This window comes from Vanessa tameamea, chromosome 9, assembly GCF_037043105.1.
Source record: "Vanessa tameamea isolate UH-Manoa-2023 chromosome 9, ilVanTame1 primary haplotype, whole genome shotgun sequence".
Taxonomy (NCBI): domain Eukaryota; kingdom Metazoa; phylum Arthropoda; class Insecta; order Lepidoptera; family Nymphalidae; genus Vanessa; species Vanessa tameamea.
Window position 1 is genome coordinate 10,095,311 of NC_087317.1, and position 72,089 is coordinate 10,167,399.

The following is a 72,089-nucleotide window of genomic DNA, read 5'->3' on the forward strand; positions in this document are numbered from 1 at the left end:
TCACGGCGCCCATGTTTATGGACGGTGGTGACCCCTTATATCCAGCTAAACCTATTTGACTACTTATTTTATAAGAAAATATTTTAAATATAATTGTTGCAAGTTGTTTAACAGCCCAGCTATATACGGTCTAGTGATAATTTAACTGCAATTTCAATCCTGACCACAACACTATTCACGTCAAACTCTTCCTTCAGAAAACAGCAATTAGCCTTTTTGTTAATATAGTACAAGCTGAAAATTCAACGCTTTTGTTTTATTTCGCTCGAACATAAAGAAACTGAAGATGAGTAATCGAAATCGTAACTGTAATGACGTCAGACTAACTGCCATGAGAAATAATCCAGGTATTGATATTCTGTCATTAACAAACTGTCGAAAATCAACTGTCTCTAGTAGCGGAATCTGCGACTTCATATCTATATGAAGCCGCAGATCCCGTAGTTCTAGATTCCAATCTCAGGATGGGCTAATAAAAAGGTATTGGATTTTCTTGTAGCACTTTGTAGTCTGGGGGTTGGAACTGTGTACACTGCCGTGCCTCGTAAAACACCTCAAACCGGCATACGCCTGAATTCTTTCCGGTCGTGTCAGATTTGTCATCGTATTATGAGAGTGCACCTGTGTTTGTGCACACACATGTGCGGTGTAATATGTCCTGCGTAATTTGCTGGTCTCCTTTGAGATTGGTCTCTGTAACCGAAATCGGTCAGGACGACGATATAATCATCATCATATTTAACAAAACCTGGCAAACTTTGACGCGCCTTTGTATGTCGAAATGAAATTGTAAATACGGTTAGATTAGAATCTATCTCGTGAGATTTTTCGGTAGATTATAATAAATTGGAGTCAATTTCAGTTCAATTATAAAAACTTTACATAATCGAAAGATTAAATTGTATGCGTTTTATTGTAAGTTAAATCACCATTCACTCTCTACAATCTCGTGTTATAAATTATAATCTAACGGCATCTACATTTTTACGGTGATAATATATATTATACAAATGTTCACAGCGATCGGTAGAACAGTATATGTCACCGTGAAATTGTAAATACCGTTATATTATAATGTATCTCGCGAGATTGTGAACTGTCGAAAGATTGTGAACCGTAACATACTGCTTACAATTTAACGCATTCTTTTTCGGTTGATTATAATCTATCGAAGTGCGCAATTTAATTTTAATTATAAACAGTAACCTAATCTAACCGAAATATCATAACGTTTTATTTTGATTATCACCGTTCACAATATTTTAGCAGTTTACAATCTCACGAGATAGATTACAATCTAACGGTATTTATAATTCTACGGTGATATACATAGATATTGCCGTGCGCCACCTAGCGGCGAACTACAATGGCTTGTATACATTAACATTACCCATAAATAATTCGACAATATTGACGGACTCATGGACCAAGCCAAGCCAAGTCCATCAAATCAAATTGACCAAGTAACTGATGTGAGATATCCTTACACATACCCGGGTAGGAAAGGTAACTTTGATGCCCAGCCTGGCCTAGGTTAAATAGAAAGAAACCTCAAGCAGATGTACTAACATAATATTTGAATACTAGATTCTCAAATCAAAATTTTAACATCGTTCCATGCAAATGGTTTCTACAAGGAAACAAGAATGTTTGATTCCTTAAGGTCACAATTTCGACTCTCTCAGGGAGTAAATATATAAAAATCTTCTCTTGCCTGTATGAATTTCACAAAAATAACCATTGCATTTGGAATTCAGTGGCTCTAAACGAATTTCGCTCAGGCACAGGTCACGTTACAGATTTATCGCTCCTTTTTATCTCAGCTAACATACGACCCTCAGGTGTGGTGAAATAGTTATTACGGTGGATTTTTTTTAATTTTTCTTCTTTTTTTTTCTAAATATTTTTACTAAGTTTGGACGTGCTTAGAATAATATCCTCTCTGGATAAATGTTGAGCAAATATTTTATGAATAACATCCACTCAGCAAATATTTAACCATTAAGGCAATATTTTATTCAAGTATTTTATTTTTGATTGTAAACTATTAAGTTTGTTGATGTACCGAAGAAAAGAGAATATAGTATTAAATACGAATATATAAAATATACAAAACCAATTAATAAATATGTAATATAATATGTCCATGGCAGATTCTGTTGTTGATAGGGTTTTGACGGTGTAAGAATTATTATATACATATCTTTATTAGCTAAGGTTACGTACCGTAAGTGTTGGTAAAGGCAAATAATTAAAAAGGATTACACATAACCAGTTGTTACCGGCGATATCACTGGCGTGTCCCCTACACGGTCGTTGGTCGTAAAATTTAAGGCATAAAAAGTGTTACAGTTTACTTCATACCAAATATGATCCAACTCGGTTAAATGGTTTGGCTGTAAAGGGCAACAGTAGTAGAGCAGAGCAACAACAGACAGAATGACGAACAGAGTTACTTTCGCATTTATAATTTTAGTACAGACAACGTGCATTATTTATATGAGATAAATATATTTTTTCTTTAAAACGCATTTCAATTAGCAATTATTTACCGACATTATACTAAAGAGTCATTGGTACCTAACGAGGCACTGTACGAGTATGCTGTAAAGCTACATAAGCTTTCCTATCAGAAATAAGATTTGGTATAAATTAACCTTTTTAAAAGAACACGCTACGAAACCATAAGCGGATAATGTACTTTATTATAAGACCTGTGATACTTTTAAGAAAGGATTTGATAATATATTATGTTGTATCGTATATCACGTCTCCATGCGGTCGCCGTTGTCCTGAATGAGATTATCGGCAACAAGGGGTAGAATATATACAATGTGAAAATCTGTGCTAGCCATTTATAAGAAACAATAACACGTTTATTGTCGTTCAGCTAAATTAATAAGGATTATCACAATGGTTGAAAGGTTGAGTTTTTTCTTTCCTTCTTGATACTAGTCTTATTCTTGCCCAAGATTTTGCATAATTGTAAGAAAGAAAGAAGTAAATCAAGTTATTTGTAAATCAAATTATTGGTGATTTTGAGGTGAGAGAAGTCACTAAATAAGGTTCAACTACTTCAGCGTTATAGTTTTTAATTGCAATAAATAATTATTAACAATTTTATTTTAATATACTAATTCAAATTAAAATTTTATTTTAATAATGTTTTTTTTTTTTGCATCTAAACTAATATTTACTTACAGATTTATTTAGATACTTAATTGAATTTTCTAATGAAATAAACTTTGTGAAATAAGATAAGTCCTGAAATTGTCTATTTCCCTACATCATCATGTAGTTTTCATTTCACCCATATCATAAAAAATCATTCTCATAAATTTTTACGTAAAATAAGTATAAATTCAAATATATTAGTCAGGACAGATTATCTTTATAATATTTAAAAAAAAAATAGAAAACCGAGTGTAATGTTTGAGTCGACATAAGCTCAAGTGGTTTCGTTTAGACCAGCATAACGTTGATAAACTAAACACGTTAAGTTAAAGAAACATTTATAACGAAAATATATAAAGTTATTATTTCTCAGATCAAAATATTCTCTATTTAGGTAGGCTTCTGTAAGCACTGACTGGGATGAACGCTTCAAAAATATATATGAATATTTTTACTCAGATCTAAAGTGCTTCTTTTCGAAAGGATGGTGGATTTTTTTGTATATTGAATAAAGATTTTTTTACTTTAATAACATTGACTTATTACTTTTATGTCATGATACTGTATTTAATTAAACGTATAACTACAATTAGTTTGAAACGTAGATTCTACCAAGGCAGGCAGGACGACAGCATGAAGCTCTCAAGTCATAACGCTTTTCGTTCTTACCCCAACGCGCGCAATTGATGTTTGACATCAAAAAGACAGGATTGAATACTTGTAATACTTGAAACTTCAAGCTAACTCAATCTTTAGTTTTTTGTAAACTTTTGAAACTTTAACTCAACAATAAAAACGACATTTATATACAACAATTATATATTTTCGTTCTGTTTTTTGTTAATTTACCTTAATAGACCGAAAATTAATTTATTGTATTATTTATTAATAAATATAATCAAATTTGAATTTTTCTGCTGTCGGTCTTCTCACGCACACGAATACATATTTTAAGCACGAGCGTGACTCATACTAATGAACGCCAATAATAAATGAACGTAGAGGGGCGCGCCTTCTTAAAGTGAATAGATTTATACAGTATTGAGTCGATGAAATAATTTAGCAGTTTGTAAATTTAATGTGTACCTACTTTGAGGTACAACAATAAGTTGGTTGATATATGAACATGTGTGGAAGAAATTCAGTACGAAACACTGGTGTAACAAAATATAATGTCATAAAAGATGAACATCGAGAGAAGCTCATGCATGGGATGAAATTCTGGACATTTATCCACCAACCTTCCTTGGTGGTAGGGCTTAGTGCAATCCCATCTGGGTAGGTACCACCCACTCATCATATATTCTACCACCAAGCACCAATACTTTGTCTTGTTATGTTCCGGTTTCAAGGGGAGTGAGATTTAGTACAGGGGACATAATAACTTGTACCTAAGTTTGGTGGCGCATTGGAGATGTAATTAATTATTAAAATTTCTTGCAGCACCAATTTCTATAGACGGTGGTGCCAGTCCACCAACCCATTTCATAAAAAAAAAACTATCCGTATTAGAGCAGCAAGGTGTTATAAGCTTCAAAACCCATCCATAGGAGAGGAGGCCGAAGCCCAGCAGTAGGTCGTTTACAAGCTACTAAACATTTTACAATGTTACAAATATAATGTTACGTATATTTATAAGCCGAGATGGCCCAGTGGTTAGAACGCGTGCATCTTAACCGATGATTTCGGGTTCAAACCCAGGCAGGCACCACTGAATTTTCATGTGCTTAATTTGTGTTTATAATTCGTCTCATCTCGTGCTCGGCGGTGAAGGAAAACATCGTGAGGAAACCTGCATGTGTCTAATTTCAATGAAATTGTGCCACATGTGTATTCCACCAACCCGCATTGGAGCAGCGTGGTGGAATATGCTCCATACCTTCTCCTCAAAGGGAGAGGAGGCCTTAGCCCAGCAGTGGAAAATTTACAGGCTGATTATGTATGTTATGTATATTTATAAATGTTTAATGTAAAATAAGAATGTTATGTGTCGGAAAACATGCTACCCAATCAGCAGCTCGATGATCTTGTTACGAATCGTGATTCCGTCACCAATCATGGAATCAATAATATTAAAACTGGAAGCGATTTCGTACATATGTTATACACTTAAAATAGGTCAATGGTAAGTGGTCACCGCCACACATATTAATTGACGCTAACCTTGGAAACTAATATGATGAATGATTAGCTGGAGGAATTGAAAATAATTATATGGCATTGTGTTTTAGTAAATTTATTATTTTAAGCTCACTTTATCGATATATATTAAGCAAAGAGTGTCTGGCGGAAAACTTGTATAAAAAATAAATAACATTAATCTAATTAACTTACAAAAAACTTGAGTCGTAGAGTTTACTTCTAATGTTTTAGTAACTTAATTCAGTGACATTTCTTTGTAAAATTGACTAAAGCATTGTAAGAAAAGATAGCAGATAGACAACTTTCTTCTTTCTTCCTTAAACAATAAACATAAAACTTACGTATGCGCTATTAGTCTTATTGAAAAAACAAAAGGATAGCGCGATTAATAAGACATGCAGCGCCATCTCTCGAAAAAAAGATTAAGCACTTAGCGCTAAATATTCAGAAAAGAATAACACTTTGTCCCTTGCGGATTAGTTACGTTAAATAATTTAATTTAACATAATAAAATTGCAAACATACTATAAATCTAGACACTCGCTAAGGCATGCCGATAATTTAACGCGGAAGGTGCGTCATCGTGAGTGAACAGAATAAATGAACAGTGAAAAATTTAACTGCGTCCAATTTCCTAGTTAATAGAGATGAACTTGTTAGCGTAGAGTTTGTTTTTAACTATCCTATACACCCCTTTAAATTCACTAGATAAAAGTGTATATTATTCAGCTCGGAGTAAAAGATATAGAACGTTTCGATAAAACAGTCATTGTGATTTTCTCGCATTGCATTCGTTTGGATAAAGTTAGGAGAATTATAGCTCATAAATATCCAACTGTTGGATTAAAACATCCTCACCTATTAGTGAGAATAATTCCAAGTTTGTTTCATCATGTTGCTTTCCTACGTGCGATTTAAAACACAGATAAAATATATAAAACGTGTACTGTTGCGTTAGTATCGCTAGAATGTCTACAGATAGTCTTATAAATATAATTTTCCGCTACCGCAAATTAAAATGCGTATTTCCTGAACAATGCACTTCATTGTTATCTGTCAAAGCTTGTTGTACGTGAGGCGGTGAAAAACTTCCAAATCTAAATTCCGCGAAGGATCTTTATCCAGAAAAACCCAATATTTTTTGGTTTAATTTGTATAAGTTGACCAACGAACCCAGTTCGAAATTTGAAATCTTCATTTCGCTAACGTTCGATTAATCTTTACAAGATTTATTCATTTATAATTACCATTCACGAGTTTTTTTTTTTTTAATTTATTATTAAAAAGTTAGTATTTACCGTCATAGTTTTACATTATATTTAGACTTGACACATCGAGTTATTTATATCTGTAACTATTGTGGCGTATAATAATGATCAGTGGGTGAAGAGGCTTCGCAAGTACATGTCTACAACGGCAGCTATTATTGAGTTAAACCAATATTGAAATTTACAACAGGAATTGTATCTCTGTGAAATTACACAGATCAACAATACGTCATGTTACACGATACAAAATACATGATATTAAATTAATAAACTTTTCGTTTTTAGATTCGTTATTTTTTTTTTATTTCCTCTTTACAAAGAATGTTATTGTTCAAAAGGCGGACTTAACGCCATCTAGGCATCCTTCGTTTATCAACGTTTATTCTAAGGAAATATTTACAATGGCGGCCAACGGTTAAAAATACACAAAAAATACCAAACTTTTTTATTATCTTTTTTTTATTTGCTTTGTATTTCGCTTTGTAACTTTTATCAGTTTTAAAGTAAATTCAATCAAATAAATCAAGTAAATTGAATAAATACTAAATCAAATTTTATTACTTCGATATAATTTTATATTCAAAATATATAACATAATTTATTTATTTTTTAATGGGTAGCAAACTGGCAAATATGCTACCTCGTATCGTGTACTAAGTGGTCACTATCGCCCATAGACATTGGTACATAAAAAAATATTATCTACCCCTTATTTCGCTAATACGCCAACAATTTTGGGACTTATGCTATGTCCCTTGTGCCTGTATTTAAAATATATTATCTTAAAGTGTCTTTAATACAAAAATAATTAAATCGACATTATAAGTTCGGTATCCCAATCCATCCAAATCCCACTACAAAATAGGTTAATCAGTTTAAAAGTTTAAGTTTTCAGCAGAACGAATAGTCTATAAAATCTAGCAAGATCCTTAAGTTATCTTTTATTATTACAGAATTGAGAAGCGTCTGAAGTTTTCTTATAAGTCGATAGTCCCTCTTTTATATTCCAGGTAAGGGACGCCGATCTCAATCAAACTTCGTCGCCTCTAAAACGTGAGTTTGGCCAAACAGTTAGCTAACTTATGCAAAAATACGTCCTCGTGTTCTCTTTAGAAGTAATCGGCTCACAAATAAATAATAAATACAAAAAAAAAAAAATCAAAAAGCCAGCTACAATATGTCCGTCTCAATTTGATATAAAAACACCATTATAATATGTAGGTGGTACAATGCTATACATTATTGAGACAGAGTGAACGCGTCTCCATGCTAGTATAAACTGTGTTACAGACACAGGCGCCTTCCTCTTACAGTTCATTCACAATTCGCTGCACATTGTAAAGGTTTCGGTAAGTATCAATACTTAATTTACCATAGGTACTTAACACTAATTATAATTTATAATTGCATGAAATGAGTACAGATACATCTTTATAAAGTTGGGTAGTCGAGTACCGATAAGGTTTATGCAGCATGATTTTCAAGAGCTCTTTCTGCTCTCTCAAGGCGAAGTAAATACGTTTTAAGTGTACCACCCCAGGCAGATATGCAATAGGTAAGAAGTGACTGGGCTAAGGCAAAGTATACGGTTTTCAACAGTTGATCGGAAATCAACCCTTCTTGAGCATTTAAACACAATTGGCAAATAATTCCTGGAATTCGTAGATCGAGAAATTTATTTGTCGGTTACTTCACCGCCGACAATAAACTTTTTAAACTTTATAGGTATTATCATCATGTGATACTTTACCTTGACCAAAGACTATTCGTGATTTTTGAAGCACAAAATTAATAAAGACGAAAAATCTCAAAGAATTTTTGGACCTGACCATGGTTTGGAATCTCAAACACTTCTGTCTATATAACATATATATAAGCTAGCTACTAGACCATCGAGGAAGTTTGTGGCCTAATGTAAAGCACGCGTTTGTCTCGAGGTAGGTATTCAGTCTTGTCTTGAAAGTGCCTAAGTTATATGTGGTCGGAAACTCCTAGAATATTAATATCCTAGTCTGCATAAAAAACGCGGTTAAGCTGTTAAATAAGTAGACATTCGTGGAAATTCATTTACATTACGTTACATTAGCAGCCTGTAAATTTCCCACTGCTGGGCTAATGCCTCCTCTCCCTTGAGGAAAAGGTTTGGAGCATATTCCACCACGCTGCTCCTATGTGGGTTGGTAGAATACACATGTGGCAGAATTTCGTTGAAATTAGACACATGCAGGTTTCTTCACGATGTTTCCTTCGACGTTGTTGACGATGTTTTACCGTCGAGCACGAGATGAATTATAAACACAAATAAAGCACATGAAAATTCAGTTGTGCCTGCGTGGGTTTGAATCCGACATCATCGGTTAAGACCCGCGCGTTCTAACCACTGGGTCATCTCGGCTCTCACTAGGCCATCTCGGCTCTCCGTGGATAGTCAACGAGAAAAAAAACCAGAACAGAATTTGGTGGTGCATTAACTAACATTTTGTATTATGTGACTCAGCAACTTGAAAACGACTTGTCACAGTATGGCAAGACAATAATATATTTGCAGATTTATTTCAAGTCTTCCAAACTTTAATAAAATCTTTTTGATACATCAATTCTAAAAAATATATATTATATTCTTTTAAATTTGAAATAAACGTAAATATTCTGTTTGAGCTTATGGCTGCACTACCTATTCAGTCATTAAAATCTCTCTCAAATTTGGTTGTCATTGAAAATGATTAATTAGCCATAAAACCGGCCGATATTAAACGCAACTATTTACGAGTTCTAAGCTAACTAAATGAATTGTAAATTGTGGCGTACCATATCGGTTGATTTAATATATTATATTAATTACATTTTCTTCCTCTATTAATTATTTCAATTGGCGATATATATAATAGTTGGAGGTTAAAATTAATTTGTACAACGTTATATGTACAAACGGTTACGCAACACATTAGACAATAATGTATTGCTTAGCGTATTGCGATTATCGATAACTACCCTGGATTATAATTACATTTAATAACTTTAAGTTCACGAAACCATTTAATGTATCTATAATCTATAATAGTTTACGTAAAGTATCTAAAACTTGACTGTTTTAATAGCTTTAAATACTTTCTGGTTTTTTATGTAACATGGCAAGTACGTGATGGTTAGTGGTCACCACCGCCCATAGACATTGAACCTGTAAGAAATAATAACTATTCCGTAGGTTACCCCAACGCGCCCTCAAGCCCAGGAGCTAAGACGTTATGTGCCTGTAGTTAAACTGGCTCACTCAACCATCAAACCGGAAATTAACAATACTAAGTATTGCTGTTTGGCGGTAGAATATCTGATGAGCGTGTGAACCTACCCAAACGGGTTTGTACAAAGCCCTACCACCAAGTCATTTTTTTTTTAATTTATTTGCATTAATTTGACACATATATATAATATAATTTTAAAAGAAATATAATTTTATTGCTCTTATATATACCTAACCTTATCCACTATTCAAACCGGAAGACTGCAATACAAAGTTATTTTTTGTCTTTAACGTAATATAAACACAATAATTTTATATATATAGCAACGATTCCTTGGTTATTCAAATAACGTATTATTGTTTTTTATTTTTTTTTATTTATGCAATCGGTTCACGATCAGTAAACAGACTAATTCATGAAGAAGGTTTATATGTATAGTAGAGAAAAGTCAAGAAATTATACTTTCCTAGCCGAAAAGAATAACGAGATTTTTTTTAAGATTGTTTTTTAATCTAAATGTTATATGTATGTAGACCCTTATGAAGCCACGTGAAGCCACGTGAAGCCACGTGAAGCCATGTGAACCATGTGAAGCCGTGATGGGTAGGTGTTATTAATAAATTTAACTTTATTTCAATAAGCTTGGATTTATGCAATAATGTGAATGAAAAAATCCTTAAAAAAACAGCCAACTCATTCCTTGAAGGCCGACAACGCACCTGCCAGTCTTCCGGTGTTGCTTATCTCCATAGCCGTTGTGAGTCACTTTCTCTTAGATGAGTCTCATGCAAATTCACATCCTTTGCCATAAAAAAAAAACAATTATTTGTATTGATAACAATATAAGTCTAAATATACGAACATTACTGAGATAAAGAAACCCAAACTGCATGACGTCCCCGGAGATATTCGATACTATTGGACCAGTTTGATTCACATATTGGATCCCTGAATACATTATGCTAAGCAGAGATTCAATCCTCTTACAACCTAATATATATAATAATATTCTTCATATAAGTTTCTATGTCATATGTGATTTTCAAGTGTTATAAGCAATTTCGATATTATTTCTAAAATCATTCTAATTTCGGATTTTTTTCGGTGGCAGGACAGTGTGCAAGCCTTCGGGTGCAGATATTTACATTTGAAGAATGAGATATATTCTGCTATTACATGGACAAGATTTTCCATTCCATGCACTTCGTAGTTTCCAGCGTTATAAACATTTTCATATTAAAATATTTTCAAATTTCGAATTCAAATTTGTTTACTCAATATTGAATCATTGCACTTACATAATGATAGAAAACTACTATCGTGTTTTTTTTTTAGATAGAACAGGTTCTATTTTCAAATTTTACAATTGTTTCAAATTGTCCCTTATAAATATATACAGGACGATCGTTTCATTTCCAAGATGTGTCCCATCTATGAACTTTCCAATTTTATGATAACCTTTTCCACGCGAAATTCCATCATAATTTATTAGCATTTTTAATATTCTAGAAGTTTCACAGTTATACTAGACTTTATCGATTGATGCAAGTGAAGCAGGCGAGTCTGGTCAAGATTTCCTACGCGAAGAAAAGTTACAAAGTTTAGAATTTTCTTCCAATTCTAGTATAACACGTCATTGTCATCTTAAAGTGCTCATCGCTTCCAGTTAAGACGCAGATGTGAACGTCATGTGCACTTGCACTGTTGCTGATATATCGTATAATAAAACAAGTTAGTTTTTTATCGACCTATATTTCAAATAAAATAAGGTCTTATATCTTATGATAAATGATTAAAAAAAAATAGGATTACGTTTTTCTTTTCTAGTTTTGTTTTTTTTTTGTAGAATATATAAGATTATTTAAACTTCCTTGTTTTCAGCTTTGATTTTTTTATATGTCTAGATGTCTGTAAACGTGTCGAATTAAACAGTGGCCAACGATTGGCGTAAAGGAGTATGACGTTTGGCGAGTATTAAGCGTGGCTGTCACGCACACCAAGATAATAAAGTCGGCTCATTTGTCTTAGTTTTCTATAATATATGATATAATAATAAAAGGGTTTTCTATCAACGGGATAACAAAACACAACCCTCAACAAAACTTACATACATGTATACATATCTTTACAATTCATAAATATGTTAAACTAATATTTAACCAAAACAAAACATTACATTCTTCCAGTACATTAATTAACAAACATATTACATAATTCTTTTAATAATGAAATATTAGATTTGCCGCTGCTATGGCGCGCTGGTGACATTCCGATTTATTCTTAATAAAAATAGCCGCTACGCTACAACAGACCCGATGTTCCGCTAGTATGCCAGTAACAATGCATTATTTTCACAAAAATACCGTCAAATATATAAAATATGTTTCAATTAGTTAAAGAGGTTCTTTAAACTTATATACATAAATCTTTTCATACAGTTCTAACTAATATTTTATTGAACTGCGTCCAAAATAAAACTTGATCAGTTAAATCCGTATGTAGAATTTATATATATTTGTAATTTTTAATGAATCGCGTCCAAAGAAGTTTCACTTCTAAAACAATTAAACTAAACTGGCTTGATAACATCCAGACCAGCTTCGATATTTAGAATTCGACGAAAACTAACCTCACCAATGGAGAAGTCGTCGTCGAGTCCAATAGAAACTTGTATTTATAAATGAATTATACACAGACGTCAATAATCCCAATAATTTGTATCATGATACTGTCTGGCAATAAACACATGCCGGTAGGCAACGCGTCTGTGAAGGTACAAAAAAAAAATACGTTGTAAAACCACACTTTCGAAAACGAATTCAATTAACAAGAAATTAATTGAATTCGTTTTTTTACATTAAGAAATCACTTGACGCATCATAAAACGCATCTCGTCCCAAACAAATAAAGTTAGACGTGGATTCTAATTATACGTTTGACCGGTTCCTCCTATTGTAGCTATCGAATGAGAAAAGTTATATTGCTTTTGTTCAATTCTACGTGCTTGGATTAGCAGAGATTAGAAAGCCTTGCGATTTGAGTTTATAATTTAATTTCTGAAAGCACGTGAATGTCTTTAATTTTCTTGAGCATAAAATTACACATTACGATGTTATTCATCGTGATTATTAATATAATATCTATAAAACGATTTTACATGTTTAGATTGAATATACTTTATTTTATTTTTGTAACAACCTTATTAATCACATTTTAGACAATTTTTATTGTACTGAACGAAAAAAATATTTTATGCTTAATTAAAGTAATAAAATGTGAATTTCCCACTCCTTGGTTAAGGCCGCTGCTTTGGGGAGCAGTATTGGAGCTTATTCCACCACGCTGCTCCAATGCAGATTGGTGGATACACGTGTGACAATTTTACTGAAATCAGACACATGCAGGTTTCCTTGAGGGTTTTTCCTTAACCGCTGAGCACGTGATGAATTATAAACACAAATGAAGCACATGAAAATTGAGTGGTACTTGTCTGGGTTTGAATCCGTTATCATCGGTTAAGATGCACGTGTTCTAACCACTGGCCCATCTCGGCTCAAGCTTAATTAACATTTAGCAAATTAATCGCTGATAAAACCGTATTAATTCATAACGGCATATACCGTTTCTATTCTCTGTGGATTTTCAATATATCGGTGTGAAAATTTGTAATCATTGAACAAAAACAATTTATACGAAACAAATACAAGATACCGGCTATTATTAAGATCGAATTTAAATTAAGATTATTATATTACGTACGTTTCAATTTTATAACATAATAATAATTTTGTAATATTATCGTTTCATAACACGTACACTGGAATAGCGTACTGGATTAAGCCTTCGTTAAGAATAGAGTGTATTTGTGCATCAATGGTTCATTTTTTAAAGAAATATTAGGAATTACTGATAACCCTTTTTACACCTCCAATTAAGCCACAATAGCCCAAAGGTCAGGATCGAACATGTGACTTTTTACATCGCTAGGCCCGTAAGTTAATGCTCTATTTATGCTTCAAATAGTAAGTATAGGCTGCATATATAGGGGTAACGTAAATTTTACTTCACATTAAAATAAAGTCAGACGATACGCCAAGTGAGTAACTTATTAATACGCGTCTATTAATATTTAACTTATACTTATGAGTAAATTAAAATGTATTGACATTAGATAGTGTTTTTATTTTGTATGAAGTGTTTTCTGTTAGCTCTACTGGTTTTGACAGCGTCATCGATTGGGTATGGGGGTGCGTTGAGTACTGAGACTTAGCTCTTAGAAGATAACTCATGAAAGCTTAAACAGACGAATATATGAACTATAGACTATGCAAGAAGGCATCTTAACTATGATTTTTTTTTAGCTTTTTTATGGTATAGGTTGGCGGACGAGCTTATGGGCCACCTAATGGTAAGTGGTCACCACCGCCCATAGACAATGACGCTGTAACAAATATTAACAATTCCTTACATCGCCAATGCGCCACCAGCCTTGGGAACTAAGATGTTATGTCCCTTGTGCCTGTAGTTACACTGGCTCACTCACCCTTCAACCCGGAACACAACAATACTGAGTACTGTTGTTTGGCGATAGAATATCTAATGATTGGGTGGTACCTACCTAGGTGGGTTTGCACAAAGCCCTACCACCAAGCAATGGAATTACGAAGCTGCCTCGCTATCCGGAGACCTCATTTCTATCAGCGGTGTCAAACATACATAGGTAGATAGACTTCAATTTGAATGCCTATTATAAAGCTAGATAATTTGTAAATTTGAACACAATTCGAACCACGCGTCCTATTTGAATAATTAATTTTGCTTTAAATAGTCAATTTATAGATGACCGCCTATATCTATTACTAAAAATCTAATGGCAAAATTTATCTAATCGGTGTAGCAAATCCGACTGGAATTTTACTTCATGTTGATAGTGTTCCTATTTTTAGCATTTATCTATGGATTTCGTAACGTATAACGTAAGGATTTATAGAATAAATACGATTTTCACTAAACCTAGTATTGTAACTTAGTGTTGAATTTTTAAAATTTTTATTAGCAATGAATCCAATTTAAAATAAATAAGATATATTGTAAATTAGCATAGATATCTTTAAGGCTTTAAACTAGGACATGAAATGCACACTTGTCACCTCAATAGACTTAATTTCAGCCGAGTGTAACTGGAAAGCGCAACTACTTGTACAATATTACAAACTAAAACATTTCAAGAGGCGCTCCATCTTCTGGTATCAAAATCAAAATCAAAAAATTCATTATTCAAGTAAGATTTTACAAGCACTTTTACATCTGCTTTTTTTACATCAACTTTGCCGTTTCATAAATTCAAATCATTTGGTAAAAATACATCGGTAAAGAAGGCATATTATTCAATACAAGATTATATAGATGATAAAAAAGCGTGGAGCTAATACTTGTTGACTTCCGGGCAGAATGTATTATATACATATGTCATTGTATTTAACTAACAATGACTTTGTTTTTTTAAGTGTTGGAAAAGCGTAACTACTGAGTTTCTAGCCGGTTCTTCTCGGTAGAATCTGCATTCCGAACCGGTGGTAGATTCACTTAATATAGTTTGTTAAATGACGATTCAAAAGTGCTTATTAAAACCTTATTGAATAAAGTATATTTTGATTTTGATTAAACCAGGGTAACTGCAGACACAAGGCACATACTGAATGGTTAATATTTATTAAGTCAATGTCGATTTGCGGTGGTGACCACTTACCATCCGGTGGCAAATTTGTCCGTCCGTCTACCCATATTATAAACAAAAGTGTACTATTATAAAAATGACCACTTACAATGGATCATTTCAGAACTATTAGATGATTAAGATTTTCAAATTTAAAATGATTTTTGTTTACAAATTCCATATTTCATATAGCGTATTAAAGTGGCATGTCTTATTTCGTCGTATAGAACACGTTCAAACTTATGTTACCAAAATTAAATGGTGTTATATGACAATTACATTTCTCTAAAAGGATTTTCGACTCTTGTTACTGAAAATTCCCTTTTCTCAGCAAAATCGTCGTCGGCACGTAGACTGCGATCGTAAAACGATAGTAAAGTGTCCGACGCACAACGCACGTATCATTCTATAACGTGATTCGAGAGAGGTTTTGTATCAGGCTATCGGAGACCGAGGCCTTCGGGAACCATAGCAGTTGTGACAAAAGAACTTATCGGCTAACCGAAGATGTGCGGCACAATTGGTATTTTATATAGAATTCACATACTGGAAAAATCTCTCCGATATCTGATATGTCCTTTAAATGTATATCTTATGCTAGTTTTCTTTCCGCTTTTTATTTACAGTCTTACTTGTCAGATATATTTCTTAAATATAAAAAAAAAAACGAAAGAATATTCTTAACGTATATTTTTTTGTATCACGGGTTTTTTTGTTTCATTATTAATTTTATATTACATGGCTCCACTTTTTACGACAGTAAATTGTATTCCTAATATTCATTTGTAGAACAACATGATGACTATTTATTAATTAAACTTATTACGGTATTAGTAATAAGGTTGTATTTGCGTATTTGTGATGCAGTCGGTGGATTCCGCGCCAAAAGTGCTTGCACTAAAGAAGATTAATTTAATGTCGCATCGGTTACATTGTAACAACTTCTTTTTTAAACCACCATCTCGTTTGACCTCTTAAATATTATTGGTCATTTGAACAGATATATGACAGAGACAGCAGGAAAATGTATAATTTAAGACGAGGTAAAAGTATCTTATAACATGCGTCTTCACCTTTAAAAGTGTCCACAAACACTAATTGCCATCATGCCAATACTGTAGCTTGACGGTAGAACTAAAATATTAATGCATTTAATATTTATCCTGTTCTTTTTTTTGCATATGTAATTGGCGTAGACATTGGCGCCAAAAAAAAAGTAACCATTCTTTTCAACGCCAATGCGCCACCAACCGTGGCCTTTGTGATGTTGTGTCCCTTGTGCCTGTGGTAACACTTTATTATTATTATTATTACATAGTATAAAACAAAGTCGCTTACCGCTGTCTGTCCCTATGTACGCTTAGATCTTTAAAATTACACAAAGGATTTTAAGAAGGTTTTTTAATAGATAGATTGATTCAAGAGCAAGGTTTATACGTATTAATACATGCACAATATAGTAGAGAAACCCTGATAATTTTAGAGGTTTCTAAAGTGATGTCGCAAATAAACACATTTTTTGCGCTTACATTGCTGGCTGAACCTTACGAGATAGATCAAAATAATGTACTACTGTATTGTACACCTTAAAAGGTCTTCAAAAAAGTCCGCAATGGTCTATCTCTTAGGGATAACCCACAATAACCATATTTTATACTTTACTTTTTAAGAGAAATAAAGGCTTATTTACGAAGCGATTTTAAGCAATACAACATTAATTATTTTATCCAATTAAGTACCTTAAATACATTGTGCATTTAATATAGATCAATATGGCGTTTTACAGCCTGTATTTTAAATGAATATTTTCGAAGATATTACAGATTTAAAACGCAGGGACATAGCGGTTTGTATTGTCTAACGACTGAAAAACTGTGAAAGTTGTAAGACATTCTGTGGTATATTTAGTGGCAGCATTGCGCCCGTGCAAAGTCGGGACGGGTCATTAATAATTATATAAATTGGATTAAAGAAATTATTTGAAGGCTAACATTATCTCTTCAATCCCGTTTTATTCTACCAAGTATCAGCGCTTTCCTTCAGATATCATTCTCTAACTCTGGATTGGTTGATGGTAGAACCATCTCAATGTATGAAACATTTCAATCTTTTTATATACATAGATACTTCTCCTAAACTTCATAATGGGGACGCAGATTAGAACTCGATTTATAAATTGGTGAATATCTGATGTTAAAGATCATTTTCAATTACAGAATAACGTATTAATTTGACGAGAAATTATAATTTTCTAATTTCCTTTTCTAAGGACTACATTAAGAATTAATTTTTAAACATGTCATTAATTTTACATTACATTAACAGCCTGTAAATTTCCCACTGTTGGGCTAAGGCCTCCTCTCCCTTTGAGGATAAGGTTTGGAGCATATTCCACCAAGCTGCTCCAACACGGGTTGGTGGAATACACATTTGGCAGAATTTCGTTGAAATTAGACACATGCAGGTTTCCTCACGATGTTTTCCAGCACGAGATGAATTATAAACACAAATTAAGCACATGAAAATTCAGTGATACTTGCCTGGATTTGAACCCGAATCATCGGTTAAGTTGTGCGCGTTCTAACCACTGGGCCATCTCGGCTCTCATTAATATATATATCTATGTAGTTTTAAGTCTACTATGTAAAAGTATTATTTGAGTTGTTATAATTGTATTTGTATAAAAGATACAGTAAACATTAATATTTATTGTTCTATGGGCAATATCATTATGACCCAATATGTGAATCCTGGCGAGAGTCGTATAACCTATATTAATAAAACAAATTTATTATTTCATTTTCAACAAAAATATATATCAATACTTCATTACAGTGTCAGGGTATTAACACACAAAAACCTTTTTTTAAATATCATTATTTTAGACAATGGCCGAATATAAAGAAGATTAAATATTAAAAGTATACCAAACGCGAATTTCAATGTAATTTGACTAAAAGGATATCTAGCATGGACTCAGGCCAACAAAAAAAAATTAAACCACTTATGGGTCAAGCTCAACTCTCCTTTTGAAGAGAAGGGAAAGAATGGAGTTTATTCCACGACGTTGATCCGATACGGCTTGGTGGATACATATATGACAAATTTTATATCTATAATATTAAAAACCTTATTTATATACCTTGGTAAGATTCCATGAAACCTTTAAAATATCTATTCCTGATATTAAACTATCTATCATATAGACAGGCCATTGCATTTTCATCATTTCATCCGACTTTCAATATGGACCTTTGCCAAGTTTAAATTATATAATAATACTAATGTTCTAATACTGTAAGAGGAATTTCATGTTTATTACGGTTTATTGGGAGTGCGACAGACAGTTTATTTCATACAAAATAAATACATATTATACTAATACAATGTTTTTACACGTATAGCTTCGAGCACGCATTCGTTGATTTTAATGCGGGATAAATTAATTATTGAAAAGTGATTAACTACTGAATTTATTGTCCGTTCTTCTCGGTAATAAATAATAATCACAATATTTATTTATTTTTCCCTTAAAATATACGTATTTAATTGTATTACATACAGTAAAATGGTACAGGAAGGGAGACACTCCCATACTAAGTAAAACTTACGTTAAGGGTCTCCTTGCCTCCTTACAGTGCATTTTAGGGATAATATATATGTTAAGATCGTTTTAAAATACTATATATATATATAGGTGTGTTTAAGTTTGTGTATGTGTGTGTGATGCGGTATCTCGGTAGATAGAAAGTTATAGATCATATGAATGTTTGTCGTGTATTGGAGAAAATAACACAACGCTTGTTCAGTCAATAATAAGCTGCCTGGCGCTGAGTGATCACTGTTACCATATACATTAATACTGCAAATTCATTGCAAACATTGATGCTAAGCAGTAGAATTAGTAATGAGTGAGATTTTCGATCAGCCAAAAAGTCCTACCATCGGTAAACTGTTTTAAGCCACCGGTTTAAAAAAATAAAGTTATTAAAAAAAAAATAATATATATTTTATTTTATCTTATTTAGTTTGAATTGATATTTATATATCATTCATGAATTTAATACTTTTCTCTGGATGCGGATAAGCTTAAACAAAGATATTAAGTTCTAATAACGTATTGCAAAGAGCCTAGAAAAACACGTGGAATTTATAGATCGTTAGTTCCTATCCAGGATAACATAATAAAGCCTAATCTGTGTCCACTTCATATTGTACGAATGTCGGATGACGTACGTATGTACCAAATGCAGAAAAGAGTCGTGAAATTAGCTCAAATATTTCTCCTTAAAAGGAGATAAGGCCTTTTTCAGCTGAACACTTATGCGCTGTTAGTTTTTAAACTGATTACTTTTCCCAAGCTCACCGGTCGTAATGCATCCGTCATGAGACATTCCGAAGGGAATACAAGTTCCAAAGCATAGCTCCCTACAGTCAATAGCTTTGTGTCACATAAGTGGCCATTATCGAATACCTTGCAATACGTCGGTGTATTCAATACCATTGTGAAACTTGAGATGCTTTCAAATTGTATCTAACACCCTTAAAAGCCTTTGTAAGGACACTACACGATTTCACGTACGAAACTTTCTTCGTTTCTAAAAACTTTTTTACTACCTTACTAATAACATAAATGGTGCTTCATAGTTGCTTCGTAATATGTTTTTAGGAATATTATGTATATTAACAATAATAAAGATTTTATTTTAAGCAATTATCTTATACACACAAGGAGAAAATGTAAACTAATAACATCTAGTTTCAGACTTCGCAAAATTAATAGATCCCTCCTAGAGCAGGATATTCTTTTGTATAATAAGATTCCAAATTTAAATCTTATATAAAAGAAACATTAATGTATAATGTTTATTACTCAATACAGGATGATATTAATGATAAAAATGCGTGGACTTTCGTAGTTGTTGATTTCAAGGCAGAATATATGTATGTAATTTTATATTACTTTATTGACATACTCTGTAATTAAATTGATGGAAGAAAATAATTAATGAATTTCTTGCCGGTTCTTCTCCGTAGAATCTACTGCACGAACTGATGGTAGCTTCCCATTTAATTCAACAGTGTAACATAACGATTTTAATGTGTTTTTATGAGCCAACTTGAATGAAGAATATTATGTTTTCGAAATGAAAAGTTCTATAGTAACAATGAATCAATATAACATTTTTCTAAAATATCGTCAACAACACAAAAAATGACGAAACCAAGCACCTTTTTTTCTGTGGAAATCTATATAAACATTATTTTTTTATACATAGACTATGTTAGTTTTAGAAATTTACTCGAAATTTATATTGACATAATTACTAGTGCTCGTGACCTAAATACTTCTCACTGGACGCTCCTAAGACGCTTAAAGCATCAAAATTACTAAGCTCTAACAGAATACTGCAAAGAACCAAGTTGGCCGAGAGAAAACACGTGGAAGGAATAGTGAGCTAGACAAATCCATTGATCGAATCAGTGTTTTTAAATATATATACAAAGTATTATATTATATGTACGGATACTAGTCTGTTGGTGAGTTATCAGAACTATCTATAGACATTGCACTAAGAAATATTAAACATTCCTTTTATTGCCAATGCACCTGTAGTTACTTCGATTAACTTATCCTTCAAACCGAAACTCAACAATACTAAATATTTATTGGGCGGTAGAATTTGTGATAACGTTAAACGATATTATTACGACAAACACTTGTGAACTCGCGATTTTTACTAAATACAGATAACAAGATCAAAAAAATATTAAGCATATTAAAGCTTAAAGCTCTGTGTATTCCTTTAATTTAAAGTCACAATCTTACATTAAGATCCACGTGATTGTTCTTCGGCTTAAAAATAATCAGTCCTATAATACAATTATAATATTTGCGACTAGAATTCGACATTACTTTCGTATTCAACATTTCACTAACACATCAAAATGCACACACACAACTTTATCCAGTAAAGTCTTTACTGGATACATTTGTATGTGTGCATTTAAATTACGTAACAAAATGTAATGTAGGCATTCAAAATCTTTGAAGGGCATAATAATTAATCGCACTCAACGAAAAGACTATCCAATCATAAAATTGTCTTATAAATAAAAGCAATCGCTATTCACGCCAAATCTACCAATCACCAATGCCCATTCAAGGCTAATAGTTCCACATTAGGGAAAAGCGGTCTTGCGGAATGTAAACTGAAAAAAAACCGCTTGAATTGAGTCATAACAATAAATTACTCTCTCTAACGACATGGAAAGAGTCCAAATGGTCCGGATTTTGAATCAATTGTTTTGGTAACGCACAGTCGTCTAGCTGTACTCCCTTTAACGTTCCTATCAATTGAAATTAAATCCATATGATTGCTTAATTCCAGTAAGCTTAAACCGGCAAGCAGATATACAGCCAGGCAAGTAACCACTGTTCTGTTAATTTTCATGGGCTTAATTTGTTTATAATTCATCTCGTGCACGGCGGTGAAGGAAAACATCGTGAAACCTACATTATATGCCAGATGAACCTCGCCACGTCCACCGACCCCTATTAGGGCAGCGTGATGCATTACACTCCAAGCTTCGTCAAAAGGAAAAAAAGGCCTAACAGGAATATTTACCGGTTGTTACTTTACGTTTGAACATTAGGACATTCCAAATTTAAATTATATTTTAAGTATGCGTCGATATTTAGTGTTATAATGAATAATAGATTCGGTATTGTCTTTGTTTTTGAGACTTTTTTGGCTCAAATTAAATAGTCATAGAACTATATAAAAAATTTTAAAATTAATAAAAGATCATTACTTTCCGGGTATATAGAATTGTTTCGGTATATTTTCATTTGTACAGAAAAAATGTTTCGGATAAATTATCGTGATAGTAAGTAGTTTCTTTACTAAAGTTCATTCCTTTCTAATTATGATTGTGATGTTTGGTTGTAATATATAAATGAGCTAGTGTCATAATAGACCCAAGAGAACATTAGATCTTGATTTGATGGTTCATTGAGGATGTAAGGACGGGTGTGTACATTCACTTGGCATTAAAACAATAGTTGAAGGCCTATACTTAATCATTTAATTTTCAATAATACCTACATTAAAATGCCTAAAATGTTGATAGTTTATAATCTTTTAGATTAGATTACGTTAGTATTTTTAAATTTAACTCAAACTGGGACGTTAAAATAAAAACAACAATATATACCGTCCAACTACGTACTACCGAACCAATGAACTAACAGTTCTTCCAGCAGACAATTATAGAATAAAATATTCTTTATTTTTTGACATTTCACGATCGTGTTCTGTGGAGTGTTTTCGTTAACTAATATGTTGGTATAGTTATTATTACTTGTATTAAATTTCCAATCCCTTGAGTGTTATTGTAATATACCAATGAAACGCCATAATTTATTCTGGTAATGACCCTTATTCACGCAACCATTGCCTAATAATCCAGAAAAGTATAACATACTTTTAGAAACTCTTATTTCCGAAACTTATAACATCGAATTATGTTAGATTGGTTGTATTTAAAAAAGTTTTTTTATTGACAATAAGTGACTAACTAAAGATAATAATAATTATTTTTAAGGAATCACGGATGAAGTTTTCAATGAAACACAATTTATAAAATATTTTATTCAAAAAAATTATAAAATTATTTGTTTTTATATTCCAAATCGTGTAATGAGTATTAAATTAAATTAGGAAATAATGTTTATTAAAAATTAATTATTGAATATGGGTTTTCATTTATTCAAGTTACGTTTATCGCGGAAGCGTTTTTATAATTTACAATTTTAAATTGCATTAATAATTTATTACGGAATGACGAAATTTGCGTAAAAACTTAATGAGAACAAATCATATTTAATGTTATGTTTAATAAACACAATTTATTAAATTCCATCATAATTGCATTAAAAATATAATACTCGACCTCTTTAGAGCTTATTAATATAATCGTATGATAATAATTTACCACAGTCATATTCGACCTTATGTGTGCATCTTCTGACGCGGTTACGTAAAGTATACTTACACAGTTTATTGACTTAGGACCTTTTCGAATTTTGAGTATAAACAAACGTATCTTTGATTTAGCTTATGTATATTGATACTATTTCTTCTTATTTACTTAGTGCACTGCGAAATAAAGTTAAAAGTTACGCTAGGGAAGAGTTTATAGCGATAATATAATCGCCTTTTAAAGCGTATCCACACCTGCGCAAGTCCGACTTGCTCCGACATTAATGTAATAAGTGCATTTTCGTAAACTGATTTCGTGGGTGGAAAAGTGTGGATGCATCTTTATATGTGAAAAAAATATTTTTTTATGATTATAAATTTAATTAAAATACAGAATATTAAAGCTATTTACAATATTTACATAAGTCAGCTGTTATATCAGTTAAGGCTGAAGGAGACAAAACATTATATAATTATTTTTACGCATAGATAATAAATATGAAGTATTTTATTTTTGTTTTTACATCAATAAAATTTTATACATAATATTATACTGTTTTAGAAAGACTTCATTTCGATTAATTATTAATTCGTTAGCAAACCAATGATTTTTATATAATCATATATAATTTAAACATTCATATAGGTAATTATAAAGATATTAAACGAAATATGGTGTGAAGTATATAATATACGTTGGACAAAACAATTGAAATATAAATATAGCGTTAATATGTGTGATAACAGCGACCATACTGTAGGTACAGTCTTATCATAATTCGTACTTATCATAGCACTGCGTTCTAACTTATATTCTACATAGTGCGATAAATACACTTTAAAATGTCGTTCAATCAAACATTATCCCTATAAATAATTTTGCTTTATAAGCATTTTTATAATCATCACTTAGATATAGAAATAAATCATAATGTCCTTGAGTGTCCAATTTAATAATTCCATTCGAAGTGAGGACTAGTATATCCAACCAAAGTTTGGATTCAACTTGATATCGGAATCCATCTCTTTCGTCATAAACCTTGTTTCACGTGAATTAGATGGCGCATAATCCACATTACCATACATACTGGCGCCCGCACAAGGATATACAGTTGAGAGAGGTTTCATTGCTCTCAATGCTGTTTTGGTTTGACCATCTCTATAAAGAATCATGTCTGGGTGCAACGGATCGTAGAACGTTCCAGAAATGTGGCTCACGTCAACATCGTCTATATCCGACGCTGCGTCATTGAAAACGTTCGGAGCTTCTGTTGTGAACATGTCGCCGTTTTTAGAATTTCTAGATCTTTCTCTGTTTTTGTAATACCGAATGCCAAACAGCAATGCAACTAAAATAATTATTATTAAAATCCCAATACTTATGTAAATAAGGAATTTTGTATTTGATGAATAATGTGAAGACTCCTTTACAAGCGACGATTCTGTAACAAGCATTATTATTTCAGCATTTTTGTTTCCTGTTTAATGTGATTTAATTATAATAAACAAATTATTTATAAACATTCATATTATATTCGAATCAAACATAACTGTAATTATGATGAAAATTTTGATTACAGATTGCATTTATCAGTCACGCTTATATAGTTTTATTAGTATTTATAATTGTATCATCTATAACAAAATGAACTGAGGTAGCCCAATAGACAAATCACGTATGCTTAAACTGACTATTGCGTGTTCAAATCCAAACAAACAACAGTATTTAGTAGTAATTGTAGGGTGAGCCAGCCAGTATAACTGCAGGCATAAGGAACAAAACATCTTAGTTCCCAAGTTTGACGACAGTTTGGCAATGGAAGTAATGATTGATAGATCTTACAGCACTAATGTCAAGTGGCGGTGGTAACTATTATTTGCGTATACAGTTCGTCTCGTGAGTAGCGTTGAAGGAAAACTTGCATGTGTCGCATAAAATGTATATATCCAAACCAGGAAAAGCCTTTATTGAAAAGTTGGAAAACTTTATTAAGAGGCTGTTACTTAATCAGAAAATTAAATAATATGTGTCATAAACCAATAATAATTGAATTTAATATGCCTACGATAGAGTTCGATTATCGAAATTTTAATTATTTGGAATTATTTGTGGTTTACCACAATCGTGCCGAAATGTATGCAAGAATTATGACACGATAACATATATTACTACGATTTTCTGGATCTATAACATTAAAAATAGTCAAAATATAAAATTATACATTCCATAATAAACTCCAAAGTCACCGCAGGTAACTATTTGACATTGACAGTAATTATTATAAAATTTAAACTCATTAAATCATCTTATGGAGGTTATCAGGATTTCACAAGTGTGTTATGAAGTGACGTCTTACAGAATAACACAGTAAGTACCATAAGATGAATTCTTCGAATAGAATAATTCGAATTCGACACAAACAAAACTCAAATAATATAAGCTTATTTTACAATTATTCTACAATTACAAAGGCTAGTAAATCTATCTATCTATCTACCTTTAAACACAAGAGTGCTAAATTTGGGAATTAATTAATCTCTCTCTCTCTCTCTTAGTGCCAAAAATTACTACGATTTCCAAATATAGCAGCAGCAATAATACTTTGATAATAATTTTATATCCTTAACTAGCTACTTGTCCCGGCTCAGCACGGGACAGTCGACGTAGCATAAGGGGTTTATATTGAAAGACAAACATACAAATAAGGATAATAGCTCGTCAAGGTTCCTTCAAAATTGGATGGACAGACATACTCAGATATATTTTCATAGACTTGGAAGATGAATATCAGATTTGAAGGAATTCAGTTGAATATGTACCTTTTTCGTTATCCATATTTGATACTAATATACGTATCGAAGTATCTTCGGTATTCCTCGAAGACGGAACATTGACATCAATCGGTGACTGCACAGCTGGATTGGAAATTGGAATATTTGGCTCCCTCCAATTTTCACCAATATCTTTAACAATATTGTAGTTTAAATCATTTATTATTGTAATAGTATTTTTTTCTGTCTCATCAAACCCAAGATGTGACCAATACTTACAAACTAGAGCCTGTGAAAGTGTGAAAATCACAAATACAAAAATATTTTATAAATTTAAAAGCTGTTACTGTCAAAATATCCAAATAATAAAATTTAACAACAATAAACTTTATTGCATACTAAGAAAAATCAGTTACGGTAAAACATTTAAATCAAAATACGATCACACAAAAGACGACTTTATTGCTAAAATATAATGACTAAATTTGATCAATTGTTTTAATCGGGTAACTAACCTGATTCATCAAAGAGTCCAGCATTTCGACTCGCGTTATAATTGTTCACTACTTCATCCTCTTCGATAGGACTTTCATACTTCTCTGTAAGAACTCCGAGAGGAACTGTATAAAGAACAACCCTGATATTATTACACTTATAAAATTAGCAAATTTTATTTCCTAAACACAATTCTGTCTCTTCGCTTGCTTATTCGGTATTAATAGGCCATCTTTTATTTACAGGTCGATACAATCATGTTACTATAAAAACTCACATTTGGTTCTTTTTTTTTCATCAAATATCAATAATTGATAGAATATATCATTCAATTAATGATGTCATAAACATTTTCTTAGATTAAGTTATGACCAATAATTAAAAAACAAAGTTTTTATTTTAAAAAAATAAGTTAATCCGAGATGGTCCAATGATTAAAATGTCAAGCACCACCGAACTAAGCACGTATGTTTATAATTCATCTCGTATTCGGCGTCAAAAGAAAACGTCATAAGGATATCCGCATGTGCACAATTTCAATGAAATTCTGCCACATGTTTATCCACCAACCTGCAATCGAGCAACAAGATGGAATTAGGGACGTTTACAGGCTCATACTTTACTTTATTTGTTTGTTTTTGATAATCATTCCAATTTTAGATATCCATAGTAATAGTATTACTGAGTAGAATTAAAAAAAAAAAAAACAATGCGATGTGTTAGTGCATTTTTTTAAATAAAATAGTTTAGTAAATTTTAAAGGAATGCCTATATTGCCTGTAACATGGATGAAGCGATTTTTTCCCAAGAATCTCGGTATTTAATAAAGAGACCAGGGTCAAATTCCTGTATACAGAAATAAACGAGGCATACACTCGCATAATTCAACTGCAAAATGAAATACTGTTACTCGTTATAATCTGAATGGTAGTTTAAAAATAAATCAACTTCGGTTTAGTAACAAATAGAGGCTGAAATTGAATGAAATCATTATTTTACCCATCAGAAGTCGAGATTAGCAGCTTGTATTATTTGGATTACCTTTGGGGTTGATGGTACATAGTTGGAAAGGATTTCGCGGAACTTTCTTTTATATTATATAAGTAGACGGACTAGCAAATGGGCCACCTGATGGTTAGAGTTCATCACTGCCCATAGATTCTTTATATCTCTTTATAACTGTAATTACACTGATTCATTCACCTTTCAAACTGGAACACAACAATATTAATTATTGCTGCTTTACGGTACAATATATGAGTGGATAGTACCTACCCAGACGAGCTTGCACAAAGCCCTATCACCAAGTGACGACCACCTTCACGTCCATCATATTCTATTTTATTGACCTTTTATTATTTAAATAGGTCCAAACAATAAATAAATCAATAAACCTACCGCAAGCATAAACAATTTTGAGGTAATTCCTCGGATTTGGCTTGCAAGGAGATCCGAACGTTCTGTTGTTTGCCACGATTTGGCACCATCGTTTACCGTGACAGATCTGCATAACTGTTTTCACGGCGTATGGAGCAAAGCATTCTGTAAGAAAATTGGAAATGTATTCTATTATATTTTAAAACTAAATTAAATTATAGTTAATTTTAATTTATAAGTTAATCTTGAGATCTACCCGTTGAGTAAATATTAGTCCATTTATTAAGAAAAATTATTGAGCCCGTGGACACGATACGACTAGCACCAAACTTCTATAAGTATTCGTGTTTTTTGTTAAAAGGTCGGTGGACTGGCAAATGGGTATTTAGTCAATTACAGTACTTTAACGTTACTACGTTAAATATTTTGTGATCTTATGAATGTGCTTCTACAAGTCTTGAATAAAGAATTTTAAATAATGCTGAAAAAAAAAATTAAATATCAAAAAATATATTATGTCTACCTAAATTAACTCGCAACTGGATTCCATTGCTTGTTATAAAAAATGGCCAACAAAGGCCAGAAACCAGACGTAACAAAATTTAAACCCAACGGACTTGAACAATGGAACAAGAGTCAAACGCTTTGTCTCATATGAAATAAACATCGTTCTTCGTCGCAAATGTTTTATTACTCTGCATTAAATATTCTAAATATTTACATGAAACACGCATTATGCACTCAGTTGCAATTTTAATTTACTTTCATATGTTTCTATCTTATAGGACAGAAGCACAATAACTTATTTATATAATAAAATCGTACGTTCACTGTGAACTTATTATATTACATATTCCGAATGACATACAACCAATTAGTTGGTCGTCCAATGGTCACGATAGATACTTCTTAATGTGTAGTAAAACTATTACATTTGATAAATAACAAAAAATCTTCTATCTACATATGAGACGTTAAGACTTGCGTGTTTGTAATTTCTGACTTATTTTCCCCTTTGTAAATGAAACATAAAAGGAAGCAATATTATGTTAGGTTGTACGATAAATGTCGAGGAGTTCTACCTTGGCATCTTGTTTATTTATTAAAGTATTCAGTCATCATTGCAGAATACACAAAAATAAACAAAAAACGAACAGATAAATTATAAAATATGCAAATGCCTGATAGTACAGAGATTTATTTCAGGTATATCTTAAGGAATAAGGACAGCACAAAAATTAGACACATAAACATAACTAAGACATAACTCATAATATATACGCGATACATACATAATGTAATAAGGAATTATTGTTTTTGTTTGTTTTTTTTTTTATAAATATAAATATATTTTTGTCATAAATTATATTGTATCTTACTCTCAGCGATATAATCTGTGTACTGTGGACAGTTCATCGTTTCGTAGGGAGCTCTTCCGAACTCTGCGTTGAATATCGCAACTCTGGAGTGCGCGTTACAGCTTAACTTGACCACTTCATCTTCACATCCTGTGCGGCTGCGGAACTCAGCTGTTGATAAACCATTATTATTAAACTAAAGTATATATAATAAAAATAAATACATACGAAATTCCTAACACAATTTGATAATATAATTATTTAGCAAGTAAATCTTCTTTGAGCTCGAAGAGACCAAAACTTCACGGTTGTTTTCGTAATGTTCCAATAGACAACGTTTGAAAAAAACGTTTCTAGCGCAACAATAGTTAATAACTATTTATATATTTAAAAAAAAAATGAATAAACAATTTTCTTGGTACAGAGTTCTCATTGTCAAGTAAAGATCCTTACTTGACAATTGACGTTAGAAACAAACGTAATTAAATCTGCATATTAACTTCTGGCTAAAACAGATTAACTCGCATTACACGAAACACACAAGCTTTGCTCAGATTTGGTATATAATAGAATATATTTTTATAGTGTAATGTAGTACAGAGAGGAGTACTCTTTAAAATATATTTTTATCGATTCCTTTTAATTTAATGACCATTATTACTTTAAAATCAATTATTTTTGTATTATATTATAATGAGTTCAAAAGATACCGTAAAAAAATTATTATAAGAATAAAAATGTATAACAGGAACAGCGATTATAAAGATTATTTATTAAATTATGTTTCTTTTGATAACTATTCGTTTACGCTAAATAATTTTAATACACAATTAACAAGTCATAACAGTTTTCGACATCCCGAATCATAAACACTCACTGAATGAATAAAAACGCAAAACAACTTTAACGTCTATTCGTATTTGATTGAATAAATTAATTTTCTTTCGAATTCCATTATGCCTATAAAAATCATTGATTATTTCCTAAAAGCCTTCAAGGGGCCACGTATCATGTTTAATTTAATATGCGAACATGAAAGACCCCTCGTAGGAGTTCATTTACCTCCCCTCTTTTACTTTATTGACGGAAATTATTTATCGTCATGGTTACAAGCTATTGTCCTGTATTATGATTCTATAAATAATTGCGCAGATGGCGTTACACAACATGTAGACTTCAATCGAAAAAAAAAAACTTGCGTAAAAACATATATAGCCGTGGTCCATTTATTGCTTATGGATAAAGCACTAATAAAAGAATATTGGTCGTGTTTCATTACGGATTCCAAATTCAAATTCTGCAAAGCTGACTTTTTTTTAATTATAGGTTATTAAAGGTAAATTCAAATTCAATAAAATCAATTAAACACTAATAAGTCTAATTCTATTGTTAATACACGTTTTCTCTCCTTAGTATGAATCATAATGTACTTATTACAAAGTTGTTTGAAAACAGACATGAACGTATCGTAAAACTTTCTAAATTAGCTATATCAATTGCCGTGTAAACGGTCGCAACCCTTTTATACCATTAGAAATCTTATACCACCAATCTACTAAAAGGAGTGAGAATTCATCAATTAGTACCGGAGTGTTTTATACAGAGGAATCGTATTCACTATTGTAATGAAGTTAGTGTAGCGCAAACATTCGTTTTTTTTTTTTTTTAATTTAATTAGACGGAAGTATTTATAATATAAACCAATAATTTTTTTAAAAATTGTAATTGGTAATAATATAAAATTATCTTTTTCATTTAAAATACAACCAAATATGATCGTGAATTTGTTAAATAATATATTAACATATTATATTATAGCTGCTAATTCCATTTAAGTTAAATGTCACGCGAGAACGTAATTATGTCAACACGAAACGACAATTAATGCAATGTATGACACACAGTTTAAAAATGTATATTCAAATATATGTAAACAAAAATATATTAGCACACGTATTCAAACAACAAAAACATTGCCATGTTTTGTAAAATCTAACATTGTTAATATTTAAATATAAACTATTATATTTAGTATATAAAATGAAAGTAACTGTTTTTCTTAATATCTTTGACAATGATAAAAAAAAAAAAAAATTGATATCGCTCGTCTGCACAAAATGCTCCCTACCAAGACACACCTACGCCGCGCCTAGGGCGGTGACCTCTACCATAAATTTAATAACCTAACATAAATCACATCAACACACTCACTAGCCCTCGCCAGCCGACAGCGATTAGTGATCCCCTCACCGTTCGAAAAGTAGTTCATTGTATTCAGTTTTGTCCGTGTATCTACATTGTTGAGTCTATACAAGATTATATAGACTACTTGTTTCGTAGCGCGGCTCCACCCATTCGGTCACGTGTTATTTATTTATTAAAGAACCACCAACAAAATTACATGTGGATATTTTACATAAAATTTATCTATCCTTAGGTTGCAATTATACATATAATTTCACTTAAATTATGTTAGATGTCTTATAACGTTTTTAATGCCCCTGACAACATGTACGTTATTTCATAATGATTTTTGGAGTAATTAAAACGCAATGCATAACAAATAAACAAACAAATTTTCACATTTATAATATTAAAATAACACGCGTAACAATAACCGTTTTTACGGTTAGAGACTTTTATTTCCTCAAAAGATTTACATTTAAATCACTTACAGAGAAAATTACAAAACAATTAGTATAAAAATTATGTCGAATCGGCGTACATAATAGAAGTAATAATACAATAACGCAATCATATCAGTACAATGCTAACAATACAAGGATATTTTGTGATGTAAATGTAGGGTAGTCTACGAAAAAAATATATATACATATGTAGTGCTTAAACAAAATAATGAAATTTGGTACACATATAGTCTAGAACCTGAGAAAGGAGAGGCTACTTTTTATTTGGAAAAAAGTGTTGTAAAGGGTTGAAAAGGGGGTTGAAAGGTTGTAAGTTGTTGAAAGTATTGTCATTTTTAGAACTAGAAGCATAAAACTTATATTTTAGGCTGTACACTTATAAACTAACATTTCATGACACCCACTAAGGAGCGAATTTTGGAAGTTCTACCCCTAAAGGGGTGAAATAGGGGTTGAACGTTTGTATGGAAGTCCGCAATTTTTTACGTTAGAAACATGACACTTTATTTTTGGGACATTGATTAAAAAGGAGTAGATACTTATTTAAGTGTTTATGTATATTATACCCCTACGGGGATGAAATAAGGGTTGAAAGTTTATATAGTATCCGTCATTTTTTCAGATAGAAACATGAAACTTTATTTTTGGTGATAAAAAATGAGTAGATACGTATTTAAGCGTTTCTGTATATTTTACGCCTAAGGAAAAAAGTAGGTGTTGACATTTTGTATACAGGTTAGTCTGGAAGTCCGTCATTTTTAAAGTTAGAAGCATGAAATTTTATTTTTGGGCTACCGATTATAAATGACTTGATACGTATTTAAGCGTTTCTGGATATTATACGCCTAAGGAGAGAAATTGGGTTAACAATCCGTATACAGATTAGTCTGAAAGTCTGTCATTTTTGAAGTTAGAAGCATGTAATTTATTTTTGGGCTACCGATTAAAAATTAGTTGATTCGCATTTAATCGTTTCTGGATATTCTACCCTAAGGGCTGAAATACACACCGATGTGGTATACAAAGAGGTTTTATATTAACCTAATATTTGAAGTTAATTTGTAAATATATTCATATTCTAGGAGAGTAAAGCCGCGGGTATCAGCTAGTAAACTATAATTGAAATTGTTATATATTGATATAATTAAAATATAATTGAAGTTCTATGTTTTATCAACACTATTTATGTGATGTGAGGTATTTTTTTGCTTAGAAAATAATTTTATGGAAGGTACACACGTATACAGGATTCTAAAAGTGGGTATGACACTACCTCCACTGGTCAAAGGAGCTAGTGTATTTTTTGCCCATGGGAAATGCAATAACCATTCTAGTCCACGTCGTCATCATTAGTATAATAACTGTTTTCAATTGTTATTTCTATATAATCAGGTAATTTATTTAAAAACAAATACTATTCTCCTAAAGATTACTGTTTACTGAGTTTTACGGGTTAATACGAGAATTCACAAATATATAATAAATTAGACATACTTCCAATTGAAATTTTTTGATTTTTTTATATATATTGTTACACTGTTTGCTTTACAAATGTGTTACAAAGAGCATGTAACGCAAATATTCTGACTTTTAAAGTGATAAGTCTTAACATAGAGTTTGAAAGAACGAAGAAAGAAAACTTTCAGATATTCCATAGAGTATGAGATAATTTTATTCGTTCTATTAAAAAAAAATGATAATAGCAATACATTTTCCACTAGTACATTTCTATCAATAATAATTGTATAATCTATGCTAATCTAATGGTCTTGCGAAAAAATTGCGTTTTGAACATCGACGAATCGTATCAGAGTTTTGGAAGAAAAATTAAAGTGGATTTAACTAGTTAAGTCTAACAATGTTGTAATATAAAAAGAGATATATTAATCAAGAACTGTTACTAGAGCAGAATATAGCCGAGTTATTAGGGAATCGCATGAAATACGTAAATTTGAAGTTTATTTTATCATTATATCTGCTTTGATTGGAATAGGCTATACCTACTTCATGTCAATTTTAGTAGGGACAGAAACGTTTTCTGTCCATCAGAGTCCTTTCTAAATCCCATCGTGATATAAAATGTCGTAAGCGTAAAGGACGATAAACGGACATTATTATTTCTAGAAAATGATTTTCCATTACGCCTTTCAACGAATGTTTTCTTTGGACGTTTTTGTTTTACGTACATTAAAGATTTTGTATAGCTCTCGCCCTTTATGTTATCGATTGATTATACAAAGCTGTGCAAGGTTCACGACTAACGAATAACCATTTGCATTCTTTAATAAATATACACAGTATCCATCCACCCACATTGAAGCGTGATGAATAAATTCTAAGACTCGTCAAGAGGGGAGGAAGCCTCTCCTCAGCAGTGGGATATTAACAAGCAGTTTACTATATTCAAGATACGATTTATTTTGTATATAGATCATTTCAAATATTAGAAAAAAATATTTAGTCAAATCTTTGAATAAATATTTTATTTTATTTAACATTATATTGATTTTTTTTCGTAAATATAACAAACATGTTTAAAGATAAATGCTGTTTATATATTTATATTGACATAATGAGTATACGATTAACAAGTCAACAGTTTATCATTAATGGTTATTGTTAAATAAACATGAATATACCGTACAATGTAAAAAATAACGAATACTTACTTCGTCTCATTAATTTCACGAAATTTCTCAGTCGAAACTTCCTATAATCTGATTTTTACGAGGAAACTTAACACCGAAAGAGTGCAAAGTTCATGAATAAATAAACTGGGAATAAATCAAACGGGATTTAGCGGCAACCACACTTTTCCGCTCAAATTTGTCCAACCGTAAAATGGTGTGGCCATACATTAAAATTTCATACACTATATTTCATACCTTATAATGGAAACACTTTAATTAGTTTGAGTTATCTTAGCGATACAGCTTAGAGACTATTTGGTTTATTATAATTTTAATGACATAGACCTTCGAATAAAGCATATTTGTCAGAATATTTATTTATTATTTATATATATTTATTTATATTTGACGACCTCCGTGGTCGAGAAGTGTGTACATCGGTTTTCATGGGCACGCCGCTCCGAGGACCCGGGTTCGATTTCCGGCCGAGTCGATGTTGAAAAAGTTCATTAGTTTTCTATGTTGTCTTGGGTCTGGGTGTTTGTGGTACCGTCGTTACTTCTGATTTTCCATAACACAAGTGCTTTAGCTACTTACATTGGGATCAGAGTAATGTACGTGATGTTGTCCAATATTTATTTATTTATTAATAAATTTCCACATTATATTAAAAAAAATACGAAATATAAAACCTACTTTGTTTTTGTCGATTATTCTGAGTTTAAAACAATATTCCGAACCATATAACATCTTAATATAAAGGTATTAAATTTAAAAAAAAAACGATTTATAAAAATAATAAGCTGAAGAGTGCAATACTCCCTGAGTGAGTCAAGTACTGACTTGGTACAAACCAAATATTTACTTATTTCAACTCCTTTGATGCATAACTAAACAACAAGTAGACGTAATTAAGCAAATACAATTAAATAATGAAAGCTTCTATATACATTATATTCTATATAAATTATACCAATATGAGTAAATGCTTTGCCAAGTAAAATATTTTTTATATATTCGTCGGCGGAAAATCACGTATTTAAGAAAAACACGTGCCCGGAAATTATTGTTTTAATTATTTTTTATAATTGAAAACTGTTTGATTGTTAAATTAATAATATTTAGTGAATTTTGTGATGTTAAATTAGTTTGAAATAGTTCATCGTTCATAAATAGGTGTTATATTGAGTGAATAAAATAAAATAAAATAAAAATAAATTTACTGACATGAAAAGTTTACATAGTCACAAAACCAGTGTTCCCGCACTAGGCAAGCATGTCTAGCGGGTACCAACTACCGGTTACAATTTCGTATGCTTAAACAAGAGCTCGGACGATATACGATCCCATAAAGAATTACATAATAATATTTAGTTTTTTTTTTTTTTTATGGCATTGGTAGGCGGTCGAGCATATGGGCCACCTGATGGTAAGTGGTCACCACCGCCCATAGATAAAGGCGCTGTAAGAAATATTAACCATATTCCTTACATCACTTATGCGCCACCAACCTTGGGAACTAAGATGTTATGTCCCTTGTAAATTCGTTATATAAAGTACAGCAATATATATGAAAAATAGAATAGTGTGTAATACCTAATTGCCTCCACCCATTTTTTTTATAAAGGGCCGAACGCCCGCCGCTATCGGGAGGCTTGTTCGAGCCGTCGGAGCGATCGGACCTCCTCAGTTTGGAATAAATCAGAGAAGAATATTTCCTGAGTTTAATTTCACACTTTCGGGGATGGATACAAATCCAAACCCTGACATTCGTGACGTCAGCAATGCTGACGTCATGTTTTTTAAAAACAAGCCTGGACAAGCCACTTCGTCATATTTAAAAACATTTTATTGCGTCAAAATCGTTGACTTCTTGAAACAGAAATTGGAATCCAGTATTTAGGCTGTGCGGGCGACAATTTTGACAATTCGAGAAGTAAATTTTACCGTAACGCGGTGTTGAAGCTATACGAGCAAAATTATAAAACTCGTAGTAATACAGTTCTCAGACGTAATTTTAATATCTCACTCGAATAAAGTGCATTTCAAAATTCTATAGAAATACTTAAACCATGTACTTACAAGGTCTACACTTGTACGCAACTTCCACAAATTTCCTCGCACGCGGACAGGGGTCTACCAATTCAGGTTTCGACTTCGTGCTGAACTTGCATTGCGGCTTCTTTTGACATGCCTCGACCACGGTTTGCAGCAGCGAATACTGTATGGAGAAGTTCGTTGACATTTAGCCAGTTAATATTATATTAGCTTATTTGCTGGACGCTTCGTTCATTAACAATTTACATGACAAGACTGCTTATACATCGTTTTAATATTAATAATGAGTTTATCTTGGCTTATTTTAGAACATTATATGGTCATAAAGGTACGCTGTAAATTGTCGAAATTGATAGTTGTTGATAAATAAATTAAAAAAAGAAGAGTTTCGCTAATCAAATTAATATAATTTTCTTATAATTATAATAATATAAAGGACGAAGTAAATAATTATGGCTGGGTGGATTTTACCCCCAAGACTCTATATAAATGTTTTACATCAAAAATAAAAGTAAAGATGCAAGTATTCCAGTAATGTATTATTTTTAATCTAGTATAATTATATTTGAAGCAGAAAGACAAAATAATTGGATATCCTGACGGTAAGGTCGCTAACCTTCGATCATATAAATTGACATCGTGGGTAATATTATGTATAATTATGAATGTACATATAATTGCTATAATATTTGTAAAGATATAAGCTTAAAATTGACATTATTTGACTGTATTCTCAGAAATGAATATGACATCACTTTAGATAATATTTTCTTGGTGGTAGAGGTTCGTGCAAACCTACCCACTTTTCATATATTCTACCCGCAAACAGCAATACTTAGTATTCTTCTGTTCCGATTTGATGGGCAAGTGAGCCAGTGTAACTACTGGCACAAATGAATTTAACTTCTTAGTTCGCAGGGTGGCGCATACGCGATGTAAGAAATTTCACTTACCATCAGGTCCATGGCCCATTTGGCCAAAACCTATCAACGATAAATTAAAGAAAAAAAATCTCGAAATGTTTCAAAGTTGCTCGACATTTATGACGAGACAAAAATTAAATTAAGACTTAAAATAAAAATATCAATATCGTTGATCATGTTGTATTCTCTCATGTTTGCTAACAACATTGGCGAACGTGGTTAAAGTGTCACGCATTGCATACAGCAAATACGTGGGCACATGGCAAATAACCGCAACATTTTAAATTTCATAATAATAATTATGTTTCAATAACTCTCATCTCATCTCAAATATCATTTTTTGTCAGATTAAACACTACCACCGGTTCAGAAAAGAATGTACCGTGTCCTGAGAATAACCATCGAAAAAAACTCAGCGAGACTTTTTTTTTTTGTTTATTTTATTATTTACAAATATTCGATTTGAAAAGAAATAGCCAGAAGGCGATGGTTTCATTCCCAAGGTGCGCTATCAACCATAAACTTAATATTTGTACAGTAACCTTTCGTACACGAGTTCTTTAACATTATTTTTTTTCAATTTTGGCTGATAGCGATTACATTCTGATCGCTGCGAAGACATCGCTGTTGATTATTGATATTTTTACTGATTCACATTATCTTTCGTAAACAAGAGACATTAATCCGTCTATTTTACAGTTCCGAGTTGATATGGTTTCCATACTGTGGTACCCATTGACCTTTAGACCGTATCATGTATTTAAAAATCTTATCAATATCGTACAGCTTAACGCTGTTGATCATCAGTCAGCCAGGACTCTTATAAACCTTTTATAAGTGTAAAAATTGCCAGCAGTCCTGTCTGGGTGTTTGTGTAAGTTAAAAAGAAGATTACGTATAACACAACTAACAGCGTTATCAGACATTGTGCAACAATTTTATGTAATATAACTTTTCATTGTTGCGAACTTTACGAAATATAATATCTGTATTAAAGCCAATGTATGTTATGTTATTATGATTATTTATTAAAGCCAAGCGCATCCAAGTATACGCCATGGAGAATTTCGCTTGGAATCATGTTTCAAATTTCTAATTAACTATATAATTTATATAAAGTATATCAAGAATATACCTGCATAGTATTAGGCCATAAACACTTTTCCTCTTCAGCTAAATCGTCGACTTTTGAGTCGAAAGCAACGCATCCGTGCCCTCCAGGCGCCGCTTTACCGTACTGAGCGACTTGAATATTGATAGAAGTACCAGGAGGGCAGGATAGGGACACCATTTCGTCATCACATGCAGCTCGCTGAGTGGTCTTGAGAGTGCCAGCCAATAAAGCTATAACAAAAGAAGGAAGTTACACAGATTTACCAACAAATAGAAAAAAAAGTATGACGCTTAAATTATCTTATAAAAAGTGCTACAAAATATCGATAAGATCGACATTTGATCTGTACAGATTATATTCAAATATAAAATACTTTTAATTTGTACAGACTGTGTACGATTCAAAAGAAGTTCGATATTTAAGGACGTACTTGTAGTATTGAATATGAAATTTCACTGCGGCCGGCAAGTAAAGCCAGTATACAATTACGAATCGAATAATAAAATACGAAAAAAAAAAAAACTATAACTTCATCGAAGAACTATACAAGGTCTAGCTATCCTGTTGTTCAGCTCATATTAAAATAATGAGAAGGGTAATAGAGGTTAATTATTAACTCAAGACTTTCTGATTTTTGTTTGCCGAATAAAAATAAACGTTATAAAAAATACTTTAAAATAATACGTGTTGTATTTGTGGTATTTTGGAGTTAGTTAGCAAGTAGCAATTAGTTATTTTTTTTAATTTAAGTCTTATAATGTACAAATATATATATTAATAGGTTTATTTCATACTGCCTTATGTTTATTTAATTACAGAACGGCGAAACAATAAGAAGAGCCGAGATGGCCCAGTGGGTAAAAACCCGCAATGGAGCAGCGTGATGGTCTATGCTCCAAACATTCTCCTCAAAGGGAGAGGTGGCCTTAGCCTAGCTGTGCGAAATTTACAGGCTGTTAATGTTAATGAAACAATAAGAGCTTGGTAAATGAAAAACAAAAACAAATCACAATTTCAATTCAAAGGAAACAAGCAAAGTGTGATAAGTAACTTTCACAGATAATTAATTATATATTATTATTATTTTTTTTTTTAATTTCTTCATAAGTAAGCAGACACATGAATAACCTGGTTGAATTTGATTCTGGCAGAAATCTATACCGTCCCTGATATCGCCAATGCAACTTGGGAACTCAGATGTTATTTGTAATTACACTAGCTTACTCACTCTTCAAACCGGAACATAATAAATACTATTTGGCGGTAGAATATAGGTAACCTACCCAGACGAGATCGCTCCAATTTGCCACCAAGTAAAAATAATTCAGGTATTTAATACAATAACAACTAGTTTCCGACTTCTCAAAGTTAATACATCTTGAGTTATAGTATTCGTTTTTATAATAAGCTACTACAGTCATTTTAACTTGACCCATTATAAAATATTTAATATCATATAAAAAAAAAACATTAAATAAGGCAAACTGCACAATACAAGATTATATTGATGATAAAAAGGCGTGGACTCAGTATTTGTTGATTTCTAGGAATTAATATACTCTAGAAATGAATACCATTAAATAAAATCATATTCAGAACGCTGTAGTAGTAATTTTAGAATTTATATTTTTGCGTTACAGATACCGTAATATTATATAAATTAAATTAAGTATAATCAATTAAACATAAGGCGTCATGGGGGACTACGCTGGAATCGACCCCCTTCATAGAAGGTCTGACCTAATTGTATGACATAATTTCTCCTTAATTCAAAGGTTAACATTTAAGGTCTTTAAATCCCTTTTTTTCTGTCATATTTACGTTACATTTTGTGTCAGAATAAAAATTATTATTATTATGGATATTATGTATAATTTTCAAACACGTTGTATTTAAGGAGATTAATAAAATTAGGATAAAGGAATAAAGCTTTGATGTATTCGAAATAGATAAACTGTGGAAGATATAGAGATAGATAGCATTTAAAATATGGCAAGCAGATTTGATTTAATTCAGTTAGTAGAGCCCGAAGTCAATACAAGACAGATAGACAAAACTATTAATCAAACAAATTAAAGAAAAGCACTTCTCTATTTAGATCTTAAATAACCCTCCAATGCTGAAAGAAATGATTGCAATAAATAGTCACTTAATCACAATCAAACTTGTGACTTTTTAAATTAAATAAGTTCAAATACCCGGTACATTAACCAGACTATTATGCTGAGTTTCGAGATCACAAGCTGACGTCGAAATTCAAATCAATTTCATGGTTCGCAATGAAATATGACGAGGCTTTTCAAAGGCAATCGAAACGACGAACAAAGCCACCCCGTTTGCCTGTCTCGTATACCTTAGTGACTGTATTCTGTTTAAAAACAATATTAAATATTACAAAATTATGGACATAACGTAACCATCATCAACACCTTTTTACCCATCCAATAGAGACAAACTCGATACTCACTCGAAAACGATCGTTCAATCTCAAAAAATTATTTGCAATATTGACAATAATGATGAAAACATTTTAAGTATCAAAATCGCAATGTAACGATTATTAATAATTCAAATGTGAAATAAAAAGTGATTTATTATATAACAGCAACCCCTCAAATTAGAGATACATTCAATGGTTCTAATAGAATAACGGAAATTTCAAAGAGAAGACGAATATAATTTTAGTTTATTGGATAAGACTTTTACTTAACAGATCAAAGTTTTCCCTTCCCTTTGTAAATTAAACAAGCACTCCATTTATATTAACGTAGAGAGCTTCTTGATATATAAACATTTTCAAGACGAAAGGCTATACTGGAAGGATAAAAAGTTGATCGATTATCTATCAAATTTATAAATTAATTATTTGAAACGATTTATTTATAATTTTGCGTTTAATTTTCTTTAGTTCCTACTTTTCCCATTCCTGCAAAACTTAACTTTCAGTGTGTGTTCAAGTCTACGCGTGCGCGTGCGCAGTGCGACATCAATCGGGATGCACACTAGAGGAGCAAGTTTAAACCTCATCCTTCCACGCGGTTCTACGGCTGGTTAGAAAATTTACGTGAAGTAGAATTTCACCTAAAACAGGCAGGTATCCTCGCGACGTTTTTCTTCACCGCTAAATTAAGCATTTAAAAACCCAATATTTTTACTCGATTAGGTATCCTAGCTCTATAAATTGTATGACTTCGGGTTTATTATTATATCAACTAAATCGTTAGCTGGCAATGAAATTAAGATGCAGCATCATCTTCTGATATAAGTTTAATATATATATTGGTAAAGATTTTTTTAAAGATAAAATAAACGTCACTTCTTTTATATAGATTGTAAATTCACGATTCATTGTTTATCGGCCAACACGCATAAAATTTTGATATCAAAAATCAAAATCAAAATATACTTTATTCGAGTAGGCTTTTACAAGCACTTTTGAATCGTCATTTAATTCGAAATTCAAAATTCAAAATTGTTTCCTATTAAAATATCTATCAACAATTTCAGTAGTAATAAGAATTTAAATACGTTTTCGCTTTCTTTCGGTTTGTCAATAAAACGTTTTATTTTGTCAATATCACGTACAATGGAGTTGACAGGAAATAGATTGATCACTCGACGTTCGAGATAATCGAAGATCAAAATACTGTGAAACTACTATTGTAATATAAATAATTGAATAAAAATGATATATATATATTTTTCAATTATAAAGTACAAATATTAAATGAAATTGATTGACTAGGATTATCCGTGACTCGTCCCGTGTCACACACTTGTGAATACAAAAACCTTCCGATTTATATTGTAGTAGATCTACCTATGACAAGTAATATTTAGAGAGTGTTTTAATAAAATAGCATTATGACTGGTTTAGTTGAAACTTGAAAGCGTAAAAAACAAGCAACCAAACTATATTATATTAACGAGTATATATCTTTTCAAATAGTTACTGCATAAATCTTGACCGATTAGAATGGTGGCAAGAATGCTAGCAGCATTTCCCCGTTGAATCTGTTTTGTTTTATGATATCTGTAGGCGGCCGAACAAATGGGCCAATGGGATGGTAAGTGGTCACCAACGCCCATAGACAATGGCGCTGTAAGAAATATTAACCATTACTTACATCACCAACCTCGGGAACACTGGCTCACTCACTCTTCAACCCGGAACACAACAATACTGAGTACTGCTGTTTGGCGGTAGAATATCTGATGAGTGGGTGGTACCTACCCAGACGGGCTTGCACAAAGCCCTACCACCAAGTCGAATTTGTTTTATCTTTGCAAAAATAATAGTATCATCATTATAAATAACAGTACAAATCCATCGATTCTTTTAATCGAACATATTTTACGCTTGCATATAATATTTTGTTCTACCTAATACACGAGTGTAAATATAGTAGCGAAACTCGTAATTAACCAATCCATATTAAAATACATTTCTATGTTCAAAAAGAAACATCAAATAATACCTCAAGGAAACTCCTCACTCTAAGTAAAACGTATCATGATTCCGACTCCGCCAAGTGCCAACAAAGAACACGCGTATGTTTATCACGGCTCGAAGACGCCAACAACATTAGACAGACAAAAGAGCATCGCATCCAATATAACATACTGCGCCGTGAAGGAAATCGTGTGAAACAATAGTCGGAGATAATGTGAACAAACGATCTTGTGGAATTCCCCCACACTTTATAAAAGTCTCTTCACACGAGTGGAATGTAATAGCCCTATAAAATATAGTTACTACGTTTGTGGGACCGAATATACATAATTGTTTTGTATGTTATGTGCCTTGATAAGGGCGATAAGAACAATATCACTAATAATAAGTAATAAACGAAGGGGTTTGAGGTGTCTACTTCATTCGTGTTGCAAGTCACAGCTACATAGGGTACCATTGGAAATCAGTGTTGGGATTAGGAACCCAACTTGGAAGCTGAGCGGTACAGCTACTTAGGATGCGATTGTTGTCATTGTCTATCAAATCTCTTTTTTGTTATTCTTTTCATTATTGCTGTGTTTTTTTTTTAAGATTCAGTTGTGTATACTTTGTTTATTTTTCATCCGGTTTGTTTCAATAGTGCCGTGTCCTAAATATAATATATCCTTTCAATCTTTCAATTACAAAGTTCGTATTTCATACCATCAGTTTTTTTTTATGAATAAATCGTTCAAGGATTTTTCAACTCGGTTTAAATTAATTATAACATTTAAAGCACCTTATTCCTATTATTTATCTAAGGTAATTATTGATTTTCAAAAAGCAGCGATTCATTCTCTGAACGTTCTATTGCACACGCATCTAATCTTCACGTGACAATACACACGTCTCGCGAAGCCTAAAGTAATTGTAAAGTAATTTGTTATTGAAGTAAAATTTAATATAAATATACCTTATTGAAGCGTACAGCAAAAATAAAAACATAGTGTTTTAGTTATCATCAAACCCATTAATTATATCATTGAGAACGAATTTTATTTTCCAAATATGTAACATACTACCTGGTACCCGCGGCTTTGCCCGCGTAGAATATGAATATATTTACAAATTTACTTAAAATATTACGTTAATGTAATATCTCTTTGTATTCCACATTGGTGTGATTTTCAGCCCTTAGGGTAGAATATTCAGAAACGCTTAAATACGTACCTACTGATTTTTAATCAATAGCCCAAAAATAAAGTTTCCTACTTCTAAATTCAAAAATGACGGTCTTCCAAACTATCCTATATACGAAATGGCAACTCAATTTCTCTCCTTAGGCGTAAACTATCCAAAAACTCATCATTAATTAACTCATTTTTAATCGGTAGCCCAATAATAAAATTTCATGCTTCTAACTTAAAAATGACGGACTTCCAGACTAACCTGTATACGAAATGTCAACCCCTACTTTTTCCCTTTAGGCGTACAATATCAAGAAACGCTTAAATACGTATTTACTCATTTTTAATCAGTGTCACAAAACAAAAGTTTCATGTTTTTAACTTAAAAAATTATTATCTCGCATAAAAACTTTCTATTCTTATTTCAACCCCTCAGAGGTACAATATCAATCAATATTCCTTTTTAATCAGTATCCCAAAATTAAAGTTTCATGTTTCTAACTTAAAAAATTACGGAGTGCCATACGTTCAACCCCTTTTTCACCCCTTTAGGGGTAGAATTTCCAAAATCGCTCCTTAGTGGGTGTCATAATATTTTAGTTTACAGCCTAAAATATAAGTTTTATGCTTCTAGTTCTAAAAATGACAATACTTTCAACAACTTACAACCTTTCATCCACCTTTTCAACCATTTACAGCACTTTTTTCAAAATAAAAAGCCTATGTCCTTTCTTAGGCTCTAGACAATTTGTGTACCAAATTTCATTTAAATCGGTCCAGTAGTTTTGGCGTGAAAGCGAGACAGACAGACAAACAGACAGAGTTACTTTTGCATTTATAATATTAGTATGGATTGCATTTGAGTCATTCAAATGCTGACTTTACTTTACGTACTTAATAGTCATTAATTCTTCCTCAAGTGAAGATGCGTTTCTGAATATTCCGACGACAATGATACAATCTATTTATTAAACAGAAATATCAGATGATTAATAATTAATTAGACAGTCACCAAATGTCTTATACGATTCTTCTCTGTATTCCTCTTCATTACTGCTCCACAAGATGTATACGTCGTAGTGTTTATAGATTCGTTTAGAAGAAAATTGATTACTATTACCTTCTGCTCTGTTTAATAATCTTCTTTGCCTACATTTGAAGTCTGGTATATAGCACTAAAATAAAACGTAATAGGTTTCACTGGCCCGACCCAGTATTTTTACCCAAAACCTTAAGCTCTGTAATCTTCTAACTTAGCCATTAGACAGACAGATGATAATTTAAAAACTAGTACTCAAAAATAAAATAATATAACAGACATCTTTAAAATTTTCTACGCTTATCGCGAATAATCTCAAGGTCGAATAGAAGGCCTAAAAGGAAACGCTACTAAACGTTCATACCATCATTTAATCTGTATATTTTCTGAAGTTCTTTTTAAGTGTTAATTGCATTAAAACTTTTTGAATCTATTTGTTTTTAGTACTATATTTTATTTACATTTATTGTACATCTTTAATACATTTTAAATTAATCCCCAGATTTATATATAAAAATTAACTAACATACCGTTTTAGTCTTCCTCGTCTTATAATAAGTAACAAAATTCCTATACGGTGTATGTCCATCGAAGCTACTTTCAAGAACTCTGTCCATAAAAAACTTAGAGATTAAATACATCGAGATATTTTAATAAATATTACACTTTATATTTCTTCGGTACGACATGTGGTTTGACTCACGGTCTATCCAACGAGGCCGTCAGAATTATGCTAATAAACAAAATTAATCTAAGATATTAATTATTAATCACAAGTTGAAACTGAAAGCACTGTGTTGTATGAAACAAAATTCTATAATTAAATGTTGTCAACATGTTAAACTCGGGGAGCATGGTGCAGTGGACTCACATTTACCTAAAACTTTTCAACTTAAGTGCCATTAAATTTAAGCAGTTTCTCCTAAGTAGGCGACTGACAGTGTTTTTGTTTTGAACCATAATATGAACTAAACAAAACACGCTTAGGATTACACAGACGTATTGTTTTATAAACGAACTAGCTGCTGGATTAAGGCCTCCTCTCCTATTGACTCACATGACTTCATTTATACAATGTAGATTCCAGCTAATGTAATAGTATAATTAGGTATTAGTAATAAGAAAAATAAAGGTGTGGATGAATCAATTTAGGCTTTTCACGTTTTGTCGCAATGTCAACTGTTTTGACATTTAATCAAATCAATTAGTATGAACAAATCTGTCACCTAGATCTATTCACTCCCAAATTAGCGTCCCTCCACATTATCGGCGTGCATTAGTATGAGTGAGTGACACTCGTACTTACGAGATGTCTTATGTACATAAATAAGCGTAAAAACATCAAAAAATACAAATCGCATTATATTCGTTAAATTTATTTTATTAAAAAATTATCAATTTATCAGGATGCCCTTCGCGTTAAACTAATTAACGCTTCGTGAGTGATTTTTTTTTTCGCTTTGTAAACGCTCTTTCGCCTATGTGTGTACGTCTTATGTGGGGCTCGCCGGCGCTGAAGGCGCAAAATACCCACTAAATAACCAGCGGTACCCACTCCTTCTTTACGGGGCGGCATCACGGGATCGTTTACGCATGCTACCGTGACGCCCCGACGGTTGGCCAATCTAGAGGAGTTCCCGGGGTACAGAGAACCCCCCTACTCCCGGTGACGCTTACAGCGGGGGGATCAGTTATGCATAGCGCTGATGCCTTCTCCCCGGTCATCTTCGTCGGAGCGAATCCACGGAGGCACTCTCCTCACGCGCCCGCTCCGCAGCCTCTTTCTGCGACATTACACTTTCGCAGAAAGAGACCATGTCGTTCCAGCACATCTCGCTGCCTAGCATGGCGTTTATCACGTTCGGCAACGAGTGATCTCCGCCGACAATCGCCACCAGGGAATGCCTCTGGGGCAATTTATTGATCTATTCACTCCTTCGTGAGTGAATAGATTAATAAAATATTCAATGTTTTGGTTATTTTCCTATTTCTTTTATTAAGGCGGTAAAGGAAAACATCGTGAGGAAAACGAATAAGACGGATGATAATATTTAGTTTATCTATTCCGCATTGGAATAACATGGCAAAATGAGCTCCAAAACCTTCTCATTTTTTTATATCATATAGGTAGGGACTGGCAAATGGGATACCTATTATTATAAGTGATTACGACTACCCGCAGTCATTGGTAGGTACTACAAAAATACTAATCATTCCTTATATATTACCAATGCTCCACCAACCTTGAGAACTAAGATGATATGTCCCTAGAGTTATATTAGCTCACTCATCCTTCAAACTCTTTTTGGTAGTAGAACATATTATGATCAGTGTTTGGTCTACTACTAATTAATAATTTCACAAGAGACGGCTTAAGCCGAGATAATTTCAAAGGAATGCTGTGAAGCCTGAAGATGTCTTATAAAAATTAGGAATATTAAAATAGAGGATGAAAAACAGATGCGCCAATAATTAGACAATTTCATCAGCTTAAGTAATTTAATCTTTAATCGCAGGAACAAAATTACTTATATAATATTAACTCAACAATTTCCATGACTTTTAAAATGAGAATTTGATCATATTTTATAATGTAAATACAGAAATAAATGTATGAAAAAAATTATTCTATATAGATAGTTAAATAAATATATCAATAACGACGTTCCTCGTTATATTTAGGCATTACGCTTGATTCCTTGGTCTTAGCTTGACAGATTCATACTTTAAAATGTTTTTTTTTTACGTCTGTTCTCCTAAATATTTTGTACTTTTTCTTAGTAACCTTGTAAGCTTAGACGTTCGTGATAATTGTGCTAAGTTCCCTCGCTTTCATTTTACATCTCATTATATGTACTAGTTTACTTTATATCGTCGCCAAAATTTATTTATTTCAAAAGTTTATTTATATATTTTTATAGAATATTGTTATTAACTTTCAGTAAAGGTGTTTGTATTCAATTATGTATAAATATATATATTACGTTGACTATTAACTAATTAGAAATAACTTGTATAATTTTAAATTCCCTAACTTATTAAAATATAGACTATACAAATTATGACACAATATTTAAACATTATATTGGTACATCTGTAAGTGTCATGAACCCATAAATAAAATGCTAACAGCATTTCCTACTTTAATTTCAGTTCCAATTATCTTGGCGAAAAATGAACAAATTCTGGCCGGTAGAGGTAGAGACCGGGACATTAGATCTTTTATTTCATTTAGTTGGCACCAATTGTTTTGCCTGCAAACGCAAAAAGGTGTTATTAGTGGCAGAACGGCGTTATACTATTTACATCTCGATGACGTTTTTAGTTGACGTTAAATGTACCAACTATAAAGAACCTTTTTTTTATGGCATTGGTTGGCGGACGAGATTGATTGGTGGGCCACCTGATGGTAAGTGGTCACCACCGCCCATAGACAAAGGCGCTGTAAAAAATATTAACCATTCCTTACATCACCTATGCGGCACCAACCTTGTGAACTAAGATATTATGTCCCTTGTGCCTGCGTTTACACTGGCTCACTCAGGGTGAGTGTGAATGTGAATCTAACCGTAACACAACAATACAGAGTACTGTTATTTAGCGGTGGAATATCTGATGAGTGGGTGGTACCTACCCAGACGGGCTTGCACAAAGCCCTACCACCAAGTAAATGGTCAGAAAGTCACAGAAAGCACGAAAAATACATCGCTGTATGTTCGTATGTATCCTAAATGTGATTACAAATGGACAAGAGTTAGAAAGTGAAGGTTAGCAGTTTTCCAAGTTACACTAATGGAAATATATCTTATTTAAAACTTGAGTGGTACGCCGCGTCACGTATTTGTACTGAAGTTAGTTTATATACGATTTAAGTCCCTTTTATAAATCTATTTTCTCAGTTAATATTATTTTTATAAATATATTTCTGTAGCGTTCCTTTAACGATCTCAAAGTATATTTTATTCAGACGATTTTAACGATCATTGTTTTACAAATCAATTATTATAAGAATTCATAAATTACAAATTGAACAATTATAATTGTGAGAACAATTTAAATCAATCTTTTCTTTATGTACAGAATCGAAACTCACCATAGATTACCGTCGTGAAATATCAGAGTGACATACGAATTTAACTAGAATACTTATTATAATATTTAACGCATCAAAATAGCGTGTCACCATAAGTTTTCAGCATTTCACAAATGAGACTCGAAATGACTCCTTACATATTTGTATGCTCGTATTATTTACTTAAATAAAAAAAATATATTATAGAATTATATTAGTTAGATATAAAATATTTTATCTCGTATACTAAAATTGTTATTCGCTCGTAATTTATTGATTTCGTTTCTATATAATTTTAGCTGTTACGTTACGTACGACTAGTTATAATAAATAAGCGACATCAAAATGGTCTCTGGTTTCGAAACATTCATTAAGAAACACTATTTCTTGAGTAATTAAAATTTAATTAAACACTTAACTTTTGCTTTAAATCAAAGGCACACCCGTAGAAAAAATATTTCATTTAGATTCTTAGTAAATGAAAGCCTACAAACGTCTTGACGGCTACAAAACGTTTCTCGTCTATATCTGATGTTTCAAAGTTAATTTTTTTATTTAATGAATATTCAGAATTATAATTTGAATATCGTTCGCTGATATATTAAGTAATCTTAACTTAAATATTAAAATTTTAATTAAAGTATAATACGAATGAGAAAATTGAACGACAATTTTTTACAAAGTCATAAAAAAACAGTTTTGCCCTGACACCTACTTGGTGGTAGGGCTTTGTGCCAGCCCGTCTGGGTAGGTACCACCAGCTCATTAGATATTCTACCGCCAAACAGCAGTATTAGTATTGATGTGCTCCAGTTTGCGGTTGGTGAGTGAGTCAGTATAACTACAGGCACAAGGGAAATAACATTTTAGTTTCCAAGGTTGGTGGCGCATTGTCTATGTAAGGAATGGTTAACAATTCTTACAGCGCCATTGTCTATGGGCGGTGGTGACCACTTACCATTTGGTGTCACATTTGCTCATCCTATATCATAAAAAAACATAATAAATCATTGATATTACAAAGATTAAAAAAATTGGAAGTCGACGATAAATTTTCCCCTTCAGCTAATAAATTTTTCAACTTTTTGTATTGCGTTTAATTATTTATACACAGTCAAATTGAGTTTTCTTTTACAAGTGTTTTAACTACTTCATATATATTTATTATTTTATATATATATATATATATAAAAAACATGTCTGTCTGACTGACTGATTCGATGATGAATCAGTCAGTCAGTCAGTCATGCATAATTTCTTAAAGATCAGTCAGGTTCGTGCTTATAATATTAATTGAGATTACATTGTTTCTTTTAAATACTTTGTAGTCTTATTATTAGTGTAATCAGTTCTCATTACTCATCTTATAAGCATACTGAACATAAAACAAAACACTTAAAATATAAGAATGAAGTATTATAGTTTTATAAATATATACTTAAAGGACTGCTAAGTTTTAACACAAGCAACAACGCGAGCACTATTCGAGAGTGCATTGTGAGGTTCAACTATTTTAACACTTGTATTTTACGTATCTCGGATGCGAATTTTAGTTTAAAACCTTATAATATTCATGCATATAAATTCATGTGAATTTCATCAATAAAACAGAAATATGTAAAACAAATCATACGATAGAAAGGAAAGCCTTCAAATATCCCGATGTTGAACAATGGCCTCCTCTTCATTAAGGAGAAGAAGCTTATTCCAGCACCCTACTCCATTGACAGGGTTCTATTATATACATGAAGCAGAATATCACATACTATTATAATAATAGAAAATATTATCAATTAATTATCTCACGGGAACTTCAACATTTCCCACGACGAAACTTCAAATATACAAAGATATTATTATGTCAACTTTGAACGTAATGAAAATTGACTTATTAGAAAATTAAATTTTAAATATTTTTCTCTTTTTTAAGTCTCGCTATTTTGTAAGGTATTAAGTTTTAATAATATCTGTTTTGTTAACATAAATCTATAGGATACTTAATCCTATTAAACTAAGAAATATTTAATTAGTTAATACTATAACATTTAATTTATATAAAATAACAAAAAGCATCGATCTATGACCAAATATAAATATAAATATAATTCTCCGAACTTTTGCTTACGAATTATTCTTTGTATAAACGAAACGATAATTGATGAATTTTATATAAAACAAAGAGGCGTGTGAGCCTCGCCCACTCGTATATTAATTAAAAACGTGACAACTGCGAATTTAGCCCTTTCATACCGTGACCGAGTTGAGTTACAAACAATGTTGTCTTTTTATAGTTCATAATAAAGATACGTTATCCACAATTTTGTACGCATAACTCATTGATTCGATTTTTATATTAACTTTATATTATCTTCGTTTCGTCGTTTCGTAATGAGCTAGCCCGTTATATAAATAAACTAATTTATAATATACTTTACTTATAGAACTCAGATAAATTTACAAAAAAAAAACCTTTATTTTAATTTAAAAGAGAACAAACGGATAGTACTGCGAAACAAAAAATTACAAATTAAAGAGGTAAAAAACCGAAAAAAAATTGTATAAAATTAAACCGTACTTCCAAACAATCATAAAATTCACCTACAATATAATTTATCTTAGTAAAATGATAATTATAAAGTGCTTTGTAATCGTCTTTAAAATCCTACTAATAATAACTCAACCTAGAACATTTACAAATTTATTTATTTTAAACCAAATAACAAAGCCACTGTTAATTTAATATAACTTGAGTTAAGTTTATTGCACTCTTGTACATGTACTAAGTTAAAAGACTAACAACTCTCATATGTAAAGCTACGCCGTAGAGGTTTCGTAGGTGTTTCTACGGTAAAGAGAACCTACGTGATTTAAATTCCTCGCAGATTTTAAACCATTAACAGCAGCGCTAGTTAGAATTATATCGCTTAAAGGGTTTAAAAGAATAATTTATTCTATATTTAATTAATTAATGATAAAATAATATTCTTAGCAAATAATTTAATTATATTTATAATCTCAATCATTATTACCTTTTCATTAATAAACTTTCAAAACATTAATTAAACTTCTCGAGCTTATGGTACAAGCGTCTTGAGTACAATACCAAAACGACCGCGATTGGACGTGTTCTTGTTATCCGTATTACTTTAATTTAAATATCTAATATAATTATTTTATATATATCTTAAAATGTTTCTTTACTAATTTTATGAAGATAAAGTATTTGTTTGTTTGTTGTCAAAAAGCTCTGAAACTACTTTTATTATAATTTTAATTATTTTACAATTAGAAAGCTACCTTCTCTAAAAGTAATAAAGGCTATTATAAATTACTGTAATAAAAATATTTGAATAAGTATGTTCAACAAACTGATATTCACAAGGATGAAGCCGTGAGCACATCTCTAGTATTCATAAAATTATTAAACATGTAAAAAAACCACAAATCCCTAAGCGCGTCTTTCAGTAAAAGCACTAAATGGAAAAACTTCGTTTTCGCTGTACAAAAGACCATTTTTGGGTAACGTTATTGTTAATAATACATTGATGTTATACCCGAGTGACTATCACGATTGACGCCTAAATTCATATGTCTATCTATATATACATATATATATATATAATATACAGCTATGCAAATAAGTGAGGAAACATTATTATTGTTATACCTAACTGAAAATAAAACATACATACAACGTGTACCAGAAGATGGAAGGCGTTTCGAAGAAAATTGTCATTTATAATATTCACATATAAATGTAACAGAGTTTCGCAGTTTCACTCGTTTTAAAATGATACTATTGACGTGACAATCTTGAACTTCATGTTCCTATATATTATACGTATAATGTCCAAAATTCAAGTATAGTTGACAAATACATGGAAGAAAAGCAAATCTTAGTTCCAAGTGTACCTGTAACTATGACGATCATTACAGATTCCCTTTACGCTCGACGTAAGCCGTGTCCAGAATAAGATGTGGTGGTCATTTCTATACTTTGCTATCAAGTCACGTACAGTCCCGAGTCCCATGTATATTTGAACTAATGTACAAAATTTCATGTATAACCTTGGTGTGAGTGAAGAACAAAATGGCGGTGTTAAACGTACATAGTCATGCGAAACTCCAATAGTTCAGCAGAAGTATATATATGTGGAAGTCTTAGGTTCTATTATAACAACTTTGGTGTTATGGTAGCGAATACGAACTTTACTTTCGATTGTGCTCTGATATAATTAATAATACTAATTGTGCATTTAAAATTATTCATAATTTTGTCGTTAACAATATCGTCAAATCATTATCATAAGACTAAACAAAAGTTTGCGTTCCATAATTACTGAAATTATCAGTAAAAATTTATACAATATTAAGAACAAGCGTAATAACTCTACATTTCTATTGAAGCAAAGAAAACCTTTAAAATAGGTGGAACAATAAAACTGAAAAATAATAATTAAAAAACCTTTTACCATAACAAGATTCCATCACAATCAATAAATATGTCCAAATAGCTACATTACAAAGTTTGATTGTGACAGATTCAATCGACGAAATTGACAGATTTTAGTTAAACTATGGACCTCTTAAATATAATAAGATACAGACCTTTAATTAAAACCAGTACATTATGCCAACCTATAATAATTACTCACATAGATCGAAGTTAAAACATGCAACAAATTTGTTGACATGCAATCACAATGTTGAATCAAACGTTGACCAGCTAAGTAAAAAACTATAAAATCAACACACACTCAGACTAATTAGAAACATATCAACTAAATGTCTGACAGACTGTCATTAAGTAAACGCTGTTATCTTTGTGGCTAGTATTTATGTTGGTAATAAATTTACTGACCTAGATTATCGGAGTTCGTACAGGAAGGGCCGGGTAACGCTAGGAAGCCGAAAACCAGAGTTATAGCTGTATCCATGTTTAAAAATTAACCGTTACGTGACGATACTTTAAATATTTAGTCAACTGTCACTGACGTTATTCATAAAACAAAAACAAATTTTCACACCATTGCTCAAAACAAGTAATTAAAAAATATTTTATTAGGCAGTCCATTTTAGAAATCCTGTTTCAAACGTGAAAACCAAAGAAAAATAAAATACAAAACAAAAAGTATTTAAAAAAAGTTTTTATCCGTAGACGCTCATGTAATAGAACACCAAAAAGTTTTTAAGCCAATTAACGAATGTTCATTAGGCTGAATGCGCACGCGACATGTCTCAATTACCAGCCACGTGGGTTTGACCGCGTGGTATTATTTATCTGTTTACAGCGAGCGTGTGCCCACTCTCGCGCCAAACGTCCAACTGACGCGTTCGCCCTTCATTCACTGGTCAGAAGCGAACCCATCAATTTAACCCGACGTTTCAATGGAACCTTTTCTTTTTCCCTGGTGAGCAATTAGGAGTTCTGCTTCTAATTAATAAAACTGGTTTGGAAGTTTTAAAGATTAATACGAGATATGTCTAATTTTCTTTTGAGATTTATTCATTATTTTTAATTACATACTTGGCGCAGAGTTTAGTTTTCACTATTTACGAAGTGTACACAAATGGAATGAAACACGAAAAAAATATATTTAATATTAAGATAATTTTACTACTAATATCTACATTTATTAGACTAAAACATGCATTTTATGTATATAATAAAGAAAAATGTTTACAATTTTAGAGACGATTAATATTTTGATTTTAATTTTTGAATATTTAACATTTATTATTAAATATTTTCTATATTTATTATAAAATCATTGCACAAACTAGTTCGTCGTCATAGTAATAACTACGACCGATGCGGAAAAGGAAATATGCAATAAGAAAACCGGAAAACAACCGTTAAAAGATATTCAGCGTTTATTTTTTAATAAATAATTATAAAAGTCAATTTTATGGAATAAAAAGGCAAAGCCATTTCTCTCATAATTCCCCGCGGTCACGCGAAAAGGTCAAACCGCAGTCAAATAGTTTCAACAACAAACGATCTCCGGGAAAATTGTGTAATAATATGGCGCGAGTTCCGGAATTTCTTTTGCATAAGAAATTTGATAAATGGTGACAAATGGAATACTGCAAACACATAAAAACGACATTTGCCTTCGTTGCTTTATTCCAAATCATTATATTTTTTTAACCAGCATTAATCTCGAATTATTTCGTTAGGAATTTATTCTAACTGCTTTTTAAAATTAGAACTGCACGCTTAGTCGATTCTGTATTAAATATTCTAAAATCCTTGTGTTATAAATTAAAATATAATTAAGTTTAATAATTTTTCGTATACACATAACCAGTATCAAGAGATATTTAAGGAAATCGCAAATTCTCTTAAGTGTAGGACTACTTTTGCTTTTCACTAATCTCTTTTTGTATTCGTAATTGAACGAAATGAATGGAAACGATCGAATTATGGTAAAAAACCTCTCATCGATATGTTTGTGAGAAGTCTTAACGTTGAAAGAAAAAAATTGAACTGAACGAGTGTAAGTGGCGGCGAAACTTAAAGTGATATTTTCTTGTCGAATTCACGTGTCACCTTCATATTTTTTTTAATTTCCTTCACGTAATTGAACTCGATTTCTCTATCATCAAGTTTTTTCATCGTCTAATATTAATATTTATACGTTTTAACAATTTTGTTCGCACGAACATAATATATTTATGTACTGAAGTTTAATACTCGGCTGCTGGCTAGATTATAAAGACAGATTTCAAGAATGTTATTACGAAGTCAAAGCAATACGTCCTTAGATATAGTACTTATCAATATACATTATTTGCGTAACTTTTTCAAGCATATATGTGATTTTTTTTTATTTTTTCATTCATTTTCCAATTAAACCTATAAAATATTTACTGTTTATAATCTTTTATTATAGTAAGTTTATAACTTAATCTTAGCCCGTTACATTGAAAAAAAAATCCAACGGTAATAATTTTTCAAGAGATTTTTATCTAGATGGATTTATTATAAACTAACCGTCCTTAAATTATCCGCTAACATATATACCAAAAGTTTTAACGTTTAAGCACGATAGATAGGTTTCGTATAAATCAAATGGAAACAGTCCGATAACAAACTAAACTAATTACGTGCGATTTATGTTAGAAAATAAAGCCACTTTAAGATTTTATAAATCCAAAAGCGAGAACCAATGGCTAAGAACACACACGCAACAAAGTAAGATAACAATAAGATGACGCATTTGCTTGTAACTTTTAAAATAGAGCCTCGCATACGCTTCGCTTTGTATTAAAGTCGAAGACAATTAGATATTAATGTATAATTTTAAATGTATGCATTGTTTTAAGCATTCACTTTGATTTAATAATAAAACCATATATATTTCGTATACGGCTGGTCGCAAATTAACTTTTAATTAGATTTAAAATAACATAATCAATCATTTATAATTACATAATTTATAGAGCTTCAAGCATGAACGAAACCTATACAAAGTGTAATCGAATGTAAATTACCGATATATATTAATTTTTAATAAATGTTAATTGTAATAAAAACTCATCTCATTGTATGTATATCTATACTAATATTATAAATGCGAAAGTAACTCTGTCTGTTTGTCTTTCACGGCCGAAGCACAGAATCGAATTTAATGAAATTTTGTTTGCAGCAAGCAAAGACCGAAGTCGTGGACGACAACTAGTTATATATAAAAAGATGACAGTTATTCGTATTTTTACTAGAGTCAATTGTAGACGAACTAAAAATCTTCTGTTCATTCCCTAACCTGAGGAAAATTGAGGTTTTAAATACACATACGTAAATTCCTCCAAACCTACAAACACGGTACATAGCAAATTAAAATAGACTAAACTGGTCTTATTGCTCAAAGAGCAATAGTGTTCGACCAGTGGTTGAAATTCAACCATAATCATTGAAATTTTCAGAAAAACATTGTACTACTTTACACGTTGCGAACATTTTGTTTCTCTTCTTATCCCCTATTTTATACATCGATAGCAATAAGGGTCATTAACAGCTACCAATCAAAAAAAAAACGGTTGTCAATCAGGGAAGAAGAAAGTACTGTAGCTATTCTGTAAGAAGGAACTCGAAATTCATCACGGAACACGAGCGTGAGGTTAAAGTCTGATGCGACATTGATTATCACCGTTAGTCGGTTGTCAACATTTCACATGACAGAAGTGAATTCTTACGAATTCGCATTGCTGAACTAAACTGAACCTTTTTTATATTTTGATTACAAATTAAGCATAATAAAATAGTATATTTATAGTGTGTGTATCTGTGTAAAAAATAAATCTGTAAAACCAGTTTTCGCTAACGGTTTTTCCAAACCGATTCGACTTTGTAACTTCAAAATTAGAATACATATTCCTAAGCCCTACGCGTTGCAGATGTCCATGAGCGGTGGTATTCACTTTGCATCAGGTGAGCCTCCTGCTCATTTGCCACCTGTATAATAAAATTATATTAATATTAAAAACTTTCAATCTCTTTTAATTTTATTTCATCAAAATGGCAAGCTCATAAATAAACCTCATTGCAAATGGTAACTAACATATGCACATAGCACATAAAATATCATGCAATGTTTCATACACCTTTTATAATAAAATTTCCGAGATCTAAACTACGTTTCATTAACATTTAACAAACTCCCGGAGGCTGTTTTCCGCTCTTGTAAATTAATTTAATTGAAACTTTAAACTAAGAATAGTTACTTCCAAAGAACAATGGCTATTCTCTGTTACAGTTTTTCACGGCTCAAAATTAAACTTGTAAGTTAAGATATAAAAAACATCCACAAATTTTATTTAAATCTTAAAATTAATAACTTAAAAAATAAATAATATCACAAATTTATATTATATAGGATCAGATTGATATGATAATGGTCTCCTGATTATTCTAGATTGCATATTTTCGCGTAAACACAGGTACACTCATAATCGGATGAGACGGCAAATCTGACATGACCAAAAATAATTCAGGCACAGACACCACACCTTTACGTGCATTCCGAGGCAGGAGAATAAACACTTTTAACTTCCAGACTCCCGGGCTAAGGGTTTCTAACCGGAAAATTCAATAACTATAATTTTTTATTGGCCTGACATGGTGTTTGAATCAGGGGGCGATCTGAGGCCTTGTTATCTAAGCCACTCGATCAACGAGGCCGACAAGATTAATATAACATCTGCATAAACGTCAAGATGATCCAGTAAAAGAAAATGTGTAAGACGAAATTGAATCACAAAAAATGGCTCACAATACGGACGATCTTGAGCAAAAATTAACCCGCTTTTTATTTCCGTCCCCAATTTACAATCCCATTCAACTTATACTGCTTTTGAGAAATATGTCGTGAAACTAACCATGATTAAGAATAAACTGTTAGGCATGTACACGGAGGACTCACCTCCTAATCCCCTTGAGAATTATCCTCGCTTATACCCAGAAGTGGGATAAACTTTTTTAACTTATTTGAGCCCGCTGAGAATATATTCACTACCATAAACTGCGCAACAATTTAAGTTTCGAATACAATATCGAATGACAATAAAATAGATAGAATAGATAGAAGATATTTGTCCGAAAGTAAGAATGTGTTGATTGGAGGATGACAAGGGTGGACATGGTAATGGGAATGGGAATATACAATTATACATCATCATCCTCCTGCCCTTATCCCAATTTTACTTGGGGTCGGCGCAATATACAATTATACATATATAATTGTATTTAACTAATATGACTTTGTATTTTTAAATGTTAAAAAGAGTAACTACTGAGTTTATTGCCGGTTCTTCTCGGTAGAATTTGCATTCCAGACCGGCGGTAGCTTCACTTAATATAGTTTGTTTGTTATTTTGATTTTGATTTTTTGAATAATATTTATATTACATATGATTTTATTTAATATTTTCTTGATCAATTTAATATGATAAGAATTATTCTATGATTTGATGTCATAAAGGGTACGTCTATCATATTCCAGGCTGATATTGTGCGGCCATTTTTAAATACCGTAAGCTATGACGTCGTTTACACCTGTGACTGAATCAGTCATACAATACGAATGTAATATGTTAATATCGTTCCACGGTAAAGGTAGGCGTAAAAATTGCGTGTTCATTTTTCGACCGTGTTATGAAATAAAATACTCGTATTCCAGAAAAGCCTACATATTTTTGTTCATATTTATGACATTAGCTGAATCTACTAAAATATTTATTTGTTTAAATAAAATTAATACTGCTTTACGTATTTATTTTGCAGAGTTTTCATTACATATTTCATTATACAAGTCTCCTTTATTCTGCCTTTTCTCTATCGTGTTCAATAGACTAATTTATTTTTCCTATTACTATGTTCGTTCGCATTTGTCTGTCGTGTTAGTCTATATGTTAGCTTATAAGGCATCCGTTCCCTCGAGATTTCGGTCCGGGATTCCCGGTATAATGAAAAATTATTGGGGTTTTCTATCTAGAAATTCTGAGTAGCAGTCCGGTGTTCGGATCGCACTTAAAGTCGTGACCATTGGGTAACAAAAGTAAGTGCACCGCGTACCAAACGCACGTATACTTTGAGCAGATTGGTTTCACACAATCTTTTTTTACGAGATGACGTCACGAAAGATGATGAATGACAGATGCCATATTGGAAAATCTGTCAAAATAATTCGTCATTTGTTTATAAAACTACGAAATATGTCATTTATTTTTCCGTTGCCAGGTTTTATTTGGTTTTAAGAATATTTTGTATTTAAAATTAAGCTGAATACTGATAAAAGTGGTTCCGATTAAGTATTAGTTCCGATTAATTATTAAGTATTAGTATTTTGATCGAAATATTTTTTTTATTATATTTTTATATTTACGATCTTTTCCTTTAAGCTATATTTAGTTTTAGCGACATAACTAAAACTAACGTAACAATCTATCAAATATTGATTATATCTTCCATGTTTACCCATTTAAGATAAGCGTTATTTTAGGTCCTCTACAAATAGAGCGTTGAAATTGTTTTTGTATTAACCTTTAAACTGAATATATATACACGTCGATTCGTTCCACTGACATAAATAACTTAAATCGTTTTTTTTAATATATATATTAAAACTACACATTTACAATTCACAACAACGTGATCTGTAAAAGTATTTTGTAAGAAGAATCTCGAAACTCACCGCAGAACAGAAGCATTAAATGTCAGGATATGATATGCAAAATTTTCAACAATAATTATAAAATTTTAGGATACAAGTATCAAAACGGATCACTCACCGTAAGTCGGTTGTCAAAATTTGAAATACGAAATGAATTTTTACAGAATCGCACTGCTGACACGTTGCGATAACCTGTAACGTTGCGACTTCATTTCGGAGCCATCGACGTTGCCCACTCAGATTATTTAATTAAAGTGATAAGTAAGTTTTGACGTATTACAAAAGTTAGGTCTAACGGAAATTTGGATTCGCTTTTGATTTTGTATTAGCTTTTCTTGCTTCGCCATAATGTAGCGTGCGCTCCAATGTTCTGATATCAGTTGTACAACCAATGTTGGTTTATTTATTTTCAGCTAGCCATAGATTTAATTCTATACGTGTCACACATTTTTATGGTTCCGTACCCAAAGGGTAAAATGGGATCCTATTACTAAGACTGCTGTCCGTCCGTCCGTCCTTCCGTCTGTCACCAGGCTGTATCTCATGAACCGTTATAGTTAGGCATTTGAAATTTTTACAGATGATGTATTTCTGTTGCCGCTATAACAACAAAAACAGAATAAAATAAATATTAAAGTGGGGCATCCATACAATAGACATTGTATTTTTTTTACCGTTTTTATAGATAATGGTATGTGCGCCCTTAGTGCGCGAGTCCGACTCGCACTTGACCGGTGTTTTTTTTTAATTTACAGCTGTGTAGCCAGTAAATTATTTTATTATAATAATTATAGTAGAAGCGTGTTTCAAATGTGAATATTTTGTTTATTTAAACATTATATAGTATACCTATGACTTCTTTTAATCAATGTATTGACGACCGTCTAGCGAGTAGATGAGTGACGGTACCAGGTGCATTGAATGGCGTTTGCAAATTGACAAAATTGTTACAATTTAAATCATTGATTTAATGAAACCCCTTTTAAAATTTAATATTATTATTTGCTTCAAAATTCATATATTTTTCTATAAACATAAAAAATAATATAAGCAAGTAAGTCTTGTATGATCTTAAAATAGATACGTTGGAAATTCAAATAACTGATTCACTGAATTAAAATTTATAAAATTCAACATTCAATTCCTGAGATGAGCGCATTTAGCAAATAGAAATTATTCAGATAAACAATATAGAGAACTTATTTATGATAAAAACAATGCTTAATGTTTTATAAATATCTTGGCTAACCATTTCTAATGTAACAAAACATATACTTACTTCTTTTTCACTGTACAAATCATGACTGCGTGGAGAATCGTATTAAGAATGCTAGCAGCATTTCCCTGTTGAATCACAATTCCGATCCGCTGGGCAAAAAATAAACTAGCCCTTGTCACGGGATTTTTATTTTTTTACCGTAACGTACCATGAAAAATATTAGAAATAATATTATCTTTCATATTTTGAACAAATATATTTGTATGCCTATGCAAAATACAAGTATGAGATTTCATATGAGAATAAATATTTTAACCTTTTCGTTGAGAAGTTAATCTCAATTCTGTCAGCGTAGGGGAATATTCACATTGAGACCTCTTCGACAATTTTTGTGGAATACTTTGGGGAAAGGAATAGTGAGAAATACAAAACGTAAGCCTCACCTGATTGGTAAACAAGGGAGGCGATGTCGATTGGAAATATGATTCAAGGACACTCCCTTATAAAAAGATGTAAAATTTGCGTCAAAAAACAAGGCCATTTTCTATTGAAATTCATCATAAATATTTTTAAGGGAAATTCGTTGAATTTTTATTGTGAATGAGCTTAAGAAACTTTATTGGTGTATGCTCTTACAAGCACTTTTTTATCATAATATTACAATCTAAAATGATAAATGAGGATACGAAGAGAGTGGGCGTTTCAACGCAGCCTAGTAAGAATGAAACAAGACGACAATAAAATCCCCTAAATGGCCACGATGACCAATCAGAGCTATTTGCGCAGAGAGTATAGTAATGCAACAACGTATTTAGTACGAGTACAACCTCATAATCAAATTGAACGGCAATCCAACACGTAATTTGAATTTCAAAATTACTGCTGCTGCTGCTTTCAAACTGCTGATGGTAGTCTGAAATCAAAATCAAAATATACTTTATTCAAGTAGGCTTTTAAATTTTGTATCGTCATTTTACAAACTATATTAAGTGAAGCTACCAAAAAATGTTGAAAGTGTATAATAATATACAAAATCTTATTACCACATCAACAGCCGAATATTTTTTTGTCAGATGGATGATCTTATGGGTCGTATGTGTTAATAGTTTTAAGTCGTTTCAATTAAATTAATTATTTTAAAACTATAGTACTGGTAACTAAAAGAGACTGAAATATAATCAACAATTATTATTATTATTGAAGTTATGCTTCTTTTGATATGAGAATATTCTTTTTTTACGATGCGCGCACACAAGATGATTTGTAAACTACTATGAAGTTAGTCGCTATCGCCAATTAAATGTCAAATCGCTCGAAATAGACAACTTCACACATTAATTTATTTATTACAAATTTAAATTCTGTATGCTTAAATCAATGAGTGTTATTATAGTAATGGTGAAAATATATTATAATATATTTTTTAATAAATATTGTATGTCTATTACAGTATTCATTCACTATAAAAATAATATAAATCGAAATACAAGACAGAGACATAAAATCACCTACAAAAATGCTGTCAATCCCGATCAACATAAAGGGTTTCCAATTAAATTCTTGACAAATAACTGCTTTGTTAAGCCAGGTCGCTATTTGTAATTGTATTCGCTCACCTGAGAATCAAAGTTACGTAGAATTTGTTGTGAAACGAAATTGATTCTATACCAAGAACAAGAGATTAAATTTACGCTTGTCAATTTAATATTCGAAATTCAAAGCGAAAATAGCTCAGTTCAAATATTATATTACAACTAACTGAACCTACCTGAAACTTTTCTTACAGCATACAAACCATCATTTAAAAAAGTGTCATATGTTCGTCCCTGGGACTAAACCTATTTCCATACCCAATTTTCTTCTAAATCGGTTCGATGGATTAAGCGTGGAGAGGTTACAGATAGAGTTTACTAGGTAGTAGGGCATTGTACAAGTTCTCCTAGGTAGGTATCGCCTAGGCAGTAGTCAGTATTGTTGTGTTCCGGTTTGAAGAGTGAGTGAGCCAGGGTAACAAGCACAAGGGACATAGCATCTTAGTTCCCAAGGTTGATGACGCATTGGCGACATTTCTTACAACGCCATTGGCAATGGGACCACTTACCATCAGGTTGTTCGTCCGCCAACTTATATCATAAAAAAAAAAAAAAAACTTTTGCGTTTTTATTATTAGTACAGATAATATATACTAATATACTCACAGAAGGTCTCTTTTCCGAAACGAGTATCTTTCCGTGCATTTTCTAGTATAAGTGTTAAGTTAGTTTTTGTGCCAGGCTCAAAAATAGTCTCCTCTTTTATTATTACAGATTATAAAAAGTTGATATATCTATATTTTAAATTTATTAGATTATATAAATAATAAAAATATATATAAAACCTTTTTGATACATCAAAGACTAAGTATTCGTCAAACCTTATAAGATTCATGTTAACACATAAACGAACACTTAGTTTTAGATTAAAATATTATTTGATATTTAAATATTTTGTAACATAAAGCATTTAATACAGTTTACATTAGGATTATCTAAGATTTTTTTCATAAATGTTTAAGTTAAGTGTTTTGGGCTTAAATATTAAGATATTAACCCACCCACACAACTAAGCGAAGCTTAAGCGATAACACGAAATTGTTTTACACCCGTAAAGATATTTATCAAATACAAATTACTGATCCCACTACGAACTAAATAAATCAAACTTCCATACTCTTGAACAACTAATTTTATTGACACGAACTTAAATTACTATGCTACTTAGATATTTTAGACAATATACTTTCCTATAAGCAAATATATTTCTATAAACAAAATACTTTCCGTATTTTGCTTATCTACAAGTAAATATTAATAAGAAATTCAACTACAATATTTATATAGACGAGTTTAAACGCAAGCACCCCGCAAAATAACCATAAAAACCAATTAAAATAACAAATCTCAAGATCTCAAGCTTCAATCAATTCTTGAGATCATGAGATTCACAAGAAAGAGAGAGCAGTCATCGACCAAGCTTCTTTTTACTTCAAACTAAATTACTATTCGAATTTTAAAATCTAGTTGAGTTGTTTAACTTTCAAATTGATTGTATTGTATGAAGTTTGAGACGTATGGATATTTGTTACTCTTTCGCGCAAAAACTATCGAATGGTTTTTAATGAAACTTTGTAATACTATAGTCAATACATCAGAATAATATAGAGGCTGTAATTTATAAAGATATTGTATAAATTCGCCAAATTATAACGATAAGTGTTAAGAAAGTCAGAAAAATATCTGTCGTCTGTGAGGTATTTTGTCGTGCGCTGCAAAAACACGAATTACACAAATATAATGTACGAGCATGTTGGAAATATTTAACTTGAAAAGTCCGCGAGTCTTCGCGCGTAAGCCGTTATTGCCAAAATAGTGAACCATATATACAATAAAATTTTATAATATATGCACATTTTGAAATAACAAATTGACTCTTATTATTAAATTAATACTTTTATCACTTTCGATATTTAAAGTTAATAAACTTTGTTTTGATACTACGTTATTCGGACAAATATTTTAAAAGTAACGACAGAAAGTGTTCTCTACTAAAATTGTGCGCTGAGAGAGCAGGACCGTCGGTCAAGCGAGAAACGAGTATAAGTTTGCAAACTGTTTAAAGGGCATCAGTTTTTATCACAGAAATCGTCGGCAAAGAGGGTGGAAAAAGGGTGGAATTTACTACAGAAATGCCATTTAAGTATAAGATTATACTTATATATATGCGTATATATATGTATACGCAGAGGAAACCGCCGGCAAAAACTAGTAATCTATAAGCCCGTCCCGTCTTCGCACGGATAGGACAAGGGTATACATAAAACATTACTTGGAGTTAGGGCTTTGTATAAGCCCGTCTGGGTAGATACCACCCACTCATCTCAGATATTCTACCGCCAAACAGCAGTACTCAGTATTGTTGTGTTCCGGTTTGAATGATGAGTAAGCCAGTGTAACTGCAGACAAAAAGGACATAACATCTTAGTTCTCAAGGTTGGTGGCGCATTGGTGGTGAGGAATGGTTAATATTTCTTACAGCGCCATTGTCTATAGGCGGTGGTGACCACTTACCATCAGGTGGCCCATTCGTTCGTCCGCATACCGATATCATAAAAAAAAAATTAAAAAGACACACTTTTTATTTTTTGAAGACGAATCTTCTTCTATCGTTCGTACGCAGAAGAACCGTCCTAATTTTAATCAAATCACAATCATATGAATGTCTAAGGGACGCATAGAGAACAAACACACAATCATGCTCTTTCATTTATATAAATTGTTCTTATTTTAAAATATATTTTTTTAATTTTTTCATTGGGCTTCTAAAAGTAATTTGTATTTTAAATATAATAGTTGTGATTTAACACGAAGACAAGATGAGCTTAAAATAGTATTCAATTTGTTTGCCCGATATTCATTCTATCGTGACGTTGATTTTGATGAAAATGTTTAGTTAATTAACAAAAGAACCAAGGAATGTTTCCTGCTACTAAAACTAGGGTGGAGCGTTACGAATTTTTCTCTTTATAATTTAACTGGACAATGAGTCGCCCTTTCCATTAACCGATATAAGTCATACCTATTTGTCACACGTTCACATTGTCTTTAAACGTCATTATTACCGGATAAAGAAATTATATCAATATTCGATTCGTTTAAAACATATTGTCATACAAAATTTTGGATTGGTGTAACAAGTCATTGGCGTAGGTACTATAGTAGGGGATGTTGCTACCTCGTTGGTCTTGTGGCTATTATAAGGCCACAGATTCCGATGTTCTAGGTTCAACCCTCAGGTCGGGTTTTTCTGTTGAAAAATTATTAGTAACAGCCCGGATTCTGGAAGTAAAATTTCGTAAAGATTTTCTTCACAATGTGGATCAATTTTTAAACAAATTTTTGAATGAACTTAATAACCTACAATTATATTGCTGGAAAAAGTTTGACTTCAACCCATTATACTATTTAAAAAAGAAGTAATTACTTAATAAGATTACTTAGATTTATTGTGATTATATTGTTTATAAAAATAAAATACATACAAATGAATTATCAAAAAAACATGCCAAGTCCGAGTCGGGCTCACGGATGTAGGGTTCCGTACCATTATCTATAAAAACAGCAAAAAAAAATAACATTTATTGTATGGGAGCACCCTTAAATTTTGGTTTTTTAGTTGTTACAGCGACAACAGTAATACATCATATGTGAAAATTTTAACTGTCTAACTATCACGGTTTATGAGATACAGTCTGGTGTACGGACAGACAGACGCACGGATAGTGGACTCTTACTAATAGGCTCCCGTTTTACTCTTAAGGTACAGAACACTAAAACGACTATCAATTTAGCTGCAACGTTCAACGCACTTAAGATACATATATTTATACTATTGTATAGTATCTTAATATTGTTTATATATGTATAATTGTATATACATATATTATTGAATGACATGGTGAGTTTTAATAAGTTAACTTTATATCAATAAATATATTTACGAAATTAATTAAGAATACGTATTATTAAATATTACACAAGAATATATTCCTTAAAGTCCGGCGACGCACCTGCAAGCGCCCCATATTGCAGATGTCAATTTGCATCTAGTGATAGTCGCTTCTATCAAATGAGCCTCTTGCTCGTTTGCCGCCTATCCATAAAAATTACATGTATAAATCCGTAATTCTCGTTTACGTCTCGTATGCTGTTAGTACGTCAGGCTTGTCTTTGCATGTTAGCTAACGAGTCTCAAACTCTGGCTTGCTTTATTGCGCAGTTCCTGTGGTCGCATGATCTTGAAACTATGTTGTAAATCTTGACAACAACGAGGACTCGTAGCGTCAAGTGAAGAATGTTCCTACGGCTGGCGGTTTGCAACTCACTTCGAAGAAGTTCGGGAATATAATATTATTAAAAATTTATGTTTACTCCCTTTGCCGAACAAAACAATCAACTAGTAAGAGATATTTTATTTCAATAACTATAAGATTTGTGTCAGAGTGGGTACCTGTTTGAAGGGTTAGTACCCAAGTGTACTTCCATGTACAAAGTGGGTAATAATCTCATACGTACTCTCCCATAATATGACAGTATTTGGACGGGCTTCGACGCGGACATTATTTACTTCCCTTATTAATATTGAAATAATAATATCAATATTAATCTAGATTTTTTTATTACGAGATAATGGAAACAGTTTTATGTTTTTTCCCTCACATGCCGCTGCACATGGGCGTGACGTTTAAACACGTAAATAGTTAATTATTGTTTTCTGGTTTGGCATTTTTTTCATTCTACTATGACTTGTCATGAACAGTTTTGTAACAATCGCTAGATTAAATAGAACATTTTTTTAATAAATCGATATATCTTATATGTAGGTACATATATTTATTTTTGATTGATTGATTGACTTCGAGGCCATTTGACCAATATGTAATATCATTACATATATATATGTATTTTTATACATACTTATGTCGGCACTAGGTGGCGCTGCACTTGACTATATCAATCGCCATGACATTTGATATATGTGTGCAGGCAGAGCAATGCATGTCAATTTTTGCTTTATACAAGTCGTATATCAAAGTATTTAGCAACTAATATGACTTGTAAAAAACTGCTTGTTGAGTATAAAAAATATTTCGAAATTTACTTTTAAATATTTAAATCAAAACTTATGAATTTTTCTATGTGATAGGTTAGTGGGCCACCTGAGGCCACCTTAGGGGTCACTACTGTCCATAGACGTTGGCGCTGTTAGAAATATTAACATCCTGACCATCGCAAATGCGCGTCCTATTTTGGGAGCTAAGTTGTTACCTATAATTAAACTCATCCTTCAAACTAATACTGAGTACTACTGTTTAGCAGTAGAATATCTGATGAGTGGGAGTTAAGGTGAGGAGGTAACCTACCCAGGACTAGAACAAAGCCGTACCACCAAGGCCCCTGTTACAGAATGGTTACAAATATAAACAGCTCCTATTATAATATATGAACTCCTATTTGCTCACCCTTTACTTTTTTTCGTTTAAACTTTATATTCTAAGAAATGTATTCGCATTTACTTACTTTAATATATTAAACACAACAATTCTCATATCAAAAATATTCATTAGCATATAAATTAAAAATGAAATATTTAAGAATATTACTTTAATTTAGATGAGAAAACGAAATGAGATATAAAGCTCGGTTGAACTTAAATTGAGCACCAAATTGGCCATTAGATGAATGCAGCTGTGCTCAAATTGCATAGAAATATGGATTAAATTAACCCATTTATGAATAAGATATATTTCGAAGAAATTTGCGAATAACTTAATTAGTAATTATTATATAGTTTTATTCAGTTTATTTTATTCAAGCATACAAGCAATAATCTATTTAATTTTGAATAGTTTATAAATTAAAAAAGCAGCTTGCAATTTGGCACTAACGTGTTTAAATTTTCAACACTTTTTTATTACTAATGTTTTATTTTCATGATATAGCTAGGTGGACCTTCAAATGGGCCACCTGATGGCAAGCTAAGATTTTATGTTTGATTTGACGACCTCCGTGGTCGAGTAGTGTGTTCATGAGTACGACTCCGAGGTCCCTGGTTCGAATCCCGGCCGAGTCGATGTAGAAAAAGTTAATTAGTTTTCTATGTTGTCTTGGGTCTGGGTGTATGTGGTACCGTCGTTACTTCTGATTTTCCATAACACAAGTGCTTTAACACTTAAATTGGGATCAGAGTAATGTATGTGATGTTTTCCAATATTTATTTATTTATGTCTCTTGTTACTGTAGCTACATGTTACCCTTCAAATGGGAACACAAAAATGATAAGTATTGTAAGAAGGGGTGGTACCTACAAAGAAGAGCTAAAATAGACCTACTATAATGTTTTTTATTTCACTAATGGTTCTAATAATAATAGATTTATTTTACCAATAAAATAGTCTGCGACTTTACATTATTCCTAACTAGAAAAGTGCACAGAATTATTCATTTCTTAGTTCCTTAGTAGCATTTGCGATTTCAGGCTAATAGTCTGACGGCTCATGAAATATGACGTGCTGCACGCATGCACGACACATCACTATAAAAATTCAGGAATAAAATTTAAAAGTACTTATACTGTTTTCAATAAATTAAATTATATTTAATATCAAAAAATATAGAAGGCAATTTATCTTGCTAAGCGAAGATATATTGTAACCAGGGATCTTATGGAGTTACCATAACCAAACCATCAGATATTCAAAATAAGATTATTATTTCATATCTAATCCGTATCCAGATCCAAAATGACATGTACATAATATTCCAGATTTTAACTAAGAGAAATTATATCCCAGAATATTTTATTCGAACAAAAACTAGAATATGAGAAAAATATATATATTTTTAAGTACACTTGTGTAGCCGAGATGGCCTAGTGGTTAGAACACGAGCATCTTAACCGATGATTTCGGGTTCAAACCCAGGCAAGCACCACTGAATTTTCATGTGCTTAATTTGTGTTTATAATTCATCTCGTGCTCGGCGGTGAAGGAAAACATCGTGAGGAAACCTGCATGTGTCTAATTTCAACGAAATTCTGCCACATGTGTATTCCACCAACCCGCATTGGAGCAGCGTGGTGGAATATGCTCCATACCTTCTCCTCAAATGGAGAGGAGGCCTTAGCCCAGCAGTGGGAAATTTACAGGCTGCTTATGTTTATGTTTATGTTATGTGTCTCTGCTATCATTCCTTTAAGATTTATAACACAAACTAAGTTCAATACTTAACGGTAACTTTCATGAAAATATAAAATAAATTGAAAATAGAAAAAAAAACTCAGTAATGCTAATAATAATAATTGTAGACGCTTAAATAACACTCGACGTTAAATTAAAAGCCGCCAAAAGAAGTAAAATTGAAAAGTCCACAAATTCTTCTCAGAAACGCAGCTGCCTTAAATGGTTAAACTGTTCAGCCGGTCCAAAACTTATTATGAATTTAAAAAAAAAATGTTCTTTTTCATAGTGCCTCCCCTTGGCCGACGTTAATTGCATTCGTTATGCTAGCTTAGCGCTCAGTAAATACGCATTCGTCTGAAGATAGATTTTAATATTTACCGTCTAACTTTATTTTCGCCTAAACTTCTTATTTAATAAAAGAAACAAAAAATATCACAGACTATACAACAATTCAATAGTAAAGCTATGCTGTATTAAACAAATTTGAAACTCATTAGCTCAATGGCTATGATAAAAAAAGTCGCAGATTTGATCCTGACCCCGTGGGCTATTGTCGTGCCCACTCCTAACTCAAGCTTTATTGGAATGGTAAATAGGAATATTAGTAATTCCTTATAATTGCCAATATTATTTTTAAAATTGGTTCTTTGTTAAATTGTAACAATTTAGTAAATTGAAATCAAGAATTCTCTTTATTTTTCTACACATCTACGGCAGGAGCTCTTCAAAATGAGACCATAACCGATTTTTTATGTGCAGCTACCGTCCCATAATCACTAGGACAAAAATCGGCTTATGCTATTAATCTATACATATAATAAGATTGGAGGTTCTGTTTGTAATATTAAAATAACCGCTTTTTAATATATGTGTACACGGTACATATACCTAAATAACATTTTTTACAATTTTTGTTCGTCTGTCTGTTTGTTCCGGCTAATCTCTGGAACGGCTGGACCGATTTTGACGGGACTTTCACTGGTAGATAGCTGATGTAATAAGGAGTAACTTAGGCTACTTTTATTTTAGAATTATATGTAAAATAATAATAAAGTCACGTTTTTTTATTAAATTGAAACGCGCACGAAGTCGCGGGCACAGCTAGTTTAATAATAAGATTGTTCATATGCATATAAGAAACATAAACTGGTAGGAAGTTATGCAGTAATCTTATTTAACATTACTATTTTTTAAATTTAATTTAAAAAAAAAAACTCTTTCATATAAGAATTAAATTACTACAAAATATAAATTAGGACAAGGCTGTACGAAGAGATTTTAGTCCATT

At 31.7% G+C, this 72,089-nt stretch overlaps 1 protein-coding gene across 1 annotated transcript; it reads right to left on the minus strand.

The window, feature by feature from the left end:
* Positions 1 to 24,211: 24,211 nt before the first annotated feature.
* LOC113393162 (uncharacterized) lies at positions 24,212 to 54,965 on the minus strand. The gene is made up of 8 exons (XM_064215908.1): positions 54,494 to 54,965; positions 38,924 to 39,132; positions 36,890 to 37,028; positions 29,551 to 29,700; positions 28,193 to 28,336; positions 26,815 to 26,919; positions 26,348 to 26,491; positions 24,212 to 24,969 (listed from the first exon to the last, which is right to left on the minus strand). The coding sequence occupies exons 1-8, from the start codon at positions 54,567 to 54,569 to the stop codon at positions 24,503 to 24,505; spliced, it is 1,434 nt and encodes a 477-aa protein (XP_064071978.1). The 5' UTR covers positions 54,570 to 54,965; the 3' UTR covers positions 24,212 to 24,502.
* Between the last annotated feature and the right edge of the window lie 17,124 nt (positions 54,966 to 72,089).

What these genes read in the sequence shown, in the direction of transcription:
- LOC113393162 (XM_064215908.1), bottom strand. Translation starts at nt 54,569, where the DNA reads ATGGATACAGCTATAACTCTGGTTTTCGGCTTCCTAGCGTTACCCGGC. An exon ending in TGCGTACAAGTGTAGACCTT is followed by an intron (nt 29,701 to 36,889) that starts GTAAGTACATGG and finishes GTTTATCAACAG; the next exon opens with CTGAGTTCCGCAGCCGCACA. An exon ending in TGGACTCTTTGATGAATCAG is followed by an intron (nt 26,492 to 26,814) that starts GTTAGTTACCCG and finishes ATATTGTTAAAG; the next exon opens with ATATTGGTGAAAATTGGAGG.